Below are 65,538 nucleotides of genomic sequence, written 5' to 3' on the forward strand. Positions count from 1 at the left end.
GCCTAGGCTTGGATAGCACACCTCTTGTTTTGGGACTGGGAGTAAGTCAAGTTATTTTCTGTGTTAGGGACATTTAGTTTCAAGGTATGTTGCTATGACAATCGTGTAAACACAATGGCTTTATCCCAGGGAAATTTATGATTAAACTTTCCTAAGTATTGTTTAAGAAATAATAATTAGGCCATGCTGACCATTGCTTGGACATTGATTTTTGCTATATGCTTTATCGTAGGTTATACAGAACTTTTATATTTCTTTGTTAGATTGTTTTCTTGCTCTGTTGATTTTTAAATGCTCTATTGATTGTAAAAGATGAGAAAATGATTATGTAAGCTGTAATGAAAAAAAAAAAAAAAACTGAACTTCACTTTAAATGAGGTACTAGGGTTGGCCCAAAAGAGACAGAAGAAAAATAAAGTTCTCCTGGACTATAAGACCTTTCAGTTTGCAACACAATTTATGCCTGGGCCTCAATATTTATTTTCTCCTCCATTCCTCAATCTCTCCTCAACAATTAGTTCCTAGTTAATTGTTCAACAACAGTTAGTCTCTTTGGCCAGCTGTTCCCCACCTGCTCAATTGTCCCTACCACAGAACCACTGAGGCTTTCTCTTTTCTGATCCTGAACCTGGTCTATGGGAAATATCATCTAATAGTTGCCATTTCATTGGAATAGCTCTGAGCTAAGAGAGCTGTAACACTAAAATCCTTGGAGAATTCCTCGACCCCCCCACCTCCCCCGCCACACTCCCAGATGGACTGGAATCCTACACATCCACCCATTGCAGACCTTGCTCCCTCTCAGAACAACTGAATTCTAGTGATCAAATGGTTCTTCCCCATTCACATCATGGTCAAAGTTTGTACGTAGTACATGTAGGGGTATGTGTGCACGCACACAGGTAGAAACTTGAGTTGTCTTTCCTCAGTTGCTAGCCACCTGGTTTTCTTAGACACAGCATCTTTTTGATCCAGAACTCGCCAACTGGTCTAGACTGCCTAGGGTTTTTGTTTGTTTTTTTAAATTTGGGTTCTTTGGGAATTAAACTTAGCTCCTCATGTTTGAAAGGGAAGCATTTCTCTGACTGAACTATCTTCCTAGTCCCAAACCATGATCAATTTTGAGACCTGCCAGTAGTGACCTCAAGAGTCAGTGATATCAAACAGCAGAACTGCCTCAGATTTGTATTCTTTTCCCATTGCCACCTAAACCAGTTGCGTAACTGCACCATGGCGCAACAAGCTACTGTGAATCTACACAGCAAAACTATTAGGAGAGGCTGGCATGGCAGTGCTGAGCTCTGAAGCCAGCACTCAGGAGACTAGGAGAGGCAAGAAGGCCACCCTCGAACTTTCGACCAGTCTGGACTATGTGTGATTTTTGAGGAGAGACTGGGGTAGAGAGCAAGACCCCAACAACAACAAGAACAACACATTTAGGTGAGAGTAACATTTTATTTGTTTTGTGGTGCTAAGGAGGGAATTCGGGGCCTTGCACATGCCCTCACAGCAGTGTTCCACTGACACAAATCCCATAGAACAAGCTTAAAATGGAGAATGAGCACAGCATTTCAACCAATTCGGCTAGTAGTAGGATTTAGTGTCATGCAGCCTTTTGGTTAGCTACGCATGGAGTATTAAAAGATGGCCAGGTCATTTTATTCCCTGGAACAGTTTATTGATTGCCATTCTTGTAATTCAAAGGAATTACTAATTGTCAGAAGAAGAGCCCCTCCTGTCAATGAGCCCTTTTGAAACTGGCTGCATAGAGATCAGATAAACAGTAATCGGTCCCGTTGGCCTTATACTGGTCTCCAACTACTGCTACCCCATTTAGTGTAATGAAAGAGCGCACTGTATGCTGGGAAAACACATCTAAAATGAAAAAGTGCTTGGAAACGTCACTCATAGGCTAATTAGAATCCAGCCCAGTAAAAGCTTTTCAGTCATTCACTAACCCACAGGCTGGATCTGAGAGGTGCAGTTAGAAAGCACGCAGGTTACTGCAGTGTGGCCCGGCCTGCAGAGCGGGTTTCCAGACGTGGCCTCTTGCTGCTGCGCTGCTCTTCCTTTGCAGACCTGCGCCTCAATACACCGTCTAGCATGCAAGAATAACTTCATGTCAGGAAGCACACACAGAGCCCACGGAGACTTGTTCCAGCCACTTGGGCTGGGAGGACAAACCATGCTTATAGCAAAGGAACATGTATTTTATCTTGACCTTTAACTTCTTGCCCATCTCAACATCCCACACTCTAAAATGTATGTGCCTGCACTGATTCTAGACAACACGCAGATAACATAGTATCTGATAACCCTTGAACCACTGGATTCACTCAGCGATGCATAGCAAGTAACTCACATAGCTTTCTTGGGATGGGGAGTATGCAGGAGTCACTATTAGTGTGGAAGAGACAAAATACACCTGCTTAGCCATGAGCTGGTTGTGGGCAGTGAGAATGGGACTTATACGCACAGGTCTGGGGACAGGAAGTTGGCCTTCCCGGAAGGGGCATGCCAGAGAAGGAACCTCAGGTTCTTCCTGGCTTCTGGTTATTAGCCCCTGTAGCGACACCATAAGCTACTTGTGCTTAAAGGGTATTAAGAGTGTAAAGCCCAATGAGACTGAAATGACCACACATCTGTGAATCCACTAGCAGATACACCTGCCACCGGCAAGTTCCCTCCCCATCTACTTCTAGTTTCTTGATAAAACTACCATTAATCATCTTCCCAAAGGGAACTGGGAGCTCTGCCCTGGACTTTTTAAAGACCTCTTTATAATATCACTTGTTGAATCTTTACAAGGAATGTATCCTAATTTGCCAATTATTATTTTCTTTTATAATCAGCATTCATCTGTATGTCTGTATTATATTAATACGGCATATATTAATATATAGTAATATAAATTACTCTAAGTCACAAAATATTTGGAATTTTCTACAGAAATCCACCTTTTAAATGATCTTTTCCTCTAATCTTTAGTTCTTGGGACTAGTCCTAGTCCTAGTGAGGCAAGAACTCATCAACATAGCCGGGCGTGGTGGCGCACGCCTTTAATCCCAGCACCCGGGAGGCAGAGGCAGGCGGATCGCTGTGAGTTCGAGGCCAGCCTGGTCTACAAAGTGAGTCCAGGATGGCCAAGGCTACACAGAGAGACCCTGTCTCGAAAAACCAAAAAAAAAAAAAAAAAGAACTCATCAACGTTCTTCATGGCCAGCCACTCCAGCAGTAGGCATCGGGTAGTCTGTTGTTACAATATAGCCCTTATACACCAACGTGCACTTATTACAAAGCAGCAGCTTACCTCACCTACTGCTTAACAATTGTATTTCTCCAAGTTCCAGTTTCAAAATTGCATGATCCTTTTTCATAATTTGTTCATACTTTTGCCCATGCTGTCCCCCGAATTACAGTCCTCTTGCCTCAGTTTCCCTGCAGCTGAAATTACATGCATCTGCCACCACATGTGGCTTTCTCTCACATCCACCCTGTCTGTCGTTCTGGCACAGAGCTGCTCTGACGGTGCAGCTAGTCAGCTAACTGCTTCCGGGCACCCCAGCCACGGGCTTCATGCTCCGTGCTTGCTGGCTTCTCAGTTATGGTGTCACACTGCACACCTCATGGAGCTAAGCGTATGGACATCTTCTCTGAGTAGACTGCATTTGCTTCTGCTGAGGGGCTCCTGAGGAGGAGCCAGAGGCATCCTTGGAGCTGGAAACCTAAGGCAGCCTGAGGCTCAGCTAAACATCTTCAGCAGATCCCCACTGACTTGCGTGGCAGCGCCCACGCCTGTCTTAGGTCTCCTCTGACTATAGAGTTTGCTTACTTTGCAAATCAGCTTCTAGCAACATGTTCTTCTTGCCTCTACTTTTTGAGAGAAATATGGGCTGCTGAACAGTCCCTTTATTGTCTATTTAAAAAAAGAGTGTGTCACTTGGGACAGTCACACTTCTGTGTGCTCCTGCCACGGTCACTGAGATTGGATGAGGTGGCCTGTCTGCTTCCCATACCGACAAGTGGGCAGCTGGATACGGCCAGGAGTCAAGCTCCACTTAGCAAAAGAGCTGAAATTTAGCCTTCATTTCTCTGATTCTCCTCTTTCCTAACAGATTTGAAGTTTAAAAGGGAACCACACACTGTATGAGTCCATGTATGTGAAATGGCCAGTGGAGGCAAATCCTTAAAGCTACTAGTGTTGACTAGGGCTGGGGGAGGAGGGACAGGGTTACTAAGATGGATAACATGTTTCTTTGTAGAGTAATGAAACACACTGCAGTTACACTGTGGTGCTGGGTCCTCAGCTACGAGTGTACAAAGGCTAGTGAGTTCTGTACTTTAAAGGGGTGGATTCATGGCAAGTAAATTATACACTATGAAACTGTCCCATAGTTGAAAAGGAGATAACCATATTATTTATTAATATAAAATTCTTGTTTAAAAATGCATCAAAACAGAAGCTGAGCTTACTGAACTGTCACAAAGAAGCCAACACTGGTGGTTAAGACACTGGCTGACAACCAGCAGCCTTCCTTGTCCTCTCCTCCACTCTCAGGACTTCCCCCGCAGCCATGTCTTCCTCCTCCTGAGATGCAGGTGTGGGGAATCCCGGACACAGGCCCTTAGTTGATTTTAAGTGGCACATATCTTCTGTTCCGTAGCTTGCCTTTGCACCCTCTTAGTAGAATCTTTTGATGGACAGATGCTCTTAATTTCAACACAGATAAAGGAATGTGTCTTTCTACAGTTAGTACTCTATGTTCTCTCCCTAACCACGGGAACACTTTCATTGGCCCTTAAACACCCTTGATCAGCGTCACATCTTCTACTTTCTATATTTCTTAATAAGTTTTTAAAAAATAAAATGTAGTAGTTATATATTTTTGCAGATTATAAATAATAAATAAGACATTCATGTTTTCATATAGACCTATATATTTCTTGTTTTTTGAGATAATCAAATCATTGCTGCTCTTTAGGAAATATATAGGACACTCCATTTACTTAGAACCTGGACAGTCACAAGCAAGCTACTATTTTAAAATGAAACTACACAGCACCATGCACAAAGTTTTGCACTTACAGAATTGTAAGAACTCTCAACGATATATTACATTCAATACCATTTTTCTTAATATGCAAGTAGTAAATGTGAAGACTAGTGACTCACTTGTAATTTTTGCTTGACTAAGGTATTGATGTAGACAGAGTCTTCCACTTTCTGAGCAGCCTGGACCACTGTGTCTTTACTCTAGAGAACACAGATGCCCTCATCACCTGGCCCTCACACATCTGTGCTAAGTATTCACGGTTCCCCTCTCATTCCCAAGCCTGCACTGGTGTAAGAGAACGTTGCTGCTCACTGTTTCAAACAAATGCAATTTTGGGTTCACTCTGAGTACAGTCACTATACTGCTAAACAACTGGCAAGCAGCACCTCTCCCAGCTCCTCATGTGACAGCACACACACATCCATGAACAAGCTGAGTGAGTGAATCTAACCTTTAGAAAAGAGTACCCTGCACCTACCTACACACAGGTGCATCACCTGCTCCTAAAGACTCCCTCTCTCTCCCTCCTCAGCACCGCAGCCTCCACAGAACGCTTGGAAATACTTACTTTCTCTCCTTTCAGGCTCATTTGGGTCAAGACTATAAGCTTCAGATGGATTCAACTGCCACTGTGGGAGGAACAAATATTTTATTTATATGTTTACAGTGAGTTAATAAAAGCACAGCAGTACCTTTTCACTATTAAAATGGCTTTTAAAAGTATAGGAAGTGGAGTTAGTGTGTCCGTGTGTGTCTCCATGCCTGCTCAGGCAACGACCCTCAATCATCCTGAATCAGATCTGTCAGATCACCTAAATCCAGAAGCAGCATCAACTCCTCAGAGAAGGCAGGGCTCGAACAACCCCCAACTCACTCTGCAGGTGATAAAGGAAGACTAGAGAAGTGCAGTGACTTGCCCCACGTCACCGTGACATAAGACAGGGACAGAATTAGAATCTGTGCTTCCATGACTAAGACCATGGACTGTCTGTCTCCAGGACCTACTGAGGCGTTTTGTTTTGAATGCTTGTTACTACTGTTATTTTTAGTATTTTATCCTTATGTCCCCAGTGTTACCAGAGTTTCTCGTGTTTGACATTTGGTCAGATCCTATTAGCGTAACAAATGTTTCCGAGCCTCCTTTTCCTGCAGCAGTCTTCCCATGGTTCAGCGTGAGAATTTAAACACAGCATCCATTAGGTTTTGCCCTCCATCAAGGCTGCCACAGCTGATATCAGTGAGGCGTGGCTAAAAGGGCTTGAGAGGAGCGAGGTACATGCTAGCAAAGAGGGAACGCACCCAGTGGTCTCATCAAGTGATGTGCTGTCAATGCTCTGTGTTGCAGGGTATTCTCCTATATGCACCATCTCAGGCAGCGGGCAGGGCCTCCGGTTTCTGTTGAAGCTGAGGATGGCCATCTCCTCATCACTCAGATGGAAGTCAAAGTTTTCATGTATGTGTGCTAGTGTCATAGACTTGGGGAGCACCACCACATTCCTCGTGCAGAAACAAATCAGAAGCTGGGCTGAGGTTCTCTTGTGCTTTGCAGTGGTCTCTTTAATCCTGGGATCCTCTAGTACTTAACAGTCCTCTGGCTTGGCCCAAGGCCTGTCTGGGGAGCCCAGGGGTTATAGGCTGTGATGCTGATGCCCTTGCAGTGGCAGTGCTGGATCAGCCTGTCTGGCTGAGGTATGGGTGGCAGCCAGCCTGGTTTGCCACTGGCTTATGTTTCAGCCCAGGCCTGTCCAGCAACCTTTCAGTTTGGAAGTGGCTGAAGCTGGAGACACCGGAACTTCACTGGCCCTCTCCCCATCAGTTCTTCCCTGACCTCCTGTGTATCCAGGAAGGTTATTTTGCTGGTAAGGACAATGACTTTATCATTCTGGGCTGAAGTGCCTACATCCACTGAATCAGACAGAAGTGCAAACAGTCCAGTTCCAGACCTGCCTGGTCTGCACCAGTTCTCTCTCAGTGCAGGTGGACCACGACCTGCTGACAACTAAGAGGTTCCCTCGCTCTACAACCTTCTCTGTGAGCTTCTCCTGGATGGCTTCTCTGTCTTCATTCTTAGCATATGCAGCCAACTGTGGCAATATTCTGCATTAATGGCCACCGTCATGGATTTCTTGACGTGGTCTGGTGGAGACTTCTAGGTGCCCAGGACTACAACGGCCATCTTGGCTTTGGTGCTGAGCTCCATGAAGGTGTCATGGTTGCTGCAGAAATCTTTCTGACAGAGCAGACGTCTGTGTTGTCGTTGTTGTTGTGTGTGTGCCCATGTATTGGCCAGAGGTGACAAGCGCCATCTTCTACTGCTTTCACCTAATTTCCTTGGGACAGAGTCTCTCACTGAGCAGGGAGCTCTCAGGTGTTCAGCCAGGCTGGTAGCCGGCAATCCTTAGCAATCCTTCTTTCTTGTCTCTTCCTCAACCTAGTTCTGTGGTTATGGGCACACGTGATCATGCCTGATTTTTATGTTAATTCCAGACATCCAGACTTAGGTCTGTATGTTTGCACAGCAAGCACACTGAGCTATCTCCCCACCCTGTCTACTGAGTTTTAGACTAGCTAAACGTCTGAGCACTAAAGAATAAAAACATGACTCGGACTTTGGTCACTTATAAAAATAGTTTGGCTCAGGATAGCCCCAAGAAAGAAACAAGAGGTGAGAAGGTGCTCTGTGGGTGAAGTGCGGGTACACAAGCATGAGGCCTGAGCTCAGACCCCAGCGCCACATGCATGCCTGGAACCCTGGAGCTGGGGATGAAGACACGTGGATCCTGGGGGCTCACTACCAGCAGCCCAGCTGGAACGGTGAGCTCCAGATTCAGCCGGAGATCCTGGCTCAAAACTAAGATGGAGAGTAATAAGAAAGAGTCCTGACAGCAACCTCTGACCTCTACATGGGCACTCATGGGTGAGCTCACATGAATGTGTATAACACACACACACACACACACACACACACACACACACACACACACACACACGAGAGACTTATAAAGGGTAGGTGGGAATTTACATAAAACAATTTCAAAACAGGCTTATTTGAAATACACCAAATTGCCAAAATCTATTATTAATTTGACCAAAACAGTGAAAACCAGTAAATATTTCCATAAAATGGAAATAATGTAGTTATCTGACAAAGGAAATAATTATATAAAGTAGGTGCTCAGGTTGGAATATGTTTGACTATTAAAAATAATTTTTAGGAACATTAACAACACAGAAAATATAGTAACATGTTGACTATGGTACCTATAACCTACAGAATAAAACATATTTTGAAGTATTCCTAGTTTTCTATACTGGGTACATTTTGCTTTAATAACATATACATATATGCTTTGATTCCCCATGCTCAAATTGTATAAAACAGGAACATAAGGCTGAGACTTTTAAACAGCTCTTTATAAACTCTCCTACTTACTGCAAACTCTAGTGTGTTAATGCGGCATTAGGTGCCGGGATTGGGACCCTGCATGACACAAAATGGAATCCGTGATCCTGGACAAGATGGCTCCCCACAGAGCATGGCTGGGAGAAGCAGGAGCCCTGGTTGGAGCCTCACTTTACTTCTTAATCCTGTGGCTCTACCAGGAAACAGAGGTGGTCTCATCAACCTTGGGAATTTTTTTTTAGAATTCTTATAACTTTTCTGTATGATCAAGAATATTCCAAAGTAAAATACAAAGTAATACTTTGTAAATAAGTACTTTCTACTTAATACTTTGTGCTGAGTATATTAAAATTTCTTGAGTTTTCCATGAAACACCTCTATTCCTTAAAAAAAAAACAATATATATATATATATGAGATGGTACCTTTTCTCTAACTTCTCTCATGAGAACATGTGTACTGTGTGGTTTGACTACTAAAACTACTTGCACCTCTATCCACCACTCCAAGCTGGCAGAGATGGTGAGCCACAGGAGGGCATCACAACTTTGAAGCCCAGTGCACAACTCTCATGTGCAGGGCAGGCATCCTTGCTGAGCATTTGTTTATAGTTGGGTAAACTTGTACACATAAAGTAAACTCAGTGATGATAACTCGCTCATAGTCCTAAGAGAGTGAGAGTCACTAATTCACAATGTCCAGCAGGTCACCAAACAGGAAGTACACTTAGGGAAAAGTGCATGTACTTACTGTAAATTTGCGAACGCCCTCAAGATCCGCAAACTTCATGTAAGAGATGTCTGCTTTCTTTTTCCCAACATCCCCGTCTCCAGCGTAGATTTGCTTTATTCCTGCACCTTTAATTAAAGGCACGCATTCATCACAAGGGCATTTTGTCACAAAAATCATGCTGCGTTCTTCGGGCTTTATATCTTGACACCTACAAAGTGTTATAAAATATTACAAAAGATGTTATGAAAAACCAAGCAAGTTTGTAGAGAAATCCTTAAAGTTTAAATTTGAGGTTCGGCAAAATGAGTTTACAGTATCACAAATAATGACCCAGTCATGTTCTTGCTAAATTAGCAAATATTCAAAATATGCAAAGATATGACAACCACCATGGCAATTCATTGATGGCAAGGTAAGGCATGGGGGAGGAGGAATGAGAGTGTGCACGCGGGGTCCTCTCTGCACTCTCACTTCACACTGGGGAATGCAGCTCGGTTCTTCTCAGTCCTTTAGCAGCCACGGCAGCCAAGAGACTGAGCTCGAACCCAGACAGACATTGTTAGATGCTGTCGTAATGAGGAAATACTAATGCCCTGCTTTGAGCTACAGTTCTCTTAACCGTCCCCAATCATAGCTTTTAAGAAATGTGGGATATGATGTACTCAAACCTTTGAACAGAACACAGCAAGTAAACTTGCACTCAAGAAGATGGGAGGAGAGCAGAGGGTGTTTCTGTGCGTGCTGGGGCAGCTTGCACTAAAGAGGCTCCCGGGTGTGGCTGCAGGGACTATAGTTCAGCTGCTAACTGTGCTCAGCCAGCTGTCTTCAATTCTGCCCTTCCATGTCTATCTTGCTAGCTGAGTTTTGCGCCTGCTTACCTGGTTGAGGACGGCAGAAGCTGAGGCAGGTGCCCCGAGCAGACATTCTACCTGCCACTTAAGGAGTCTGTGCAGTGTGGCTCTTTGAACACCACCCTCTCCTCATCCCCACAACTGCCTCCCAAGCAGTATAAATTCAGAGTTCACCATTACCCCATCCCAGCCCACCCTGCATTTGTCTCACGCCTACACTCTAGTCTAAATGGAATATGAACACTTTAAGCACATGAGAATTCCTCCTCTAGAAGGCCAGCTCATCAGTGGCCATCACTGGAGAAGACTGATTCTCCTTCTCTCTGCAGCTACTTGACTGCCTGCTGCTCTTCCAGGGGTAAAGCCATGTGAGAATTTCCACACCCACCCTGACGTGTCAGTTGATGGTGTAATTGTTCAGCAATAATATTGTTGGGATTTCCTGGGTGCAGTTTCCCTCTCATATACAGACGACACTGTCTCAAGCAGACATCCTGCCCTGGTCCTCTCAATCAGAGGATCTTTAAAACACTTCAGTTCATAATAACATCTGCATTTGTGCTGGCTGGTTTTATGGCAGCTTAACTCAGGCTAGAGTCACTGGCGAGAAGGAGGCTTAGTTGAGAAAATGAATGCATAAGATCAGGCTGTAGGCAAGCCTGTAGGTCATTTTCTTATTTAGTGATTGATGGGGCAGGGCCCAGCCTAGTGTGGGTGGGGCAACCCCTGTCCTGGTGGTGCTGGGTTCTATAAGAAAGCAGGCTGGGCAAGCCATGGGGAGCAAGCCAGTAAGCAGCACCCCTTCATGGCCTCTGCAGCAGCTCCTGCCTCCAGGTTCCTGCCCTGCTTGAGTTTCTGTTCTGACTTCCTGCCATGATGGACTGAGATGTAGAAGTGTAAGCGAAATAAACTCTTTCCTCCTCAACTTGATTTTGGTCATGATATTTTATCACAGCAATAGTAACTCTAACCAAGACAGTATTTCATAAATATAACAGGTGTGTTCTAAATTTAGAAAACAAAGGGGATACTAAAATCCAAAAGTAGAAATTGCTGGGCAAGTCCCTAAGGACAACTTTCCAACAGTTTCATACTAGAAAAAGTAGGAAGAATTTCTGAAGAAATGGAAAGAGCTGCGGCATCTGTGACCCTACATAGAGGAACAGGACCAAGCTTTACCAGAATGCTATTTCTGAAAGTATCTCTTAGGATTTTTAAAGGGAAATATATGAGAACAAAAGAAAACTAGTTTTGACTAACCTCTGCTATATTTTCAAGGAAAGAAGGCTAAAATTATCTCCTACCTAAACGTCAAAGCATTCTGCTCGGCATGTATGATGTATCTGAACTTCCGTATTTCTCTGTCCTTGTGCTTGTCATCCATATGCGGGAAGTCAGCATACTCAGAGCCAACGGGAAAGGCGTTGTAACCACATCCTATGAAGTACATGGCTCCAGTCCCATCACAGCTTCTCTGCAAGAGTCATCAGAAGCACCTGTGAGTGTCAGCATTCTGAACGGCACGCTGCCCTCACTCCGTTCCTGTAACAAATGGAGCCATCCAGAAAGACAAGGTAGGCCCTGGAGAAATGCCTGAGTGGAAAAGGCAAGTGCCACCAAGCCTGGGCTGCTCAGTTCAGTCCCTGGAACCAACATGGCCAAAGGAGACAATAGTTGTGCACCTTGACACAGGTACATCTCCTACCACAAGTAAATAAACAGACCCTGAAACAATAAAATACAGATAGCGTATCCAATCATTGTATGGCTGCCTTCCTCAGATATGACCTCAAGACTGGCTTTGATGTTAGCAGCTAATACCATTGTCTTTACTTATAAATCATTTTACTTGATGCAGACGGTTCTCTCCAAACAAATAATAAATCCTAGGGATCAAAAGCCGTGCTTTACACTTTGTTCTCATACCCTAGCACGCATTAGATTGCTATGTACACGGAGAGATTGATAAGAGACTGAGAAGTTCTTACCCTCTGTTCTGCGCTACAGTCAGAAAGTTAGAAAACTTAAAAAGAGTTTGAACAATTTCTGTTGTTGGGCTAAAAATGTGCTATTGTGAGTTAGTTAGAAAAATAATGTACTTTCCTTTAACCTTCCATGTTCCTGAGTACATATCATATGTACTTACATTACAGGCTCAGTTGGGTGCCTCTTTCTTACTTTTCTATTAAGTTTTTATTAGGTATATTAGTGGTTTTTTTGGTTTTTGTTTTTGTTTTTTCAGTTTTTTGAAACTTTGTAGCCTTGGCTATCCTAGACTCTCTTTGTAGACCAGGCTGGCCTTGAACTCACAGAGATGCGCCTGCCTCTGCCTCCCACAGTGCTGGGATTATAGGCGTGTACTAACAGGCCAGGCAGGGTAATTAGTCTTAGTATCAGTGCTTTATCAATTGCTGGGATGATAACTGATCGTTGCCAGTGTCTATAATAACTTAGAATATGCTACAGATCTAACTATATATCAATTAAGTATGCAAGTGATAGCAACAACAGAAACATCCTGTAAAGCTTCGTAAGAATCACCATCCTTTGAGCTAACAAAAGCTGTAAACTATTACATCACTAACTGATTCTTAACTGGTCACCAAATGCCAAACATCATATGGATCTCATTTCTTCTAAAATATGTCTGTGTTTACACATATGCATGCAAGTGCTCGCTAGAGATGAAACTTGGGGCTTCGAAAATACAGCCCCAGCTGGGCTGGAGAGATGGCTCAGCGGTTAAGAGCACTGACTGCTCTTCCAGAGGTCCTGAGTTCAATTCCCAGCAACCACATGGTGGCTCACAACCATCTATAATGTGATCTGATGCCCTCCTCTGGCCTGCAGGTGTACATACATGCAGGCAGAGCTCTGTATACATAATAATAAATAAATAAATCTTTAAAAAAAAAAGAAGAAAGAAAGAAAACACAGCACCAGCACGCTACAACTGAACAATAGCCCAGCACTGCCTGTTTGCCTCACCTTGAAGTACCTGGAGAATAATATTCTTGTCCCTGTTTCATTCATAAGGAAACCAAGGTCAAGTAAGATGAACTGTTCAAGGTCACAGAGTTAGTAAAAAACATAGCTGAACTGAAGCTCACATTCATCTTTCCACATGTCCTTCCTATGCAGCCTTTCTATACTAGAGGTAAAGGGATAGAATTCTCCACGGGATAGTGCAGAGCCGATGCTATGCTGCTGAAAGGCTTGCGGAGCATCCACTTAAACAGCCGCCACAGGCCACAGGCCAGGCGTGCGGTGCTCATAACACAGCTGCAACCCTGTGTGCTGCCTGTGTGAGCCTCACGTGAGCAGGCTGGGGACCGGCCACAGCTTGCACTGGGGATGTGTCATGTAGCAATCCTACTGAATGCTGTGAGAACTTTTGTTGGAGAACCTGTTCTAGCAGGAGATAGCAGGGAGGGTGGAGATGAAACAGAAGGAGTCTGAAGGTGAGTTCCACATCACAGGCTGACTACATGCTAGAACACCTGCTGAGATGGGCCCACTGCTGAAGGCGTGGGCTCGGGGAAGAGTGGTCTATTGGCTAGGGTGAACTGGAGAAGCATGTGAAACCGAAGCAAGGCAGAGTCACACTACTTGCCTGAAGGACAATGTAGGCTGATATTAATATGGTTATTAAATACTTCTTAATTCTGCTTCCTCCTAATCCAGAACCTGACTTCCTCTGATGATCGCTCACTCAATCTTCAGGACTAACAGCATTCCAAAGTCACAAGAGTCTCTCTCATTCCTTCAGGCAGCGCATGGGTCCTGCTCCATGTGCTGGCACTGGCAATCACAATTACACTTACATGCTAGTGTCCTTTCCACTTATTCATCTCCATCGCTCCCTATGAGACCATGAAAGCAGAAAACATGGTATTTCAATCCCCATCGCTGGGCTGGTGAGATAGCTCAGCCAGCAAAGCACCTGCTGCCATCCCCGGGACCCACAGCACGGGCAGAGAGACACGACTATCAAAAGGTGTTTTCTCATATCCAAGGGTCTGCTCTGACACACACCACCCCCGCCCCCCGCCTCAATGGAAAGTGCAATTTAGAAAATTAGAACTGAGACTTGGGTCCGAGGCTGTAACAACCCCAACCATGTGGTTCTTAGGCCTTTAAAGTTGGTCTGCTGGAGGACTGTGGGAGAGTTTGTAACTTTAAGCTAGAAAACTCCTTGGGTACTGTAAGTAGAGCATGCATGAGACCTGGGGAGACAAAAGTGCTATGAAAAGCTTGGGGAGTGAAGGCCTGGCTCAGGAGGGTTGACGTGGAGCACGGGCTTGTGCTGTTGATGTAATGTTAGGGAAAAACAGTCTGGCTGCATTCTTCCCATAGCCCGAGAACTCAGTTCATGTTGAACTTAAAGCCATGATACATAATTTGTTTGGTAGCGGTTTGGCATTCAAGCTGTGAGATGGTTACTGCTCACTGCTCTTATCCAGTAAGAACGAGCCAAGGGTAAGAGAGAGATGAAGCGACGGCAAGTGTCTGAGGAAGCTTAGTCTTAGGTAGAGAGAGTGCAGAGGGCGAAGCACCGGCGACTGTAGAGGCCAGTGTGGCTAAGAGAAGCCTGGGGTACTGTTGGTTTCTACAACCCGGAGTCACGCGGGATGAGACCCTCGGCTGAAGAACCGCATCTACCACACTGTCTATGGGCATGTCTGTGGCACGGGTTCTTGACTGCCAACTGATGGAGGAGGCTGCAGCCCACGTGGACAGGGCACTGTTAGGCGGGTGATACAGGGCTGTGTAAGAAGGCCAGATGAGCACGGGGCAGGAAGCTGGGCATAAGCACCGTGCCCTCCTGGCTTCTACTTCAGTCCCACCTTTCGTCCCTGCCCTGACTTCCCTCGATGGTAGAATGTTACCTGAGAGTTAAGCTGAAATAAACCTCTTCCTCTCTTAAATTTAAACTGCCCAGTGCTCTCTGTGGTGGTGTCCAACCTTGGAAACTGCTGTGGGAGGGTCAGCTGCCTATACAACTTACTACTACACACCAGCACAAAAGCACTGATCTCAGCCAGCCACTCTGGTCCAGTAGCTCACAGGTTAAGCGACAAGAGCTGTGGTTGTCATCGCAGAGATGACACAGGGAACAATGGGCTGACCTCAGGAGTTTGAGGCCAATCTGGGCAACAAAACGAGGCCTTGTTTCAAATATCAAACTGCAACACCTTGAAGACTGATAGAACACAATCCACATTAAATATTTAAATAATTCTCTTCATACTTACAGATTTCCCTTCTGCCCAGATGACAGCTCCAACTCCTGTTTTATGATCCTCTGAAAGACAGGGTGTTTATCTCAGTAAAAGTCAATGCTGCCAGTTCCAGGAGCCCACTCTTCCCAAATCATAAAAACATATTTATTGCAAAATACATCATAAATGTAGCAACGATTCCTATCCTGACCACACAAAACTCTCAAGATAAATCCTTTTAGGTGTAGCATACAGAAACGAGGTACCAATAACTGGACAGGGCCACTGGCTACCCTCACACACGGTCTCCGTCTGACACCCTTTCAAGCTACAGTGGCACACTCAATTCGAGCTGAAGAGCCCAGCCTCACTGGGTCCTTCTAACAGATGATGAAACTGAATAAGAAGTTCTGGAAGAATGGATTTAGTGAAATAACCATTTGCTAAAATCAAGTTTATCTCTAACTTTTTTTACACTTTTGTCTTTTTTACAATTTTTACATGAAAATTTGACTTTATGAAAATATTTTGTAAAAAAAAAAAGTTCAAATGGAAATTTCATTTAAGGTCTTGTTTTTTCTTCTACATTAGGGTGAGTCTCAAATTTCTAAGACAAATTTGCAGGAATTATAAAACCATAGTATTTAGCAAAACCACAGCAAGGGACAAAGTAGGTACACTTATGGAGAAAAATCAGAATTATTTGTACCTTTTCCCAGGGCCATTCACACTGCAGAGGGCTGAGTACAGCTGTCTGCCTATGCCTTCCTTCAAGCTAAGCTCTCCCGTGAAAGCGCATTTAAATATCTACTTTCCCACTACAGACAATACAGAGAAAAGTTCTGCCATTGCTGTATTTAAAACCAGGCTGCCTTAAAGTTAACTTCAAAAATTAGGGTTATGCAATACAATTTCTTATTTGCAATTCAAGCATTCAGGTTTTCAAAATTCTAGTACAAAATATGTATTTCCTGTTAAGTATTTTGTATACATCTCATTTTTACCTACCGATAATTAAAATTTCCATTTCCAAATATGCAATTAATATGAAAGAATTATTATTCTTTAAACCCAACCTAAGTTGCCTTTTCTCCATCTATCTGATATTAAGAATTCCCTAAAAACTATTTCTATTTTTTGAGTGTCGTTTGTGTACCAAGTACGGTGAAAAGCTGGCTGCTGAGCGGTGAGGGGAAGGACAGTCCTGTCCTCAAGCGGATAGTCTTGGGTGGGGCGTGGCAGGGATGAGGATGCTGTGCTCAGAGAGGACTATGACACTGAGGGGGACATGGTGATGGATTCTAGAGTGTCGGGGGAGAAATTTGGTATCAACAAAGTCTCCTTCCTTCCTGGACCTTTGGGTTTAATCCAGGAAAGTAATATAAACTAATGCTTTATGCTCATTTGTAAGGCCATGGTGGAATTGTAACCATAATATATTACAATAACCTTCAAAAACAAAACCTTAGCAAGCCATACTTAATACACGTATAAATAAAAAAGATAAAGCATATTTCTCCATAGGAAAAGCCACACCTTGTGCACCAACACCTTTCTTATATTAGGATTTTGGTTTGGGGAGCTGCCATTTCTATCTCAGTCTGGGGATGGACGGGACCTTGTCAAGCAGGAAACAGCATTTTCCCACAGGCAGCGCTTCTGTGGCTGGCAAAGGCTAAATAAATATAAGAGAACGCTCACTGCTTTTCAAGCAGGGATGATTCTTGCCTTCTCAGTTCTGTCTTGGTTTTGAGACAGGGTCTTGATTGACAGCCAGGCTGGCCTTGAACTTGCAGTCTTCTTCCTGCTTCAGCGTCCCTGAGGGCTAGGACTAACGTCACGTTCCTTATCTGTGATTCTTGTGAAACTGATTCCTATAATCTGGTTATTCTTTAGGTTTTTGTTTTGTTTTGTTTTTCCAGCACAGCTTTGAAGGAAAGGCCTGTTTCTGACCAAACAGGTTACTGGGGCTCGTTGATGCCTGAAGTCAGAGAACTCTTTACAGATCATGCCTACAAGCACATCTATTTTCCTTTAACTTTTAAAATTATATTTGTGTATGCACACATGCGTATATGTGTTGCATGTGTGTGTCGCTGTGCACTTGTAGGAGTCAAGAGGACGAGTGGCAGCTCTTTTCTTCCACAGCATGTAGGGCTTGGTGTGTAACTCTGGCTTTCAGGCTTGGAAGGGCCTTTACTCTCTGAGCTAGCGAGCTCGCTCCTATGAGAATGCCAGTTTTTGTTACTGTTCTGTGCCGACATCAGTGTGGACCTAAGTGTGCTCCACTGAACACTTGATCGAAATTGCTGGGTGCCTGGTAAAAAGGCTGATCCTGGCTCTGGTGAAGACCCCTGATCACCTGGAGGAAAGAGGCCAGGGCCAGGGCCACTTATGATGCATTGTCATACTAGCCTGTGGCTCGGAGAAACGCCCAACAGTGCTGGGTTACTCCTGCCTACTTCTATCTTCAACACCATGTCTGCAGAGCCCCGTCTCAGCTGGAGTCGGGGGTGCCTGCTGGAATAGCATATGTGCTGTCTTACTTTTTTACACTTGCCCAAGGGCTTTACTGATTATGAACTCTGTGTACCTGTGTGTGCACATGCATGTGTGTACGTGTGTGCCTGTGGAGGCCAGATGCTGACATTGGGTGTTGTGCTCCAGCCCTTTCATCTTACTTTTGGAGACATGGTCTCTCGCAGGAGTGTGCTGATCGGCTGGACTATGCGGCTATGAGCCAACAAGATCTTGTTTCCAAGGCAGCCCTGGGGTGGTGTGCGCTTGCAGCCACACCCTGCATTCTAGCTGTGTGCTAGGGACCCAAACCCAGGGCCTCAGGCTTGCCCAGCAGAGCACCTGCTGAGCCACCTGCTCAGCCCCTGAAGCACTGATTTTGATAGGAAAAGACTCCCCCATTGAATAAACACTCTTCAGTTCTCAAGGAAAATGGTAATATGCCAGTGATTCTCCCCTGGAAGAGCTCACATGGGCAAGGGACAGTCAAGTTGCACCTGAGCTAGGAGCTGAGTTCCAGAACCTTCCCCTGCAAAATAAAATCTACTGTCAAAATTTTTTCCTTGAAAAATCTTTTAAATCAAATGTAGCAGCATGGATTTATGTATAAAACTGAGTAGTAAGTAGACACATGTATATTACAAAATGTAATTTATAGTAGAGCATATAAACTCTACGATACAGATCAGATTTTAAACGGTTATGGACCCTGATAAACATCAGAACACCTTGCAGAACTTTTTTTTTAAAGGCCTACGTTGTACCCAGTTGACTAGGTCCGGGTGGGTTTGAACATCTGTACCTTTTAAGGTTTCCATGGAGATTCTGTACATTGTTGGTTGAGATCCTCCATTCCGTTTATTCGACCTGAGATCTTTTAAAGACCAGTGCCATCTGTACAGGCCTTTCTGATTTTCCTTCTCTTCTCCTCCTTTCTTGGGATAATTAAAAGTATCTGAGCAAGGACTGTAGCTCAGGTGGTGGAGTGCTTGCCTAGCCTGCGTGAGGCCCTAGGTTCCTCTCCTCTTCAGCACAACATAAAGCAGGTCCAGGAGGTGCATGCTTGTAATTCCAACACTGGAGGTGGAGGTAGGAGGATCAGAAGTTCAAGGTCATCCTCAGCTACATAGGGAGCTTGGACTGCATAGGACCCTATCTAACAAATAAATAAATAAACAAAACAAACAAATAAATAACTCCTACTATACCATGTGTCCCAAATACGTCTTACTTTACCATTTCTCCTACTTCAAAGTTGCATTTTAAAAGATGGTAATTATATACTGAAAAACATTATATTAGGTAAGATGAAAATGATGCTCAGAAGCTACATTTGACTAAAATAAAGACCATCACTAATAACACTTGCCTCATACAAATGTGCACAACAGAGTAAGACTGACTGCTTAACTTGCTGACAGAAATACAACCTGAAGACTCGATTTTTATCTTGGTTCTTTCCTTCTAACTTTGTATTTTGAAACTTTCAGAACTCTAAGTTCTTATTAAAAATTGAATACATGGGCTGGAGAGACTGCTCAGCAGTTAAGAGCACTTGATGCTTTACAGAGGCCTTGAGTGTGATTTCCAGCCCGTGACTCTAGTTCCATAGGATCCAACACCCTAGTCTGGGCTCTGGGTGCACCAGGTGCAATGTGCTGCACAAACATACATACAGACAAAACATTAGTACGTATTATAAAAAAAAAATATTAAAAAGAAACCTTTAAGATAAATAAATAAAAGCTTTTAGTTTTCTTTTTTCTTTTTGTGTCATCTTTTCTTTGGAGCTTAGTGAATTGTGCAATCATACATACAAAAAGAAAAAAGGGCTTAGTCTCCTGGTCCTACTTTGTAGTGTAGCGCTGAACATAAGAACTCAAGATACACAGGAGTCTGACTAGCTTCTCTCCATTGTTGGAACAGCAACACTTTAGTATGGAGGAGTCAAGGACGCCTATCACAGATGCGAAGCCACTTGCAACCCAGCCATTCAGCCCCATTTATGAACTAAGCGTTGAACTCACCAGTTCGATAAGCCAATAACCTGGCCTGCACCATGCAGTGCCTTGCAACTTCCTGTGGCAAACTCTGATTGTGAATTTCATTAATCTGTTCTGGGTTGCTACAGTAGAATCCGAAGTGTTTCAAGCTGGGCACACTGGAAGCTACTGTGGCCAAAAGTAGGATGAGGTCTTTCATGTTTTGCCTTAGATTGCTAAAATAGGGGTTTTCACACAGGTTCTCCAGACCTATAGTCATCAGTATCTGCTTATGCATTTCTTCACTTGAAACCAAAAATAACATTTCATATTCTTTTATTCTTTCTTGTTTACATTCAGAATAAAAATCAGTGTCAGCACTGGGCAGTGCTTTTGCAGTTTTTTGAATAAAGTCACATTTGTAAGAGGTTTCCTCTACAAACTGCACCATATAACACACCAGCGGCTGGAGTAAGACGCATACATGGGCCCGGCTATTCGACTTCAATCTTTCAGCGGCTTTGGCATCTAGCTTTGCATCTTCAGAACTAGAAGCCTCGGTGAGCAAACTTATTTCCGGGTCAGCAGGCCAGTAAGAAATTCGGTTAACTCCAGCTAAAATATAAAAATATAAAAGGTCACTGTCTACTCTAAGCTCAGTGAGAAAGAGATTTTCTAGCTAAATCCAGCCTACCATTGACCCCAAAGCAGACATCTACACTGTCACTTACACAATGTGAGGGTTAGCAAACAAATACCCACAGGCCAAAATGGGTCCACAACTAATCTTTTTTCAGCTGGTTAAATATGGGCTTTACAATACTGCCTACAAAACCTGAAATATTTACTAGCTAGCTTTTCAGGAGAATGTTCCAACCCCTAACAAAGCCCAAGTAGCATCTGTAGAACTCCCAGCTTTGCAAAGCATGACTGAAAGCTCAGCATGAGCGTTATACACCAAGGTCTTCCATGTCGCCATGGATGCTTCTGGAAATGTTATAGCTAATACCTAGTAAGGCCTAGAGTTTTGTATCTAAATATAAACAATTCATTTATGCACTAAAAATGTTCCTTTTCCGGATTTAGAATCCTTCTCAAAAGCCATATTTTATACAGAATAAAACGTTCACGCTTTAGTGCAGCATCTTTGAACTAAAAACACGAAAAGCTCCAGATGACCAAAATAGAGGAACAGACAGTGTGACTACTCACCCAGACGATCAAGTTAGGGAAACACACGATGGAGCATCTTGTAGTTATCAAAGATGCCCATCAAAAAGTTTTTGTTTTACAAGTGCTGTTTTAATTTTCTTTAACTTTGGTTTTGTTGACTAGTTTTAAATTAGCATACAAAGTAACGTTTCATGCTGGTATTTTTATACACAGTGTTCCTGTTGACTACAAAGACTTTTTTAAGGGAAAATGTTCATTGGTGAAGGAGAGTGATGAAGAGGCAACATCAACCTTTTAAAAGCCTATGAACTGAAGAGAAGACAACAAACTTGAGGACCGTTTTTTCACTCAACACAACAGCGGAAAGGTAAGTAGTCTTTACTACACGGAAACACGATTAGCTCTTTAGTAAGAGCACATACTGATAAGAAAAACAAGACCTTAAGGGAACCAAAAAAATATGAATGAATAAAAGAAACAGAAATAGATAACAAACATAAAAAAGTATTTTAGTTTTCTTATAAGGCTGAGTAAAACTGCTATGTAAGCACCAAATACTTGTTAAGTATGAATAGTTTACAACAGAAAATTTTCTGTTGGTATCCTGTGTAATTTCATCTTAACAAGATTAAAACTTTTTTTTGTTTTACTAGCTTATGTGCAATAAAAAATTTTATTGTGTGTGCTTGTACATGTGAGTTCTAGTGCCCACAGAGGTCACTCGATTCCCTGGAGCTGGAGTTACAGGCAGTTGAGCCTCCTGACGTGGGTAGGGGAACTGGCCTTGGGTTCCCTGCAAGAATAGGAAGTGCTCATAGCACTGAACAGCAATAGAAAACCTACCTAAGACACGAAGGAAAGCAGGCTAGCTCACTCTGAACTCAGTCACTCACATAGTCCTTTAGGCAACTCTCCTACTGTGATTTGTAGTAGCTACAAGCAGCTCAGATTCACGGAGAACACTAAGATGAGGTGTGCTGAGCCAAGGGCTAATGAAACAGATGGCTTTTCTTGTTTCTTGTGTGTTTTGTTCATAACACAAAACCAAGGGGCCATCAGCCTTCCCAAGCTCTACAAAAGCTCTGGCCACCACTAGTCTGCAAGATTACCTTTCCAAATCAGATGCTGGCCCTTGCTTCATGCCTCCATTACTACTCGTGCTGCTGCCCTGCCTAGCAACACGAGGAGCTCTGTTCTACACCCAACCCACTGTGGTGGCTTTAGTGAGACATGTCTCCTTTAGGCTCACAGAGTTGATCCCTTGGTCTGGCTGCTGAGATCGTTTGGGAGGCTATGGGATATTTAGGAGGCACAGTCTTGCACACTCCCTGGGGTGGGCTTAGGCAGTCTGTGGACTGACTGCACTTCCAGTTCTCGCTCAGCTTCCTGCCACCATGCCTGCCTCCTACTGCTCTGCCTCCCTCACCACTAATGGACTCTAATCCTCTGGACCACAAGCAAAATAAACTTGTCCATAAATTGCTTTTGGTCATGGTGCTTTATCACAAAAACAGAATAGTAACTAATACAGCCAAGAAGATCCAGCTTGTGCTGCAGCCTTCACAACACAGCACCCTGCAGGATCACTGACTCTGAGGTCATTCATCACCTGTGGCCTGTGTCCCTCATCTAATACCAGGTAACCCGTGAGGGAAAGGGTTAGGAGTCATATTTGCTATCTTCTAGAGTTACCAGGTACCCATGTGTAAGACATTCTTTAAAATGATACAGTCATCTTCATATTTCCTACCTATAAGATAGAATCAGAAGCAGTTAGGTGTCTACACATTAAAATTCTGTGTATCCTTCCAAGGTTTAAAGTAACCTTTGGGAGTGTGCTGGTTAGTTTTTGTCAACTCAACACAAACTTAGATGTATTTGGGAAAAGAGAATCTCAAGAAATTGAGGAACTGCCTCTATCTGACTGTCCTGTAGGTATGTGTCTGTGGGGCATTTTCTTGATTAATGATTTGTGCATGGGGGCCCAGTAGACTGTGGTGGTGCCAGCCCTGGGCCAAAATTATATAGGAAAGTTAGCAAAGCAAGCCATGGAGAACAAACCAGTAAGTAGCTCTGGAGCTGAGTTTCTGTCTTGAATTCCCTTCATGAATAACTTTGATCTGGTCTTGTAAGCCAAATAAACCCTTTCCTCCCCAAGTTGGTTTTGGCCATGCTGTTTATCACAGCAACAGAAAAGAAACTAAGATAGGGAGACAGCTGCCCAGCTAGAGCCTAGGGCTCCCACAATGGGAACAACCAGGGCCTCCCCCATGCTGGGCACACACTCTACTACTGAGCTATAATTCCCAGCCAACCTCCTCCAAGCAGTATTTTAAGAAGCAGATGTGCTGGCTCTGGATGCAGAGGACTCAGATGAGGCCCCAGGAGAATGATGCTTCATTCTACAAACCAACCATGCAGACCAGGCTGTCCGCTACTCAGCTGCACCTGTGTCTGACAATTGTAGGGGTGACATACACTCTCAGGCCACTGAAATTTTGGGATTCCTTTGTGAAACGGCATTACCCTGTAATTTACCAAGGGCCATTTAGCAGATTAGTGGGCAGAGCTGAGCCCAGAATCCACGTTTTCAGACACTTCTTACAATGATTTAAATAGTCTTCAAGCCCGCATTTCCACGCCCACAGCCTGTGTACCTAGGGGATGCTCTCCCTCGTCTGACTCCGGGGAAGGAGCTGAATTCCCAGCACCACGTGTCTGTACTCACCGTTTACTATCATTTTCAAACAAGCAGAACACGGTTTTCTTGAAAAATAAAGATCACAGTTTTTCAGCCTGGACCCATGTTTAATAAGAGCAATTTGCCCAGTATGCAAGTCTTCACTAGAACAGTGAAGTCCAATGATTTTCATGTTTTTCACCACCACAAGACCAGTTTTTTTCACCTAATTAAGACACAGAAAAATAAATTAATTATAACATCTTACTCCTTTTACAGGTAATATTTGATTTTCTAATGAGATGAAAGCCATGCTTAGTTCTTACCTAAACACAGTCTACATAAAAATAGATTTCTAATTAGGCACACAAGAACTCCTGAGAGCTTCATATTGACTTCAGATGAGAAACTCTGAAAACTAAGGCTCTATTAATTAGTCAGTTACATGTGTAACTATTATTACTTTGTTCTAGTGAACAATGACTTCATTTTAACCTGATAAAGGCCAAAGCCAAGTCAGCTGACTTCCTTCTTATACCATCCCAGGACTATTTAATTCTAAGCTTCAAAATTCCATAAGGAAAAATAAAAAAATTCCTCTGGGTTTTATACATGATTCTAAAGAATCCACAGATAATAAAGGCAAAACTAAAGCAGACATCAGGATTGTATTATGTAGCCCAGCTGGCCTTAACTTGCAATTCTTTTTTTCTTTTCTTTTTTTTGGGGTGTGTGTGTGGAGGAGGGACAGGAGGGAAGGGGCAGTGGTTTCAAGACAGGGTTTCTGTCCTGGAACTCACTCTGTAGATTAGGCTGACCTTGAACTCAGAGATCTGACTATCTCTGCCTCCCGGGTTCTGGGAACTAATGTGTGCCACCACACCCAGCCTTAGCTCACAGTCCTTGGGCTGAAGAAACAGCTTGGCTACTAACAGCTAAGGCTCAAACTAAAATGTAATGAGTTTGATCCAAAATCTGCAGTGTAAGCAAGCCTTCCCTTATTTATCCCAAAGTATTCTAGAAGTATAGACTTTGAATATAAAGTGTATGCTATTTTCTCCTTTGAGCAAGTTTGTTTGCAAAACTGTTCATTTTAGAAAGCAACCAATGGAAAGTGCCTTATCAAAGGAACTGGTGCTATTAAAATGGAACCACCATGGCCAGTGGAGTGGCTGCAACTCAGCTGAATGACACTAGCTTTACACAGTCAGCAGACAGAAATAAACTAGAACCAAACAGTTGTCTGTTCCACTGTTCCCAAGACACAGGAAGCACCTTATCAACCTCTTACTAGAACAATGTTCTGGCCAAGTTTCTCACTTTTTTGAGTTCTTTTAAAACAAAATAAAAATAGCAGGGTTGGGTGGCATATGCTTTTAATCTCAGCACATAGAGGCAAGCAGAACTCTGAGTTTGAGGCCAGCCTGCTACAGAGGTAAGTTCCCTGGGACAGCCAGGGCTACACAGAGAAATCCTTTCTCGAAAAACCAAAATCTCCTCCCGGCCTAAACATTGTTCATTTTGCTTCTAGCTAAGGACACAGTATCTAGTTTGAGACAGAGTTTTTCATAACTAGTTTGACATGGAGTTTTTCATCCCAAACCCTCGCCCAGGTTGTACTCCGTCTGAGACTTTACTCACTGAGGGCCCCAGGACACTGACTTTCTGGGAACTGCTCTTCTGGACCCTGGCTGTGTTTCACTTCCCACATTTTGGCAAGTTTCTATGTAATTTTAGTCACAGAGTTTTACAGTAACTGTGCTAGGCCAGAACCACCTTTTGCAAATGCTCCAGTTAGTATGTTTACTTTATGATTTGCTTACATTTCCCTATGTGCTTCTCTTATGCTGGAAACAAGTAAGAATTCTGAGGCAGATTATTTCTAAATCACATCAGGAAGTGAAGAGATCAGGAGACTTATCAAGAGAGATACAAAAATAGTAACTCTTTCAAAACACACGTGCATATTAAGCACTACATGTGCTAAAGACCATCTCTGGAAACTCAAGGTAACAGTGACAAGGAAGCACCAGGCAGAATCACAGAGGATGAACTCTGTCTTTTGGTCTGACTGCCTGTCTTCCATAGATACTAGCAGAAGACATGAAACTCCTGGGTCAGGGGCAAAGGACTCTGAAGAGTGAGAAGCATGCCTGTGGTGGTCTACACCCTCCAGTCCCACAGGGAGGAATGCAGTGGGACCACAGGGTAGTTTGGAACCACAGTGGGCTGTGGTATTAGGAAAGGAACATCATGGCTGAGATCCCGGTGTTCAAAGGCAAACAGTGAACCGATCTGTTGTTTGTCCCGAAGGAGCTATTACCTCAACCCTCAACTCTTGAGAAATGACCCAGATAAGAGCAACTAGGCTTTGCATTCTTGCCATTATAGCCAAGATACACACATGTGACAGGGGTGCTGCTCAACATTTCTGTGTCAACCAGGATTAGAAGTTACACTTGAAAAATTTTAAAACAGTAGGAAAGCATTACAGAGTTCTTCCACTTGAATTTTTCACAGAGAAAAGACATACAGGCTTGGCAGAACACGAGAGGTCTTTATGGAAAAAATCTGAGAAACGCCCCTGAACACAGAGGTCTTGTACAGGACTTTATCCCATTCCTTTTGTTTTGTTATTATGAACTTATAAGTCTTTTTAAAATCACAACAATTTACCTGTTTTTTGTCAGCAGATACTCTGGCCAACTCTTCATTGTCTCCTAAGGGACCGCGGTTTTCCTCTTCATTTTTCTAATTAAAGTCAGATTAAGAGGGAAAAGGATTAATATGACGAATTCCACATTTCAGTATCTAAGGGCTGGATTCCTCTGGATCATTTCCCTCCTTATGAAGCTCTGCGCTGGCATCTCACTTTGCTTGGGTACAGACTCAGACTATACCTCAGCTAGCACGGAGGCTCTATAGGACTGAAACTATATTTTGAGGTCACAGATTTAGGACAGTTCGAAGCAATGGGAAAGTCCAAAGGTTGTGAAGGGTTACGAGGAGTCCAGAAGATAAAGAATTTTGTATCAAAGGCATTACATATGGATTGTGGTAGGCTCAATGACGGCTCCCCAGGGACTTCTTTGGCCCTGTCTCTCCAGCTATGCTGTTACATAGTTAAAAGGGGGTTAATTTTACAGGTGGGCATAAAGACATGCGCCATCTGTCTTGAAATGAAACAAAATGTCTTGATGATCCAGTGGGCCCAATGTCACCACAGGAGCCTGTAAGCAAAGGAGAGCAATGAGATACAATGAGAGGAAGAATCCACAGGCCATCAAAGGGCTGTGAAGTCAGAAAGGGCCTAGGACCCAAACAAGGCAGACAATCTCCAAAGCCAGACAAGGGCAAAGAAGACATTTGCTCCTAGAGCTCAGGCGGAAATCAGCTCTGCTCACGTTTTGGTTTTAGTTGGTGTGACTCAGTCTGGACTTCTGACCTCCAGAACTGTATGGTAATAAAATGTTTGTTTTAGTCATCAACTTTGTGGGAATTTTTATGGCAGTAGTAAAAAATTAATATAGGGATGTCTTCTCTAAACTTGAAGCAAAATAAAAGTTTTAAAACAGAAGGTAGTGTCTGGAAAGAAGCTTCAGCAGTGAAGAGCACTGGCTGCTTTTCCATAAGGCCCGGGTTTGATTCCCAGCATCGACACGGCAGCTCACAGCTATCTGTGACTCCAGTCCCAGGGGATCTGATGCCCTCTCCTGGCCTCGTGGGCTTCAGGTAAGCATAATGATACACAAACATACATGCAGACAAAACGCCACACACGAGATTAAATAAATAGATGTAGCAGCGCTTGGCCCTTTAATTATTAGTACAGTAAGTGCTTACAGACCCGTAGTTAGATGCCACTGACTGTTCTGAAAGCAGTCCTCACACCCTGTAGGACGTGTGAACACAGGCCAATGAACGGCTGAAATGGTGTTACAGAATTCTGTGGGCCACAAAGTAGGGGAAATGGTTAACAAATTGGGGCAGTCTTAAAGTAAGAGTGGCAATGTTGGTGAGGGCTGAGTTTACCCGTACAAAACTAACACTGTCTCCTAGAAAAGGAACAACTTCCAAAGAATAGCCTATAAAACTGCATCCTGGGGATGAGGTGTCTGTTCGAGCAGAGCAGGAGATGCTGGACAGAATGCAGCTGGTGGACAGTGAGGGTAACCGCAGCAATGCTAACTGAACAGATGAGTTTTTAAGAGGTATCAAGTGTCTCCTAAGTACCAATGTTTGGGGGTGTTTAATAAAAAGTTTGGAATAGAAGTACTATGATGGCATTTCAAAATAATTTTCTTTCCTACTGATTCATCCCTTCTTTGTAGTTTAATGAAAGCTTTTGAAAAGGTTTGAAAATTTTTCATTTAATCATTACAATTCTATAGTTATTACTTCCATGGTAGGAATGAGGAAAACTGTGACAGGGACAAATTAAAACAACACAACCATGGTCACCCAGCTAATACTGAGTAGGTCAGATTACTGTCTTCTCTTTAAGGCTACACTGCTTCGGTTGTAGAAAAGCTCAGGAAGGCCATATGTCACAAAATAAGGTAACAAGGTCCACTATGGGCAGAACTGGATGAGAGAAAACCAAGGGATACCTGCTTTTAAACAGTCAGAAGATTTAGATAGGACTACAAGGAGAGCATGAACCAGTAGGAAAGAGAATTCTTCAGAAAAGTCAGCCATCTTCATGGTACCTGACTTCCATTTCAAACCTTTTATTAATTGCCCCGGCCTTACTATAAGTCTCATAGACAACTAATTTCTTTTTCAACCATTGGTTAGACACTTTTAAAAACTCTGTTTTTATTGCTGAACAATAGAAGTATTAGATAGCACATAAGAACTCAGACACCAGTCATATTTGCAAATATATTAAATATTAACTCTGGCAAAACTGACAATGAAAACATTCATCATTACAATAGAATGCTATACAATTTATTAAAATCATAATCAAAACACAGTCTAGCTGGGCAGTGGTGGCGCACGTCTTTAATCCCAGCACTCGGGAGGCAGAGGCAGGCAGATCTCTGTGAGTTCCAGGCCAGCCTGGTCTACAAAGCAAGTCCAGGACAGCCAAGGTGACACAGAGAAACCCTGTCTTGAAAAACCAAAAACATAAAAACAAAAACAAAAAAACCCAACCACCCTCCCACAGTCTAAAACAGCGCAGGGCATTATGAGTTGAATTCATTCATTGCTTATAAGAATTGTGAATGTGCTTGGGGTTTGGAGCACTTGTCAGCATGTTCAAGGCTCTTGGTTCAACTGCCGGGACCTCAAAACAAAACATTGTATGTACTACTCACTTTTCATTATACTAAAACAGAAGCTGACACAGAAACATAAATTTATTCAAAGTAACAGGAAGTAGCAAGAGCTTGAACCAGAATGTGAATCCAGGCCGCTCTTACAACAGCAGGCCGTGCTGCTGCTCCCACGCACATACTAACACCACAGCCTTCATATGTCTTACATCTACTGGAAAAAGATCCAAAATTAAATATCTCAACTAAGTAAGAGTAAAAAGAAAAAGGATAAAACAATAGAAAATGACAACAGTCTGTAGGTGGTAGGGAGGATTTTTCTTCATTTTATAAACAATGAACACACACTAATTTGGTAACTCATAAAAGTACTTTAAATGGCTACATGTCAGGCTGAATCTTGGAGCTTTTGTGACTTTGTGTGGTTAGTTTTTGTCAACCTGATACAACTAGAGACACCTGGGAAAGGGACTGTCATTAAGGAGTTGCGGCTATCAAATTGGCCAATGCGCATGACTTTAGGGTATTTTCTTGATTAATGATTGATATGAGAGGGCCCAGTTTACAGTAGGCAGTGGCCACAGCTAGGCATGTAGTCCTGGTTTATGTAATAAAGGAGGATAGAAAAATTCAAAAATTATTTAAGTACTAACTAATACAAAGAGAACCCTCCGGAAAGCATATGTAGTATAATTTTTTAATGCTGCTAGTTTACTGTATCATCTTCAGCTTCAATAATAATGTTTATATAAAAAGATGAAAACAGAGCACCGTGCTCTCCCTTCCATTCTGTTTCTCCCCAACCCTATCACTGGCTTGCTTCTTTGCAGCAGCCATAATACACAAACTAATGAAACTATACACATATATACACATATACATGCCAGACAGTAGATGGCAAACAGGCGATAATGATAACGTATGCATGTTGTAAATTTCCTTTTCGGGTATTTAAAACACATTTCCCATATAGACAATGTTAAAAGTGATAATTAAGTTTTCAAGCTAGCACACACTGGTAGAGTACCTTTGAGGGCTCCTCAGCCTGGTGCGTTGGGTGCCAACGCTTACAGCGAAGGAATAGAAGGGAAGCCCACCTGACTGTGGTATTGGGAAGTCCAGCTGGGAAGCCAGTAACACAGTGAGTGTAGCAGGGAAGGGTCAGCACAGATAAGCAGTAAACTTTCCTAGGTCAAGCCTCTCTCTCCAAGTTGGCTAGCTTTCTTGATGCCCCTTGTAATTATTTCTATGTCTAGTTAGATTTTTTTATTTAAAAGCTTGAACTGACACAGACATAGGAGAGGGAAGTAAGGGGAAAATGGGAGGGAGGGACGAATGGGAAGATACAAGGGATGAGATAACAATTGAGATGTAATATGAATAAATTAATTTAAAAAAAAAAGCCTTGAACTGATACAGGTATGAGTCAGATTTCTAAACAAGATTTCAAATAAAATATTTAAAACAAAATCAAGGTATTTCTCTCTCTTTTAAAAATAATCTATTTATTTTTATCTTATGTGCTCTTGTGTTTTTCCCAAATGTATGTCGGTATGAAGGTGTCAGATCTTGACGTTACAGACAGTTGTGAGCTGCCATGTGGCTGCTGGGAATTGAACCTGGGTCCTCGGGAAGAGCAGTCAGTGCTCTTAACCTCTGAGCCATCTCTCCAGCCCCAAGGTATTTCTATTAAACAAACAAACCATGCCAGAACTCTCGGGTGAGAAGGAGCACAGAAACATGAGAGACAAGAAGTTGGGTCAACTCCTGCTTCTAGTGCAGCTTTACAACCCGGAAGCATCTGCGTCAGAGCGCCTTGTCTCAGTGTTCTCTATCAAAATGAGGGCGTTTCATAACAGAAAGTTTCACATTACACTTCACTAGTTAAAAAAAAAAACACACTTGTGCATCAAAAAGGACTCAATTTATACGTGTATAAACAAAATTATGATGAGCTCAAATGTGGCTAATAAAACTAACATTCAGTATTTAATTACTAACAGCTCTGACTTTTACAATGCACATTTTAAGCTGTTACATGTCTCCAAAAGAAAACCATTAACGCCTGTTAGTCATGGCAAGCAGCAGGAGTAACTTTCCAGACTGCAACATGAGCTATTACACTGTGAGTAATGAGCCATGAAGCTATTTCTCAAGCCTGGCCCGCTGGATTCGTCTATGAGGACCACAGTGAAAGAAAACTTAGGCTTTCAGCTTTCCCAAGGCTAAACGCTATCTAACAGAAACAAGTTATACCTGAGATTTTTGCCCTTGGGCTTCTACTCCTGGGAAGAGCTCCATCCAGAGACTCAGCAGGGTGAAAAGGTTGACTTTAGAAAGCCTTGGCGTTTGACCTACAAAAGAGAAGGCAAGCGCTTCAGAATTTCACTAGTGATGGCAAGGGAGCTAAGCTCAAAGCTGTTAGTGAGCTGCAAACGGACTGCTGAGCGGGAGGATCCATCTGCTTCCTTAGCAGGAGGGGCCACGACTTCACTTCCAGTGACCTTGGGTGGCTCTCTCTAAAGTTGCCTCCTTTTTTTTCCTCCAGTTCACCCCACAGGTAAAATAATACAACCGACACAGAAGCTCCGGAAATAATCCAAAAAGTTAAAAAAAAAAATTGGGGCAAGTCTTCGGCTCTGACGTAGTCGTGGAACAAGGTCCCCACCCCTACCCCGCGCTGGAACAAGGCATTGCTCAAGGGACAATGGTTAGACCAAGCTTGATCTTCAACCATAAGACGAAACTTGGGGTACGCATCAAATCACGCGCGGTGAATTGGGCAAGCAAAGCAAAAGCGCAATTTCCGGCCCTTCAGTTCGGGGAGACCGAGTTTAGGTCCCGCAACCAGGAGTGGAGGACAGGACGCCGATCTGTAAACCCTGGGCAGCACGGGGAAACGCGACTCGCAAGGAGACCGGGGAGCAGCCAGCCTGGCAGGAGTCGCTGGGAGACACTGGGCAGCGAGGGCGCCAGGCCGGAGAGAGACACGGTGCAGGTACGGTGCCGAGAGGGGCACACAGGGCGCCAAGCGAGAGGCGGGACCGGAGAGAGGGCGAGCCGGAGCAGGGCTCCCCCCTCCCCCCCCACTCACCCGTCATGCTGCCCGTCTGCGTGCCGACTGACCGCCCGGCCCCGGAGCCCTCCAGATTCGGCATCTGATCCTCTTCTTTCATCCCCAGCCCAGAGGCCTCGGCCCAGGACAGCTTGCCCAATAAGGCATGATAGGATCTCCGCAGCTCCCCTCCAGCCGCCTCCGCCGCCTGTCAACAACCGCTAGCTTCGCGCAGAAAGATGACGCCTCGGCATAACCCCCCCCTCGCTTCCGGCGCCTGACGTGACGTCAGATCCCGGTGCTCTGTGGCGGAGGTAGTCGCCAGTCTCTTTTAGCTGTGTATCTGGCTCTGTTTCCAGTTTTTAAAAAAAAATTTTGTTTGTTTTTGTTTTGTTTTTCAGAAATCGGGACTCCTGAAGTTTTCTTGGTCTAGGACCGCAGGTATCACAGCCCGCCGCGGGGACCAGGGTGGAGGACTTGGGCGGAGAAGGGTGCACGTGAATTCTGAGTGGACGAGGGAGGAGGCGGGATCATTTGAACCAGGGCTTCCGACCCTGGAAAATCCGAGTTGTCCATAGTTGCCTAGACTGGCCAGCAAGCCGTGGAGATATATCCTCTTGTTTCAAAAATTTCACTGTTGTGATTATAGTCTTGTGTGGCTTCACCTAGGCCATTTTTTATTTTGTTTTGTTTTGGTTTGGTTTGTTTGTTTGATGTGGGTTTGAGGGATCCTAAAGGAACTTCTCACGCTTAATTCCTGAAGGAGTTAGACAATGAACCATCTCCCCAGCCCCCAGGGATTTTCTTTTTTCTTTTTTTAAGTGTCGCAGGCATGACTTAAAATGACGCCTTGTGTGGTCAGAGAGATGGCCAGCGGTTAAGGGCACGTTACTCTTCTAGAGGGCCTGAGTTCAGTTCCCAGCAGCCAAGTCGGAGGTTCATGACAACCTATTAACTCCAGCTCCAAGAGATCTGATGCCTCTTCTGGGCCTCAGGGGGCACTGCACACTCGTACCATACAACACACAACACATGCATGCACATTGAAAAAAGAAATTGTTTCCTCCCCAGTGACTCAGAGCCCCGTTTCTACCACCAATTCATTTGATACCTCAACATGAAATACAAATAGCAAAACACAGAAATTTCTTTCTGGTTATGAAAGCAAAAGCTGAATGTTAGGGGAGTGCATCACTTGGAAAGGAGCCACGTGGGGATCTTCAGTGTTGATGGTGAAGCCATAGTTAGGTGATTTTTTACTATTATATGGTGTTAGGATTCTGTTTCCGTCTACCTACCTGAGATGTCACTGCTTACCTGCCATGGGGGCATGGCCCTGCCCAGAGCCATATAAAAGACAGACCCTTTATGTGGCTCTCGCTACCTCTCTCTACTTTTCTACCTATACCTCCCCTCTCTCTACCTCTCCTCTCTACCCTCCTCTTAACCTCCCCTCTCTCAACCTTCCCTCTCTCAACCTCTCCTCTCTCTACTTCTCTCCCCCCCCCCCATTAAACCTCTTAAGTGGCTCTGTTGTGTGATGTGATGCCATCACTCTGTACAGCTCCACTGTTCCCCTCTAACCTCTGCCGCCCACTTTTAACATATGGTATTTGATTATAGATATATACCACAACGTGTTTGAATGCAGGAACATTTGGGATATATCTAGTTACTTGCTACAGCTAACAAAAATAATTAAAAATGTACTTCTATACATATTTACATATGTCTAGTGTGCACATGCAAGTGTTTCTTTAGAGACTACATATAGAATTCTTAAGCCACTGTCCAGATAACAAGACAAGCTGAAACGTGTTCTAATGAGTTTGAGCTAGTCTAGATCTGAATTCCCATCCTTTCTTGGTATTGCCTGACTTCATGTTTGACAATCTAATTGATATATAAGGCATCATAAGGCTTGACTTCCTCTAATTTCTTCTTAGGTTGATTTGCTCATGTTGATTGACCATACATGTTTCCTCTCTTTGAAATGCCTATTTTATTTTTTTTAATGCATTTTATTTATCATTAAAACCTAAGACTCGGGTATTACTGTGAAAGAGGTAGTGGGAGGACTGTAAGAGCCAGGGGAACAGACAGTTTGCTCTGAGATGTGTTAGAAGCTGTGCTCATAACATCCCATAAGCGTTACTGCCTACACATGAGCCGGACAAGGGCAACACCAGAAGCCATGCTCATGTGGATGCGAAGCCCTGGAGGCCTCAACACTATATAAGGAATTAGAAGCAACTAAGGAATGTTGAGAGCAGGAGAAAGAATCTTCCCCAGGGAAGAACTCACCAGTTGGTTATCCACTGTCCGGACCCGCCGGACAATCAACTGGGACCCTCGGACCCCTAGGGAGAGAATGGGGGACAAGAGACGAGAAGAACGGACAGCAAGTCAAGGAGTCTGATCAAGCTGATCAAATTTTATTTTCTCACAGGCAATTATATACCACTGAAGCAGGAGGCTGAGTGGGGTGATCTGGGTGGGCGGTTTTCATAAGATATCAGGAAGTCAGGAAGTTTGGCAGGGTGAGGGCCCCTGTGGTTCTGGGGCTGGGTGGAATTGTTAGGCATCTGGAACCACATGATGTTATCTATAGACTTTGTTCTGCTCGTCCTCTGAAGGTCTCTGTAATTCCGGGAATACTGAGAACAGCTGGACAGTACCTTGAGGGAGGGGAAGAGGTTACAAGGCAGCCTTCTAGAATGTACCCTGAGGCAAGGAAGGAAAGAGGTCACAAGGCAGCCTGCCCCAGGTCTACTCAATGTACTATGCCAAGGTCCGAGATGTTTCCCTGCTAGGGTCTTGGCTCCCCACAATCCATTACCAAATGGTCAGCCCCAAAGCATACAACTGAATACCATTCAGACTGAGCAGGCTGTATTTATGCGTGTGGGTGGGTGTGTATGTGAGTGTGTCAATGTATTTATGTATGTAAGGATATTTGTGTGGGCATGTATGTGTGTGTCATTGGCGTATTTATGTATGTAAAGATGTGTGTGTGTGTGTGTGTGTCGGCAGCTGTATTTATATATGTAATGATATGGGTGTGGGTGTGTGTCAGTGGCTGTGCATAAATGTATGTAAGGATATTTGTGTGGACGCACGCACGCGCGCACGTGTGTGTAGATGCTATGATTATGTAACAACAATGACAAGAGAGGATGTAAATTTGAAAGACAGCAAAGGGGTAAATGGGAGAGTTGGAGGAAGTGTGGGAAATAATGTAATTATAGTCTCAAAAAAGTAAACATGTAAAAATTATTTTATTTTCTGAGGGAGAGGGGAGTTTTGGGGGGAACTAGGAGGGATAGAGAGAGGGGAGCCTGTGTTCAGGATGTGTTGTATAAGAGATGAATATTTTCAATACAATTTTTAAAAATTGTTTTATTTTTGTTTAAAATATAGTATCATTCCAACTCCCCTTTGTTCCCCAGGCCCTGCTCACTTTTAAACTCGTGGCTTATTTTTTAAAACTACTAGTGTGTGTATGTGTGTGTATTATAAATATATACAAACATATATGTGCTTGTATGTATATGCTTTTAGGTCTGACTACTTGGTCCTGAATAACTAGTTGGGGGCTTATCCTTTAGGAAGACTGATTTCTCCTCTGTTATTTTTTTTTAACCCTTCATCTAGGTGTGGGACCCCAGAGATTTCACCCATCCATGATGGCACGTCAGCTGGTGTGGACATTGTTCAGGCAGTCATATAGTTGAGATTTCATGGGTGGAGCTTTCTGGCAGTATCTAGAAGGCAATGTTCTGAAAACTTTCTGGTCCTCTGGCTCCTACAGTCTTTCCACTTCCTCTTCTGAGATGTTCCGGGAGTGTTAGATGTAGGGGTTTGGTTGTAGATGTAGCCATCAGGGCTGGGTGCCTAAGGTCAATTGTTTTCTGCATTTTGATGAGGTGTGCCTTTCTGTATTGGCCTCTGTCTGCTGCAGGGAGAAGCTGCTCCTGCTGCTGCTTTCCTCCCCTCCTCTTCTGTCTGTTTGTTTGTTCTTTCTTTGACCTTTTGTTTTTTTTCTTTCTTTGTCTTCTTTTTCTTCCTTCCTTTCTTTTTTTTAAATAAAGGGTTTCTGAAGTAGATGGAGGGAGGGAACTGGGTGAGAGAGGGGGTGGGAGTGGAGTGGGGATCAGTTGTGGGGAAAGGGAGGAGGGCTGGGAGAGAGAACTGAAATCAGTGAGGGGGCGTCTTTGGTGTGGGGGAGTCTATGGTGGTGACCATAGCTGAGACTCCTAGTAGTTGGGGATATTAAGCCTGAAGTGGTCACCTTGTTATAGGCAGGACTTCCAGTGGAAAGAGAGGGACACCAACCCCCACACAAAACCTTGACCCAGTCAACCAATGACTGGTCCAACTCTACTCCCATGCCATGAGAGAGACCCTGATACTGACACTACTACTAATATTCTGCTCTTCCTGCAGGCAGGAGGCTAGCATAACTGTCATCTGAGGGGCTTCACCCAGAAGCTGATGAATATAGATGCATAGGCCCACAGCGAAGCATTAGGCAGTGCTTGGGGAATCGTGTGGAAGAGGAGGAGGAAGAATTGAAAGAGCTACAGGGGTCAAGGACACCACAAGAAAACCTACAAAGTCAACTAACTTGGAACATAGGGGATCACAGAAACTGAGCCACCAGAGATGGGATATATGGGATGGTTCTAGGCCCCCACACATATGTAACAGATATATCCCTTGATCCTCATGTGAGACCTCTAACACTAAGAGCAGAGACTGCCTCTGACTCTGTTGCCTGCCTCTGCATGCCTGTCCCCCTAACTCTATAGCTCTCAGGCCTGTGGCTCAAGGTCCCAAGAGGACAGAACAGGTCAGCCTAGAGGGTTCAAGTTCCTGAGGTCCCTGGTGCCTACAGCTTTCCCAGATCCTGTAAGCCCAGCTCTGCCCTCAGCAGCAGCCTACAGTCTCCCTGGAGGAAGTTAGGTGTGATAGCTTCCTGCTGGCTACCACCTGAGGACTCACAAGTGGGGACTGGGTCACCGGACGGTGCCATCTCTTTGGCCATGGCTAGGGCACAGGTGCTCACGGAAGTACCACTGCAAGTTTCTAGGTTCTAGTTTCTAGTTTCATTTCTCTAAACCTGGTTGGTGATAGCAAGTAGTAACCTGGGAGGAAGTGCGAGCTGGGGCAGTTTGCTTGCCACCTTTCAGCTCTTAGTCGTCATTTAAAATGTGCTGTGGTTTCTCTGCCGACGTGATGAACACCATGGCCCAAATTAACTCAGGGAAGCCAAGGGTTTGTTTGACTGACAGGTTGGTCATCATCCAGAGAAGGAAGGAAGAAGCAGCAGCAGTGCTTCCTGGCTTGCTTCCCTTGGCTCTCAAGCCTGCTGTGCGGCACACCCACACCCACCTGCCCAGCGGCGGAGCTGCACATGGTGGCCTGTGATTCCTCCATCAGCTAGCAACCAGGAAAATGCCCCACAGGCCAATGTGATGGAGGCAATTCTGCTGAATACAGGCTGCTGGGAAGGGAGGGAAGAAAGGGCTTACTGGGGATGCTGGCAACCTGGAAAGGGGGCCCCAATCTTTGGGGCAATTGGGGGATACTGAGGATCAGGTTGGGGTGCGGGGTTGCAAGTAGCCATTAGTTTCCTATAAGCTTGTATAGTTCAGGCTGGTGTTTCAGGGCCACTGTGGTGATGGTGTCTTTGAGAGGGCCTTCTCTTCTCTTCTCTTCTCTTCAGAGCATGAGGATCCAGGTTCTTGTCAGTTTTGTGGTCCACAGTTTTCTGGGATCATCTTAGAAAATCATGAAGACCAGAGTGCAGAAAGAGGTCCCCTCTGGGACAGGAAACAGAAATAATGCACAGCGGACTACAGGAATAAAACAAAAGCTCACGTGGACAGGCTATTACAATGCCCCCAACCCCTAGATCTTGAGTAGTAGTCTGACCCAAAGGTTAAAGCAGGAAAAGAGACAGTAGGAGGGCACTGATGCTAAGCCTGTTCAAGCCTTCAATCACAGTGACTGCAGGGGTCGCTGCCCAAGTGAAGTCAGCAAAGGCAGCTTCTGTCCCTGACACTGGCCCAGGCAACCATTGTCTTAAGTCACTTGGTAGAGATGTCTCCAGCCAAACTGTGGGGGACTAGTGATCTATCCAGCCTTATTTTGTGTGTGATCTTGCCTGCATAAATGTTAGGGTGCCTGTGTTGTTTAGATGAGGAGGGCACAGGATCCCCCTGGAACTAGAGTTAGAGATGGAGATGGGTCACCATGTAGGTGCTAGGAATGGAGCCTGGGTCCTCTGCAAGACTAGCCAGAGCTCTTGTCTACTGAGTCATCGTTCTAATCCCTCGTGTCTCTCCCCCCGCCCTCTCTGTGTGTGTGTGTGTGTCCATTCCCTGAAGTATGGCAGACCTAACAGGGGCCACACCCCAAAGGATATATAACACTCCGTCCCCCACAAACCATCAACTGACAATATCTCCTCAGTGAATCTTACTGAGACCTGACCTACCCACCCGCCCCCATGCCAAGTAGACTTTTAACTGCCTTGATGTTACACAGGCCTTGTGCAGGCAGCCACAGATGCTTTGAGTTTCTGATTACAGCATCTCTGTCATGTCTAGAAGACCCTGTTTCTATGGATCTTGGAATCTTTCCATTCCATCTTCCACAATAGTCCCTGAGCCTTGGGGAAAGTGGAGGTGATTTTAGTTGTCTTGTTGGCTGAGCATTTCTGGGATCATCTTAGAAAATCATGAAGTCCATGACAGTTATTCTCCACACTTTGACCAGTTGAGAACTTGATAAGACCCTATTGCCAAAGATACCACAGTTTTTAGTCAGAGGACACAGAGAAATTAGGCAATTACCAGGGGGATTTTCCTTGTTGCCTAGCTTTCTTTGTACTGGAAGGTGCCATGTAGCTTGTTGAAGAAGAAAAATGATCAACAGTCCAACACAGCTGTGAACACTGTGAGCTACACTAAGACCAGCATGGGAAGATATGTTCGTGGGTACAATAGTGGCACAGATGTTATAGGGGTAACCAACTGATTTTCTAATTCAATTAAAGGCCAGCAAGAGGAAGTACATGCCTGCTACTGTAAATCTGACCAAGAACCCATGGTGAGGGAGCTCACAGAATACCACGGTAAGCCTAGTATTACTATTTTTGATATCTAGACATGGTATCAAACTTCACTCTGAGTTCACATCTGCCCGTAGATAAATGCAGCTCTTAGACATCATCAGAGAATTGCTTTGTGTGTTTTATGTATTTCAGTATGACCCCTGGAAAGCTTTGAGTTACAACAAAGCTCCCCTTTGTGGCTTGCTCTCTTTCTGTTGACAGCACTGGTCCAGAGCTCTGACTGAGGCTGTACCACACAAGAAATGCTATTGCCCCACTTAGAGTGCTGATTTGTTGTTGTTGTTGTTTTCAGGAATTAAGACTCTATTATAAAAAGAGGGCCCTGCCTCCTTCTTTTGATGTGCTTTTCTGTTTTTAACCTACATGTTATTTATAGGTGTCAGTTGGGGTACAGAAAAGATGGAAAAAAGGATATGTGCCCTCTGTCCCAAAGAGAACGACTGGAGTGTGATATACTTTGCACCATCAGTGAATATAGCTGCTCATGAAAATTGTTTGGTAAGTTACTTGTAATATCTTATAAACTACATGTGTAGAACTGAAGAGGTGGCTCAGTGGTTAAGAACACTGGATGATCTTACAGAGGACCCAGGTTCTATTCCCAGCACCCACATGGTGGCTTGCAACCACTGTTACAGATTGCCGAGAGAAGAATATGATCATATAAATCATAATGCCCCAGTGGGTAGAGTGCCTTTGAGGTGAAAATACTCACTTAGGTAAATCTGCCCCTGTCTCCTGAGTGCTGAGATTAAAGATATGTGCCATCCTATCCAGCTGTTAGATATGTTTTAAATTATGTTCCATCTGTCCTGTATACTTGAATTTGTATTTCTGCAAGCAAGGACCTTCTCTCACATAAGTAAAATTCATCCTTCAAAATCAGACATTAGCTTTGTGTCTACAGTACCATCTAATGGACATTAGCAATGTGTCTACAGTTCCATCTAATCAACATTAGCAATGTGTCTACAGTTCCATCTAATCAACATTAGCATTGTGTCTACAGTACTATCTAATCGACATTAGCATTGTGTGTACAGTACCATCTAATCGACATTAGCTTTGTATCTACAGTACCATCTAATCAACATTAGCATTGTCAACAGTATCATCTAATCGACATTAGCATTGTGTCTACAGTACCATCTAATCAACATTAGCTTTGTCTCTACAGTACCATCTAATCAACATTAGCATTGTGTCTACAGTTCCATCTAATCGACATTAGCATTGTGTCTACAGTTCCATCTAATCGACATTAGCATTGTGTCTACTGTTCCATCTAATCGACATTAGCATTGTGTCTACAGTTCCATTTAATCAACATTAGCATTGTGTCTACAGTTCCATCTAATCGACATTAGCTTTGTATCTACAGTACCATCTAATCGACATTAGCATTGTGTCTACAGTTCCATTTAATCAACATTAGCTTTGTATCTACAGTACCATCTAATCGACATTAGCTTTGTATCTACAGTACCATCTAATCGACATTAGCTTTGTATCTACAGTACCATCTAATCGACATTAGCTTTGTATCTACAGTACCATCTAATCAACATTAGCATTGTCAACAGTATCATCTAATCGACATTAGTAATGTGTCTACAGTACCATCTAATCAACATTAGCTTTGTCTCTACAGTACCATCTAATCGACATTAGCTTTGTGTGTACAGTACCATCTAATCAACATTAGCATTGTGTCTACAGTTCCATCTAATCGACATTAGCATTGTGTCTACAGTTCCATCTAATCGACATTAGCATTGTGTCTACAGTTCCATCTAATCGACATTAGCATTGTGTCTACAGTTCCATTTAATCAACATTAGCATTGTGTCTACAGTTCCATCTAATCGACATTAGCATTGTGTCTACAGTACCATCTAATTGACATTAGCATTGTGTCTACAGTTCCATCTAATCAACATTAGCAATGTGTCTACAGTTCCATCTAATCAACATTCGCAATGTGTCTACTGTTCCATCTAATCGACATTAGCATTGTGTCTACAGTTCCATCTAATCAACATTAGCATTGTATCTACAGTGCCATGTAATCCCCAAACTTGGGTTATCACCTGTTATCCTAAACAATATGGCAAAGGGTTGAGGTACATGGGCTGCATGAAGCTTTCATCCCTTAAGCCTTTTACTTTAGCCCTGTTGTGTATTTACATTTTTTCCATTGTTAAACCATTTCTGATGGACTGTTGATTTCTCAACATTTTTAGTAAATTTTCTCAGTATACATTTCATTAAAGAATGCAGCTGACTGAAGTGTACAGTTGAGTTTTAAAACACGCTTGCCTCCACATGATCTCTGTCACTATTCAGGGAGCTCCCAGGACCCCAGAACATTCTCTCATGCCTCCTCACATCTATTCCCAGTCACTTTAGATTGGTGTTTTCTTAGGCTCACATGACAGTAGTGCACAGCATGGACTCTTTAGTGTGTGGATTGCATTGCTCAGAAGTGTTTTGGAGATTCTCCTATGCCATGTGTACAGCTGGCTCTCTGGGTTCTATATCTATGTACTCCGCCAAAACATTCAGAAAATAATACACCTTTATGGAGTAGACACATGCTTTTTCCTACCCTGTTGCCTTAACAACTACAGCAGACATTTCCATAGCATTTACACTGTAGTCCTACAGAGAAGCTTTAAGCATACAGGAGGGCATGTGTAGACTGTGTCGTAGTGAGAGTTTCTATTGCTGTAATAAAACACCATGACCAAAAAGCAAGCTGAGGAGGAAATGGTTTATTTGTCTGCACTTTCATAAAGCTGCTCATCATAGAAGGAATTCAGGACAGAAACTCAAACAGGAGTTTGGAGAAAGGAGCTGATCGGGTGCTTACTGCTTTGCTCTCATGGCTTGCTCTGTCAGCTCTCTTTTAGAACCCAGGACCCCCAGGCCAGGAACGGTGCCACTCACATTGGCCTGGGCCCTCCCCCATTGATCAGTAATTAAGAAAATGGGCTAATGTCAGAGTTTAGAGAAGCATTTTCTCAATTGAGTTCCCTCTTTTAAGATAACTTTAGCTAGTGTCAAGTTGACATAGAGCAGCGAGGACAGGCTCTCTGCCCATGTGACACATTTCTCTATGAGGAACTTCAGCCCAAGAGGACGTGAGCACCCCAAGGGAGGTCCCTTGAGACTAACAGGTGGATGGATCAGTATTTGCTCCCCGTTTTCATATTATCCTGTGAGATGGCTGTGTCACAGTCTGTTCATCCGTCCGTCAGCACATGCATTCTGTCCAGTCTGAGGGGATAGCAAATTCTGTAATGAACATCTGTGTATGAGCCATTGTCTCCCATATGTTTTTATTCCTCTTGGACAAACATCTAAAAGAATTGGGCTCGTGCCCAATTATTTACCTGTAAAGTGGCCAAGGCTCTGAAACGCTGTCTACTCTAGCCCTCCCCCTCGGGCCTTTTCAGCACCATCTCTGACTTGTATTGGTCAGGACTGCTTCATGCCAACTCTGGATTTTTTTTTTCCCAACCTGCAGCTGTACTCATCAGGACTGGTCGAATGTGCGGATCGTGATCCATATGATACAGATAGAAATTTTGATGTGAAATCAGTAAAGAAAGAGATCTGGAGAGGACAAAGATTGGTAAGTTGACGTGTGTTATTACTCATACAGGGTGAGTCTTGGGGGCTACATTCGAAGGTCAGTCTGCTAGGGGCTGGAGAGATGGATCAGCACTTAAGAATGCTTGCTGACCTTCCACAAGACCTGCGTTTGGTTCCAAGCAACCAAATAGCAGCTCACAGCTGCCTGTAGCTGCAACTCCAGGGTGTCTGACACACTCTGCTGGCTTCCACAGGCACCTGCAATACATACTCACTCACCCAGTCACATACACAAAAGGTTTTTTTTAAAGACTCTTTCATTTAAACAAACAAACAAATATCTATTGGTAAAAGTAGGGTTAGAGCAACATCCTAGAGAGTGGTAAGTAGGACTGTGAGGGATGGCCTCAGCTGAGAGCTGTCTATCCCTCCTTCAGGAAAGCAGGCTTGAGATGAACAGACTGAGTGAACTGACTCCCGTCAGACAGGTTTTAACAAGCCCCAACTGCCATTTCACCAGAGCAAATGCCAACCAGCAGCTCAGCAGTGCCACCTAGGTCCTTCCTTCTGCTCTCCTGCCCCAAAGCAGCTAGCTGGTCCTCTTGCTGCCACAAAGGTGCAGGTGGCAAGCCGATCCAGGGCTTCATCCCTCACATGGAGTAAGATGCCTTCTAGGTGTCAATCATGGCTGCATGTCTTTCTGCACCAGCTGCTGAGTGGTTATTGCCTGTCAGCATCTGCCTTGGAACTGGGGTCATAAGGTGCCTATCCGGGAAAGAGGGGATCCTGTGAGGCTCACTGGGTGTCTGGACTTCCTTTGTAAAAGTCCATTTGCAGATTAGTGAATAGGATGGTAAGTCTGAGTGTGTCATGGCTGACCACACCCACAGTAAGGTGTCAACGGCTGCAGACACACAATGCCACACCATCTCTACACCACCTCCTTAGAAAGCCAGATAGGGAAACAAGGCATCAAGAAAAATACTGTATTTTCTAGTTGTGGTTCCAATGTTGTTCAGTTCTTATACACTGGAAACAGGTCCCTTTATTTCATATTACCCTGAGCAGCAACTCGGTAGGGCGGGTGGCACCATCACGGACGAGATGTCTAACAGGAAGCCATAGCAAGCACCAGCTGAGGCCACACATCTCTTAGTGGCACAACAAAGAGCTGCTGAGCCTCACACTCAAAATCCCCTGACCAACGCCCTGCCCAGGGAGAAAGAAGCCTGCCAGCTTTACATCTAAGAGTTCTTTATTTACAGGGAAAGACTGTTGTTTTGGAAACCATCTACATGTGTTTACATTTACGTGGACTATGATGCAACTGTCTACTCCAGACCTTTTGTTCCAGTTGGCTTCAGTTTTTTTGAAACTTCCTCTAAGTCACATTTAGTGTGGGGAAGGAGGCTGGGATACACCAGTGATAGTCAGAACAAAAATACAGGCATGCTGACTGAAGTAACATTTAATGACAACCTTACTTTTTAACCAAGAAACAGGCTTACCCAGTGTGATCTATTCTTCTACAGAAATGCTCATTATGTAAAAAAAGAGGAGCCACCGTGGGATGTGAGGAATCATCCTGTGCCAAGAATTATCACTTACTCTGTGCCAAAAACGACCAGGCAGTTCTACAAGTTGATGGAGCTCGTGGAACCTACAAGTAATCAAATAGCTTTAAAACTAAATGGTGGAGGAGGTGGGTGTGTAAGGAGTGGTCAGATTGTGACATACGTCTCCAGCTTCATTTATGCAAATGGTCTTTATGTGAGAACAGGACTTATGGGACACCCATCAGGAACTCAGCTTCACAACATGTCTGCACATGACGGGGAAAAGAACTACTCAAGGTTTTGTTGGACTTTCTACAGTTTCTCTGCACTCTCTTCTTCCTGTGAGAGCCTCGTTTGTAATGGCAGCACGCGTGTGCTACAGGAGGCAGGGGCCAGTTCAAGCCTGTTCTTTACTGCTACAGGAAGAGACCTTCCTTCACTTACACATCCACAGAGCCATGGGTCTATACTCCCACCCTGTGGGGGTGAGCTCTCGGCCTCCTGTGCTGGACCCAGATGTGGACCTCAGGCGGCTGACCTGATGGTGAGACCGTTCATCTGCTGAGTCATCTCGCCAGCACACTGGCTGGCTGCTGTTTTAACTTTCCATTCAGTTTGCATGACACTTTTCATATTTGAATTGCTGAGAAACGTATAGGTAGTTATATTCTTAGAACTTCACTGTTGTTCACGTTCACAAAGAACGCACTTTACTATTACAGTAGATGCAAACACATAAAAAGGGGGGGGACTGAATTCCCCGTTGTATCTAGTTTTTCGTTTTTTTGAGACAGTAACTCAACAAGTAGTCCAGGTTGGCCTGAAACTTACGAAGATACCCTAAAAGGTTTTTTGTTTTTTTTTAAAACTATATTGATCATAGTCGAAATAAATAACTCAGTAAAAAACCTTTTTAATTGTTTTGTCAATCAACAGTCAGGCTTTTGTGCAGTTTATAAATATTCAGGTGCCCATGAGACACCTCACAGGCGCTGAGGGACACAGAGAGAGAATGAGCCTGGCCAGTGATCACTGGTTGGGGGAGGGTGCAGAAAGACCACTCTGAACACTGGCACATGGGGGGGCTGAAGCAGGAAGGGGCTTTGTCTAGACTTGAGAATTACGGACACTGGGCAGGGAGAGGGCACTGGGGGTGTCTATTCTAATCTTTTCTATACATTTCTATACATTTCAAAAGTTTATAGCCAAGCATGGTAGTATAATCACAGCACTGGAGAGGTGAGGGGCACCAGTTCCATCCATGTCAGTCTGGGAATGCAATCTGAGACCACATGAAAGGTGCTCAGAGGTGCTGATGTAGAGGAGATGACTTGGAGCCGGGTGCTGCTGGGAAGGCTGCATGGAGGAGCACTGAGGTAAAGCGGAGGACACTAGGTCCCACAAGGGGCTAAGACAAAGGCAAGCCTGGGGGCAGAGAAGTCCCTTACAATTCCTTCACTCAGGTCTCTAGTGTCCTCTGCTGCTGGCCTCTCTTTGAAGACACTCCAAACACAAGTTCTTGTGAAGGCGTGCTCTGGTCTTGAAAGGTCCTTCTTTAGGCTAATGCGTGTGCGTCTGTGTTACATTTGAAGGTCAGTGGAGAGTCAGAATGAAGCTTGCAAATTTTGGCCATTAGTCCTTCAGATGCATAGGACCCAGTGCTGCTCAGAGCATCTCCTCAGCACCCATGCCCTCAGGGAACACAGTCCCCTCCAATGCTCAAAGGGCACAAAGACACTGGCCGGTCTCACCCACACTGGATGGGGCTGATATTTCACACACACTTAAACTCATTTCTTTTTAGAAATAAGTATTTTAGCCATGTAGTGGCGTGCACCTCTAATCCCAGCATCGCAGAGACAAAGGCAGGTGGATCTCTACAAATTAAAAGATTTAGTGATTCTTTGAAATTCTGTATTTTCAGATTATTTGCCAACAACATGCTCCAAAACAAGAAGAGACCACGCAGAGTGGTAAGTTTCTAAAGTGGGTTTAAAGAAAGTTACTTAGGTAAAACATGAAATAATATAATTTCTTCTCAGTAAGTTGCAGATGGTTGTGAGTCACTATGTGGGTGCTTGGAACCAAACCTGATTCCCCTGGAAAAGCGGCAAGTGCTCTTAAGCCCTGAGCCATCTCTAGCCATCGATAGTCATTATGTTTTTTAATTCTTGGAAAGTAGCATTGCAGTTGCTTTCCACTACTGTATGTTGACAGGGAATGATGATAATAATGTGTGCATATGTGTATACATATATATGTACATGTACACACACACACACACACACACACACACACACACACACACACACAAAGGCAGAGTTAGTTCCATTCTAGCCTGAGCTACATTGTTAGATCCTGTCTCAAAATTATTCTCCATAAATCTTTGTCCCATTTCATAACTATACTGTTAAATGCAATTTCTAAGAAAAGTCACTAGGTCAAAGAACATAAGTGATAGATCTCTGGATAAGCAAGAACTGGCTAATTATCTTCTGAAAAGGCTGCTGTAGATAAGGAAATAGGACTGTCCAGATCTCCGCAAGTATTAGATAAGAGCACATGTCAACCTGATCCGGGACCACTTGCTATACTGCTGCACCTTTCCAAGAGTCAGGTATGGCCTGAGTTGATTCTTCTGTTCAGTGAAATACCATCTGCTGTTTTCAATTTTACATCTGCCTATGAGCTTAGAATTAAAATTAGTCTTTTGTTGTAAGTTGCACATGCTTAGGTCGAAGTTTGCCCAGTCTTCTAATTTTGCAGCAACTTTGGCATGTATGTTTTACTTTATGCAAACATTAATCTTTTCATACACACACACACACACACACACACACACACACACACACACACACACACACACACACACACACGAGACAGGGATTTTCTGTGTAGCCCTGGCTGTCCTGGAACTCACTCTGTAGAGCAGGTTGGACTTGAGCTCAAGAGATCCACCTGCCTCTGCCTCCTGAGTGCTGGATTAAAGGCGTGTGCCATCCCAGCCCAGCAATTATTGTTTTATATATTCCAACCTTTAAATGGTTTCTATTTTAGCTGACTGCCCAAGCCTGAAGAAAAAGAGAGAAAGGGAGAAAGACCTCTCATCAGACTCTCCCACACAGGTAATTTGACTTGAAGATCTCATTTCTTCACATAAAGCCTACATGGAATTCTGAATGCCAGAGACTCACAGTTTTCAAATCACTGGAGGAGCTGGCATTTCCACAGCATCCTTCATGTGTGTTCTCTCCCTAGATGGAGCTGGAGCTCGTCTTAGCGTGGCATCTTGGGGAGAGCCCTACACTCCGCAAGTGCTTAGTCATCCTAACGTGTTAAAAGTTTAGAGTAGTAAGGAGCTAGAAGCTCAGGGATGACGTCATTCCCTCAGCTTCTGTCAAGCATCCCTTGGCTAGTGAATGCCAGTGAAACATCTTCCCTTCCAGGACACTTAACAGGCTGAGAGTACAGACAAACATTCATTCATAACAAGTGTTTCCGAGCTACATGGTTCACACCTGACTGAGTTTCTAACTTGTAGTTTTCTGGATTAGTAGACAAAAAAGTGGAAGAATTTGGAGAGATGTGAACACTATTTCTACCAGGTGATATAAACTAAATTAGTACAAGACAGCACTCTTTCCCTCTTGTTGTTTATTTAGGAATTGTATTTTAGGTCACAAACAGCACACCCCATAGGTATCAACTATTTTAGGGTACCATTTGGATCCAGGAGTTCATCAAGAAAAAAGTTTGTCTAATAGATTTTTTTTTTTTTGTAATTTGATTAATACTTTTAATGATGCAGCAAAACATTTTTATTTACTGTAGTATTACAGGCCAATATGAAAACTCAATGCAATCTTGATTTTCTCTTGTAGCCTACAAAGAAGAAACATGACAAAAGACACATGACGGTAGAGCACCTCAGTCACACAGGTTGGTTCTCAGTGATGGTTGCAGAACCACAGTGGCCTTCAGATAGTCATAAAATGTTGACCCATATGTTCCAAAGCTGGTGTCATGCTTTGACCTCTATGCTTCTGGGCCTTTGTACCTAATAAGAACACAGGTCTTTATTAGCACTGTGCACTCTGTTAGAACCCATGCTGTATCAAATGTGCTTGAGCTACAGTAACCGTTTCTTCTCAGTCTGAGGAGACACATTAAGAAGGCAGGTGGGTTTGCCTGAGGCCAGAATCCAGTGGTGTGCTGCCACTCAGGGGATAGGTGGCTTCCCTTCTGTAAGGGGAACATCCTTACAACACGGTAGCCATTACTAACATGAGAGGCTGTCACCTCAAGCATTTGAAGCCAAATGCTACAACATCACACTAATTCACACAGTTCCTATCAGCAGAGAAATGCTTTAATTTTTTATACCATTTACCTTTGAGCTACAGAAAAATGAGACAAGCATGCTGGCCATTGACTGGTAAAGTATAATGTGATCACATGACATCAGTAGCTGCCCATTTCCTCCTAAAGATGTACTGTTTGCTCTTAGGTGCAGTTGTCAAAGTTCCTTTTCTTAAGAAATGCAAGGACGCAGGACTTCTTACTGAATTATTTGAAGAGATAATAGAAAAAGTGGATTTAATGTATGCCAGACTCATGGATGAAACCACATCAGATGCAGGTATTGAATCGGCTAAATGCAAGTGAATATTGGAAAACACAACTTTCCCATGCTTTTCTATCCCTTCTTTGACACCTTGTTTAGGAACACTCATTATGGGCTGGAGAGATTGCTCAGTGGTCAAGGGCACCTGTGAGTCCTGTGGAGGATACAAGCATGTACACAGTGGCTCACAACTGAAACTCCTGTGAAGGGAATCCAACGCCTTCCGTCCTGTGCATTTCCTAGGCAGTCACATGGTACATGCATCTGTACCTGTGGTCAAACACTCATATAGAAAATAAAAAATATAAAAAATTTAAAGTAATAAATGAACAATATATAAAAATCACAGATTCTTTACTTAGTGGCTAAAATGCACTGAGGCCGGAGGGCTCTTTCCCAGAGGTGCACACAGCTGGATGGAGACATTCATTGAAACCATATGGTGTTAGTTTGGCTGGTTTTGTTGTTGCTGTGCAGGTGCTGTTTTAAGATATACATTTATCATTCTGTTATTTATGTGTGTGTGCCTGTGTGTCTATCTGTGTGTAACACATGGACACAGGAGTGCAAGTGCCCACAGAGGATAGAATTCTCTGAGCCCCTGGAGCACTGGGACCCAGCCCCTAGGTAATAATTTTGATGTGCTTCAAATTATATTCCTTAATAGACTTGAGGACACCTAACCCAGGTACACACACTCACAAATAAACCTTTCTTCAAGCATTGCACTGTGCACCAGCCACAGCACACATGCAGGTCAGAGGGCAAGTCATAGGAGTCAGTTCTTCTACCATGTGGGCCTTGAGTGGGGACTGAACTTAAGGCATCAGGTGGCAGCCACCACCCCTACCTGCTGAGCCATCCTGCCTGGCCGTGGAGTAGGTGTTTAGATCAACTCTGTAGTTTCTTTGTGAATGAGCTCCTAGGGAAGGAAAAGGCCCACTCACTGTGTGCAAGTGTGTGGCTCCTGTGACCTCCTGTAACCTGCAGAAGGAGCTAAAAGCTCCATAGTTCCTTATTAGGGGAATCTGGGTATTTCATACTGTAAGGGACAATGCACAATCTGGACTTAAAAATGACTTTTTCTATGGCAAAATCAAAAGATAAATTAACAATAATTCTAAAGGCCCATTTGTTACATAAGTTTATTTACTTATTTTCTCAAGACCAAGGATTCTAAAATTTGTGGGTCCCTCAGAATCACCTGGGGGCTCCCTGAAACACAGGTGCTCTCCCCTGAGATGGTCCAGCTGCAGGGATACTGGGTAGATGCTCCTCACGGGTCCCTGCTGGGCCTCTGCAGTGAGCAGCCTCTGCTGCTTACTCTTCCATACTGGGGGTTAGTTTCTGTTTCTCTCTGACTGATTTAGTCACATTAAAATCAACAGAGGAAATTGCTTTTCTCTCTAGACTATAAAGAGATTGAGACCTTACTGCTTGGCAGTGGATTGTTTGAAGACACATTAATAAAATTCCAAGAAGGTAGGTGGCTCGTTAACTAATGAACAGTGTGGTTTAGAGACATCACTCAGATCTAAATGGTAGGTGATAAAACGATGAACACACTCATAAAAGATGGTTTATATCAAGTGAAAGAGCCCATTACAAGAACAGCACGACACAGAGGAAACACATGAAAAAACAGTTTTACACGTATACACAGACATAAATGATACATAGACAGATGGAGAGAGACAGACAGAAAATGCAGGTATTTTAGGTGCTTGAATCACACAGCTTTGTTTTCCAGGTAGACCCACAAGTACTTTCATGTACAGAAAAGCTAACTGACAAGACAGAACCAACCAAAGTGCTTGACTCTAAAACTGCAGAGCGTTTTGGCCCATGTAGAGACAGGCACCGCCTGGAGCTCAGGATGCTCCCTGCAGCCTCTCTGCCCCCAGGCAGCAGGATGGAGCCAGCGGTGACCCATCCTGCAGGTCACCTCCTCTTGCTGTAAGAGACATCAAGGTCTTTTCCTAAGATTTCTCTTCAAAGCCCATCTCTTGAAGCAGTGTGTACTATAATTCTGAAATTCCTCAGGAAAAAAGCAAGAATAATCAAGAATTATTTTGGTTTTGTTGTTGTGTGGGAGTGTTTTAAATGGTAGTATGCAGGCAGGGTTAACGAGACCTCGCCTTTCAAAAAACAGTGGTGCATGCAGCTGGGTGGTGCACACCTGTAATCTCAGCAGCTGAAAAGGTGAGGCAGGAGGATTGCCAGCTTAGGCGACACAATGAAACCTCGTCTGAAAAACAGCAGAAGCATGCATTTATTAAGTTGCCTCTCAGTACCTCATACCTCTGTGTGCTGCACCTGTGGATACGGGTGAGGGCCCGATTCTCCCGGGATTGCTATGAGTAGCTCCTCCCCTTACTGCCCTACAGTGTTCTTTTCTACAGACTTGCCTGTCAGTAAAATGAGGGCACAGCAGGTTTCCCCTGTGAAGAAGACAGTGTTGTCTGTGTCACCTCAATACACACATCCTCTCTCATTTTGATTTTGTTACTCATTCCTATTTGACCTCTGAAATATTTTACTTTGAAAGTCACTGGCAAATGTCTGTGAATAAGAATAGCTTTAAAAACAGCCTTCAAAAACGTGTATTTCCTATGCTATTTACATGGGACACTTAGTATGAAAGTCATGTACCTGGAACATGTCCCATACACAATATAGGGCACCTCAAGACCCTAACCAGCACTGCATGAGAACCAGTGGGAAAGCCTGACCCAGTGCCATTCTGGTCTGGCTGATTCAGCCTAGTATTTCAAGCTAGCTGCAGGTACACAGTCATTCTGACAACCGTGAATTTAAAGGTTCAATTGTGAGGAATCTGCACCTGACTACTATGACCTCAGTAGGTTTCTACAATAAAGCTTTTCTGTTCCTAAGTCACACCCAAAGCTGTGATGTAACAAATGTCCTTAGAGCCAGAGGTGTGCTCATGAAAGAGTTGTCACTGGCAGTCCTGCTACGTGCTCTAGTCTATGAATGAATGAATGAATGAATGAATGAATGCTGTGCGACCTTGTTCTACCATAAAGGTGTGCAGAGTAATGCAATAAATGCTTGCGTTCCATCCTGAGACAAACTGAAGCAGAGGCTGAACGGAGCAGTTTCTGCTCAGACCACTCTGTCTTCTTATTTCAGCGACAATTACTGTGGGTATTTTTGAACTGATCCAGACCAGAGACAGGACACTGTTCCTCATCAAATTACTACATAAACTGAAGCCACTTTACTTCTTTTAAAGTAATAAAGCAGAAAGCGTGTGAATATGAAGAAAGGCAGAGGCAGCTGAAGCAGCAGATTGAAGCCCTTGGAGACTTAAAAGAAATCCTGTGCTCATTTCAAGAAAATGGAGACCTGGACCACTCACAATCCACCTCGGTATCCTTGGAGGACCCCCAGCTCAAATGCCAGGAGTGTGCGGAAATGCAAGCAGGCTCAGAAGACAGCCTGTGACAGACACACACACAGTCCCCATGCCTCTCTCACCTGCTACTGCTGATCTATGCTTCACACCTGACTGGGTGTTTCCTGTGCCCTCTGTTGTCATCTCACTTGTCTGGCTTTTTCCTTGACTGTAAAAACTGTTCCTCAGGTCAACTGCCTCAGGCCTCCCCTCTGCTCTCCAAGCAGTGAGGAGGTCTTCCTACCTTCCTCTCCACCCAGTCAAGTGCAGCAACACCAGAGCCTTTCACATCCTTTTGTGGAATCCTAGAACTTAATCTTGCCTCTGCTGCTCAGCCAGTAGGTTTCATAACGGCCTCTTTTCACTATTAATAATTCCATCAGAATAAAGCAGAAACTCATTCCTGTGGCTTGCTCACTGTTATCCTATGTTTCTGCTAACAACCACATTATTGAGTGAGTACTTAGCACACTCAATAAATGCTTATGAAATACACTGAATGAGTGTGCAGTTTACTTAAAGCAGCTCCCAGCATCCATCAGCTGAGACGATGTAGAGTCCGACGTTCTGCTTCAGAGATTTTGTGGGTCTTCATTATCGTCATTTTAGAAGTGTCTTTTTGCATGAACTCTGGTGCCCCATTTTGATGGCCTCTCCTTGGTCGGGAGGCCTGAGGGCACTCAAAGAAAGAATAAGCAGGCTACCAAGATGAGACTTAGTAGCCTATGACTATATAGTGGGGGAGGGGAATAGGGTGGGGGAAAAGGGGGAGAAACGGGAGGATACAAATGATGGGATAACCATTTAGTTGTAATCTGAATAAATAAATAATAAAAAGAAATGTCTTTTTGGTTACAGTCATTATAGGGCATGTATCATCTTCAAGACAAACACTAGCATTTAAAACTTGGCTCTTTTAAATAAGAGGATCATTGGGAATATGGATTGGAGAAAAACTAAGACTTTTTTGCATCTGAAATAATGCAACTCGGATCTGTAGGTTCACATTGCCCCTGACCCTTGACTCCTTTCACACGCACATCTCTAATTTCCTACTACAATCCTCAGGGCCACAATAATGCTACCTCTCAGAATGGGGTTGAGTTGTGTCTCCAGCATGGTGCCACTTTGCAATGAGTGCTCAAACATGCTTGTGAAGGAATCATTCCTGGTACAATACTGTGCTTACCACGGCCAGCCTGAGTCACTTCATGAAGGAGCAGCTGAGTCACTGCAGTCTGACCACCCATTAGAACCTGCTGGGGCACTTTATGTGAGCGCTTCCTTCCTGCTTCTCTACAGAAGGGTTAAGATCTGGTAGCAGAGAGCCAGAGCTTTCCATAATCGCTGCTCTGCTTTGCCCCATGGACTGTTGCTGTCAGGTCCCCACAACCCCAGCTTGTGACAAGGGACCAGGAAGAGCAGGAGGCCATACAGGGCGAAAGGGTTAATCTTGAGCCAGTTCACCATCAGTTTTCCTAGAAATTGTGAGGCACATGCCTGCTAATGATGTTCATCCTGAGTATGATGAGATAACGTGGCATCCAGTAGAAATGTTAAGATTTATAGCCTTTTAAAAGGGTCTGTTGCGTCCTATGGAATACATTCCTCATTCATTAAACCAATATTAAGTAACTGGGCTACCCAAAAAAAGAATTATTCCCAAAGATTGGATTGGTGTCAGCGGTGTTAGAAGCTGGTCAGCAGTTACTATGGTTATCGTGGTGGAAAGAGAAAGTCACAAAAAAATGTTAAAGATCAATCAATCGCTTGGTGAAGGGCATTATGCTGGCCTAAAAGAAATTCCATCCAATGATGTCTTTATAGAACAATGTTGTTTGGCAGCATTAAGAGCTTGGGATATGACTGAGGAGCTTGATAAAAGAATCACTTCATTTACTAATACAATGCTCTAGAGAAACCATCCCAGACTTCTTACAGAGGTTGGTTTCAGCTCTAAACAAGGCTGTATCAAACCCTGACGCAGGACAGGTGTTGATAGAGACCTTGGTGTTTGTGAATGCAAATACTTGTAAGAAAGTAATTAGACCATTAAAGGCATGAGCAACACCAATAGATGAATGAATAGGAGACACAAATTATATTTGCTCTCAGGAGCATCATGCCAATATCATAGGACAAGTCATAGCTAGAGGTCTCAGATATCAAAATACCTGGTGCTTTAATTGCAATGAATTTGGCCATTTGCAAAGAAATCATCAGTTAAAAACCTCAGAGCTCAAAATGGCAGGTGCATTAACTCTGGAGACTATGACACTTTCACTTGTAGATGCCAACAAGAAGTTTCTGCATACCTTGGAATGCCCTGGTTTCCTGGGATTTGTCACTGAACTAGAGAGCACAGATCCAGGAGGGACATACAATGTAACCTCTTGCTATTGGGAAATGTGGGAGACATAAGGACGAGTTATAGAGGCATTGTTTGACAATGTTCCAAAGACCTCTCTGACTGACTGCCCAACATGATCTTTAGACATCCAGAACAGCTTTGAGACTTTGCTTGACAAAGTTCTAAAGATCTCTGACTGATCACCTCTGCCCTTAAATATTATGTATAATCTAGGTGTAATTTTGCCTAAAAATTACTTTGAAATCTACCTTTTCTTCTAAAACTGCCTTTCTATTTCTAATTTTGATTGTGGGTTCAACCTTAATGAAATTACACTGGAAAACTTTTTTCTACAGAGAATGTTGAAAGAAGACATCTGACTTGAGACAATGAGACGAGAGAGTTTTGGCTTTGACTATTGTGAGCAGCCAGGCAGAAACCACTTGAAGAGAATGTTAGGATTTTGATGTAACAGTACCTGGTTAGATATTGTTAGCTGTATAAAAGTAACACTTGTTCTTATAATAAATCAAAGGTTTCTTTAGAATCTGCTTTGAGAGCAATAGAAGTTGAGTTTGGAGGGCCATGCTTTACAGATATTTTACAATAGAGGACCCCATTGCAGTTAGACCAGGCTTGGATAAAGATGGATAACACACCTGTTGGTTGGGATTGGAAATAAATTAAATAGTGCAATTTTATGTCAATATTTTGTGCAACAATCACTAGAAATAATTTGTAGGCAAATTCCTTAATCTATTATTTATCATTACATGGATATTTTGTTGGCTGATTCTGATACAGATACTTTAGAGAAACTCTTTAAGGAAATACAAAGAATTCTATCATGCTAGGTGTTATAGATTGCTCCAGAAAAAAAAATACAGAGGGGAGATTCAATTAGCTATTTGGGTTATAATCTAAGTCGACAAAAAATTCCACCACAAAAGGTACAAATCCATAGAGAGCAATGGCAAACTCTTAATAATTTTCAAAAATTAATGGGAAATATTAATTGGGTGAGACCTACCATTGGGTTTGAGTTAAGCAATTTGTTTCAAACATTACTGTTGGGTTCAAGGTGACAGCTGAGAAAACTCAGTTCAGACACAGAAGCTTAAAATAAAAGGTCTATTTTTCTGAGCTCAGGGGGGAGACCAGTTCGCGATCTAAACCTCATCTATGAGGGGAAGTTGTATTGCATATTTAAAGGTGCAAACTGCAACTAGCTTATAGGGGTAGGGAGAACAGGGTGGTCATTCTGACTCGTTATTTTGCTAACAAGAAGTTCTAGCTAATCTTGAAAGTGTGCCTGTAAGTGTTTAGGGTACATCCAAAGTGTAACCAAGTATGTAAAGTATGAATCATTGACACCATTGAATCATAAATAACAAGGGTATAAACAGAGTGTAGCTTAGTATAAGGTCAGTTTGACCCTCTAGCAGGCAATTTTTCCAGAGTTGGTTGCCTTTAGGATGGAGTTAGCCTGTTTTTAACAAAATGGATTCTGACAGCTTTTAACATGATCTCTTCAATTACAAGGAGATTCAGATTGAGACAATTCAAGATATTTAACAGCTGAAGCAGAAGAAGAGTTAATGCTGCTAGAACAAAGACTGCAAGATGCATATGTGGATCGAATTGATCCTAAACATGAGAGTATTTTGGATCTTTCTGTCTTTCTTTCTGTCTTTCTTTCTTTCTTTCTTTCCTTCTTTCTTTCCCTTCAATTCTTTCTCCTAATGGGCTCACTTCCCCTTGATGGGAACCCCCAGTGGGCATGCAGAGGAAGGGAGAGCAGGCTATCTGGATGACACTTGATAGGCTGTGGTCATATGGTTGGGGAGGAGGTCCCCTTCTGTCCGAGGTCTAGGGAAGGAGAGTAGGGCGAAAGAGGGAGGGGAGGGTGGGAATGGGAAGATACAAGTGAGGGGATAACAATAGGGATATAATCTGAATAAACTATATAAAAAAAGAAATTGTAGTGCATCTTACTAATACTGAGATTATGTCATTGTGGGTAATCAATAGGCAAAGAACTTATAGTAACTATTTGATCTGGGAGAAATCAATACGAAATACCCTAAAAGCAAAGCAAAAAACAAACAAACAAACAAACAAACAAAACTAAACAACAACAAAAACCTAAAAGCAATCATTTACAGTTTGTAAAAAGAACTATTTTGATTCTTTCATGTATTATAAAGGGAACATCAATTCCTGAGGCACCTACACTCTACACTTCTACAAACAAGATGGGAATATCAGGTTATAAATCAGACAAAATAAGTAAGATGATCCAAAGCCTATATACCTGAGTTTAAAAATCAGAATTGTATACAATCCTTTTCCTCAATCTCATAATATAATATAATATAGACTCTCAATATGCAGAAAAAGTTGTTTTGCATATAGAAACTGCTGAATTTATTCCTGATAGCTCAGACTTAACTTTGCTACTTATATAATTGCAACAGGCCATCAGAAGTAGAAACTATCCATTGTATATTACTTATATTTGGTCTCATACAGTTTTGCTGGGTCCACTGGCACAAGAAATGAGGGACTTGATCAATTACTAATAGGAAATGTGTTAGAAGCCTCAAAATTTCACGAAAAATGGCATGTTAGCAGTAAAGGGTCAAAGGAAAAAAAGTGCTCTCTATCACTTGGCAACAAGCCAAAGACATACTCATTTTTTTTTTAAAGGCCTACATGTTCTCTGTATAATCAGACTTCATGACTTGCTAGAAGTAGCCCTAGGGTCATCAAAAGAAATAAAATCTGGCAGATGGATGTGTTTCATTTCACTGAATTTGGGAGAAAAATGTATTTGCCCAAACCATTGATAAATATTTAGGATTTCAATGGGCAATTGCTTTAAGTTCTGAAAAGGCTGAGTGTGTAATTGCACATTTGTTGGAAATACAAACACTAATGGAGATGCCTGCACAAATCAAGACTGATAATGCACCCACATATGTATCCAGTAAGATGAAACAATTCTTTGCATATTATAAAATAAAGCACATTACTGGTATAATACACAACCCTATGGTACAAGCTGGTATAGAAAGAGCTAATTGTACTTTAATTAAAAGAGATACTTACTGAACAAAAATCAAAAGTAAAGATCCCAGGACAGACTAAATAATGCTTTGTTAACTCTAAATAAAAAAAGATGTATTTATTTATTTATTATGCACACAATGTTCTGCCTTCATGTAATACCTGCAGTCTAGAAGAGGGCACCAGATCTCATTACAGATGGCTGTGAGCCATCATTTGGTTGTGAGACATCATGGGGTTGCTCAGAATTGAAATCTGGACCTTTGAAAGAGCTGGCAGGTACTCTTAACCTCTGAGCCACCATTCCAGCCCCTAAATCAAAATTTTCTTAATGTCAGTGAAAAGGGAACAACAACAGATGAAATACACTGAGTTATATAAGAAGACTGTGGAATTAGATCAACACATACAATAAGGATGTGTTTACAACAGACTGGAAACCTGCAATAGTTTTGAGATAGGGATGTGGTTTTGTTTATGTATCTACAGGGAATGAAAAAATATGGTTACCAACAAAACTTATAAAGATTAAATTTGACTAGGAAAGACCTCCTACTAGTTGAGACATGAATGCCTTCATATAGCAAATGAATCTTATTGGCTGCCTGGTCCTCATGATGTGCCATCCTAGCATGGATGGAGATTCATATTACAATACAAATAGACTTATAAAGATGATAGATACCTTTCACCTGCTCAAATATAGAGCAGAAAATTATCTTTAGTTGATTTGTGCACCTTGCATATTCCAAATATATGTTAATGGAGACATGTGCCTATAATATTACCTTTAAAAGTTTGTGTGTTTTCAGAGCAAAACACCAGATAACAGTGACGGCAAAGCAAGTAGCCCAGGTGATTCAGCCTCACAGACTGCCTCAGATATGGTTTCTTTAAGAATTTACATCCAGGTCAACTTCAAAAGGGCTAGCCCAGATGATCCCACAGAGACTAGACAGAAAAAGATAGAGCTAGCTCTCCTAGGACTTGGATAATATCCCAATTTTCTTCCGGTACCCAGAAGATATCTTTGCCCCCAGACAGCAAGGACTAATTTAAAAAAAGCATGATGTTCTCATTCCCAAAAGTTGGGGTGGGTGGTTTTGGTCGTTTGGTGGGCTATGGATGTTTGCTGTTGTCTAGGGGGTTGGTTATAAGTTGTTATTGGTCATGGTCAGGGAGGAAACAAAGTAAAGGTTAGAATCAGAGATCTCTTTCTTTCTCCCCTCTATCCTTTTTCTCTTATCTTTCTCTCCTATCTAGTGTTGGGGGAAAAGTTATGAAAAGGTGGGAGATATAGGATGATAGGGTAAAAGGTAGATTATTGGCTCTACTAGTCTTAAATATTTTGTATTGATATGGATTATTGTATATTGATAGAAGCCTAAGATTACTTTGTTCAACTCTTGCTTAAAGTATGGTACATATGCAACCCATTTGAAAGTGTGATGTAAAGTTCTAGTCTTATGAAAGCTACTCTTTAGGATAATTAAGAAATACAAGTTAGGGGGCTGGAAAGATGGCTCAGAGTTTAAGAGCACTGTCTGTTCTTCCAAAGGTCCTGAGTTCAAATCCCAGCAACCACATGGTGGCTCACAACCATCTACAATGAGATCTGGTGCCCTCTTCTGGCCTGCTGGCTCACATGCAAGCAGAGTATGTATGTATAAATAATAATTAAATAAATCTTTTTAAAAAAGAAATACAAGTTAGTGGTTGGTTACCTATAAATAATCTTACTTGTAGTCTTGTTAGATGCTAGTTTAGTTGATTACAGAAATAAGCTTTATTTAGTCTCTTGTATATGTTTTCAAGGTTAAACAGATAGTATATTGCTAGAAACAAGCAATAGTTGTTTATTTAGATATACTGAGGTGGATAGGTAGTCTTCTAACACTTCAGAGGTCTACAGAATGACATTTAAAGATGTTTTAATAATTAAAGGATTTTCTGACAAAGAGACACGTTTGCACCTGGCAGTACCTCCTTTCTATCTCAAAGATTATGGGCATCAAAGAAACATATGTGGCAAGATAGCCACTTGATGAAAACTGTTTTTATTTCAACTTCTGACAGCAGGCTGCCTGAATGTTGACAAGCAGAACCCTGGGAAATTTACTGTCCAACTTTGCAGAGACTAAGTAGGCCAGTCCTTCAAAATTCCTGCCTCACAGAAAAGTGTGTCAGATATTCTGGGCCACTGTGCTGGAGATTGGGTGCCACAATGACACTGAAAAATCTCTGGTGACTGTAGGTATATATATATATATTTAAACATGATGACTTCCCATTCCATTCAGGACCAGTATGAGTATCTGTGTGTGTGTGTGTGTGAGAGAGAGAGAGAGAGAGAGAGAGAGAGAGAGAGAAGAATATCCATATCCCTAAATAAACACACATATTACATACATGCATATATACATATAATCACATACACATACACACATACATACCAGGAACTAGAGCAATGACTCAGTAGACAAGAGGTCTGGTTGCTCTTTAAGGCAAGTACTTTTATTTCTTGCCTTAATGCAACATCAATGTATTGTTGGCAACTCAGTGTTGCTTTCTCATGTGTTTGTCTGCTACACACAGTGACAGGCAGCTCTCTCACTGGTCTTAAGGCTTGCTCGACAAGAAGGACGTCTTGTTTGGTCCTGAAACCCAGCCAGGTACTCAGGGATGGTAGTCCTGGGTTTTAGGAGAAAGCAGGTTGAGCAAACCAGTAAACAGTACCCGCTTTGTGGCCTCTGCATGAGCTCCAGCCTCCAGGTACCTGCCCTGTTTGACTTCCTGCCCCGGCTTCCTTTGCTGATGAAGTGATGTGGAAGCGTAAACCAAATAAACTCTTTCCTCCCCAAGTTGTTTCGGTCATGGTGTTTCATTGCAGCAATGGTGAGTCCAACTTAGACACTCATACTGGTCCCGAATGGAATGGGAAGTCATCATGCTTTATAAAATAGCCAGACTTTAAAAACAAAAATGGTCAGAATATTCTCCACAGTTGAGTGGAGAGTGTGATATGACTTTCTCACGTACTCTGGTGCCTCACATTTGACCATGTCCCCTGGAGGGGGAGACCTGGTAGCACTCAGAGGAAGGACAGCAAGTAGCCAAGAAGAGACTTGATACCCTATGAGAATATATAGGGGGACGTAATCCCCCTCAGGAACAGTCATAGGGGAGGGGAATAATGGGAAAAGGGGGGGGGGGGGAGGAATGGGAGGATACAAGGGATGGAATAAACATTGAGATGTAACAAGAATAAATTAATAAAAAAAAAAAAAAACAAAAAACAAAAAAACACCATTTTTTTCTAAGAAATACAAAAGGTTGAACATAGAAGTAGGAATCCTCAGTAGCCACACAGGCCTGGAGTCAGTCAGGTAGGCGACTGTGGCTCTCCTTCTTGCTGTCCACTCCAGTCTCTCCAGTCTGTAGAAGAGCACTTTCAAGGCCCTGTCTTCTCTCCAATCCCTGGGGACTCTGCCAAACCTTGCAGCAGACCCAGCTTTCCTCTCCTCTGTGGACACTCTCAGCCACCCCCTTGCAGCCCATCCCCATTCAGCTCCCAATACCCAGAAACCTGTTCTACCCAGGACCCCCAGTGTCCACACCGGGAAGGTACTCAGACTCACTCCTACGAGTCAACCCACAGCTTACCACATGCTCCTAAGATCCAGAGAAGGCAGCAGAAACCAAGGGATGGGGCACTCACCAAGCAAAGACAGGACCAGATATCAACACCTAGAGTACAGTCATCCCAAACTCAGATGTCTAGATACCAACACAAAAAAACAATAACAGGCAAGACACTATGCCTCCACTGGAACCCAATAACCCTACTACAATAGGCCCTGATAAAGGAAATATAGCCGAAGGGATAATTTGACTTCTTCCTTTCCCATTTGGATCCCTTTGATCTCCTTTTGTTGTCTTATTGCTCTGGCTAGAACTTCAAGAACTATATTGAAGAGATATGGAGAGTGTGGGCAGCCTTGTCTGGTCCCTGATTTTAGTGGAGTTTCCTTGAGTTTCTCTCCATTTAATTTGATGTTGGCTGTTGTCTTGCTGTATATCGCCTTTATTATGTTTAGCTATGTGCCTTTTGTACTTGATCTCTCCAAAACTTTAAACACGAAAGGGTGTTGGATTTTGCCAAATGCTTTTTCAGCATCTAAGGATGTGGTTTTTTTTTCCTTTAAGTTTGCTTATATGGTGGATTACATTGATGGATTTCCGTATATTAAACCATCCCTGCATGCCTGGAATGAAGCCTACTTGGTCATAGAATGATGTCTTTAATGTGTTCTTGGATTCAGTTTGTGAGTATTTTATTGAGTATTTTTGCTTCAGTGTTATAAGAGAAATCGCTCTGAAATTCTCTTTCTTTGTTGGGTCTCTGTGAGGTTTAGGTATCACATAAAACCAGAGAGACTGAATCAGTTAGACGAAAAAGTGGGGAAGAGTCTGGAACTCATTGGCATAGGCGACAACTTCCTAAACAGAACACCAACAGCTCAGGCTCTAAGGTCAACAATTAATAAATGGGGCCTCATGAGGCTGAGAAGCTTCTGTAAGGCAGAAGACACTGTCAATAGAACAAAATGACAACCTACAGACTGGGAAAAGATCTTCACCAATCCTACATCTGACAAAGGACTAATACCCAAAATATATAAAGAACTCAAGAAATTAAACACCACCAAACCAAATAACCCAATTAAGAAATGGGGCTCAGAATTAAACAGCGAATTCTCAACAAAGGAATATCAAAGGGCTGAGAAACACTTAAAGAAATGCTCAATGTCCTTAGTCATCAGAGAAATGCAAATCAAACCGACTTTGAGATTACATCTTACACCCATCAGACCAAAAACTCAAGTGACAGCACATGCTGGTGAGGATGTGGAGAAAGGGGAATACTCCTTTATTGCTGGTGGGAATGCAAACTTATACAACCACTTTGGAAATCAATCTGGTACTTTCCCAGAAATCTGGGAATAGGGCTACCTCAAGACTCCTTGGAATATACCCAAAAGATGCTCTACCACACAGTAAGGACATTTGCTCAACCATATTCATGGCAGCCTTATTCGTAATAGCCAGAATCTAGATGTCCCTCAGTTGAAGAATGGATAAAAAAAAACTGTGGTGCATTTATAATATGGAGTACTACTCAGCTATTAAAATCAAGGAAATCTTGAAATTTGCAGGCAAGTGGATGGAACTAGAAATGATAATCCTGAGTGAGTTAACCCAGACTCAGAAATATACACACATGTTATGTACTCACTTATAATTGGACACTAGTCCAACAGGGATGTCCCCTGAAAGTCTTCACTTAGCAAGAGATTGGGATAAATCCTGGGACTTCCTATTGGGACTCTAGGTGAGAACGGTATGGGAGAATGGGGAAATAGAAGAATCCAGAGGGTTTTAGAAACCTACAAGGCTGGCAGATCTGGACCCAGGGGGGGGCGTCTTCTCAAACTACTGCACCAACCAAGGACAATGCATGCAGTAAACCTAGAACCCCTATTCAGATCTAGCCAATGGACAGCGCATTCTCCACAGTTGTGTAGAGAGTGGGGACTGACTTGGACATAAACTCTGGTGCCTCCTATTTGACCACTTCCCCCTGGTGGGGAGGCCTGGTGGCACTCAAAGGAAGAATAGGCAGGTTACCAGGATGAGACCTGATAGGCTGTGATCATATGGTTGGGGGGAGGAGGTCCCTTCTGTCACAGACCTTGGGGAGGGGAATAGGGTGAAAGAGGGAGGGATGGGGGAATGGGAAGATACAAGTGAGGAGATAACAATTGAGATGTAATCTGAATAAATTATTTAAATAAAAATTTCAAAAATCAGCTATCTCATCTCCATGTTTACAAAAAAAAAAAAAAAAAAAAAATAAATAAATAAATAAATAGAAATGCTAGAACTAAATGACATCAAAATTCAAATATACCTAACATTTACAGAGCCTTTCACTGAAACACAAACCAATATACCATTTTCTCAGCTACTTATGAAACTTAAAACTGATGGCATACTTGGATACAAAGCAATTCTTGTCAGATATAAGAAAACTGAAATTAACACCTTGCACCCTGTCTGACCAGCACAGATTTAAGCTGCATATCAACCACAGAAACAATAGGAAGTTTACAAAAGCATGAAAACCGAACAACCCTCTAATGAATGAAAAACATATCAAGATATAAATCTTTAAAATTGAAAACATTTTAGAATTGAATGAGAGTGAAGACACAACATCCTCAAACTTATGGGACACAATGATGGCTGTTCTAAGAGGCAAGTCCGTAGCATAAAGTGTCTACACAACAAAGGCAGAGAGATCTCATGTTAGTTACTTAAAGGCATGCCTGAAAGCTCTAGAACAAAAAGAAATAATGCCCCAAGGTAGATGGCACGAAATAATCCAACTCAAGGCTGAAATCAATAAAATAGAAACAAATAAACAAAGAGTCAGTGAAAAAAAAATTGACTCTTTAAGAAAATCAGTAAGATCCACAAACCCTTATCCAAATTAACTAAAAGGCAGAGAGAGAGAGAGAGAGAGAGAGAGAGAGAGAGAGAGAGAGAGAGAGAGAGAGAGAAGATCTAAATTAATAAAATTAGAGACATGAAGAGGGACATAACCATAGACACAGAGGAAATCCAGAATCATAAAGACACACTTTAAAAAACTGTACTCTACCAAATTAGAAAACTTAAAGGAAATGGATAAATTTCTTGATACATACCACTTACCAACGTTGAAGCAAGACCAGATAAACAATTTAAACAGACCTATAACCCCTAGTGAAATAAGAGTGATTAAAAGTCTCCCAACACCCCCCTCAGGGTTTCTCGACCAGTAAGATGTTTGTTAGCCCTTAAAACTTTGTAAAGTGTTTGTTTTTCAAGACAAGGTTTTTCTGTCCTGGACTTAATCTGTAGACCGGGCTGGCCTAGAACTCACAAAGATCCGCCTGCCTCTGCCTCCCAGAGTACTGGGATTGCCCGGCTTCTTTGTGAAGTTTTTGAGCAGACAACTAGGATTCTCTCTGAAACAGAGCCTGGTGAGCTTTGACAATAACTCCTTGTGAAAAGTGTAGACCCGGGAAATGTGGGAAATGCTGGGAATGACTTTTTTTTTTGTGGGGAAGGGACAGTTGGTGAGTTGGACCGAAAAGAACTCTTTCAGAGTGCTGACGGAACTCTCCAGCCTGAGCAGTTAGCTGCCCGGAGGCTGTTGTGCCTGTAAGTTATTGACTAGTTAGTACAAGAACAAACATTGCCTGAGATGTACTGCGCAGTCACCACAACAGGGTCTGGCTGGGACTTGACCACATGGCAATCCCGCTTTCAATGCAGCATGAGCAAACAAATTTATCAAACCATGTGTTCTGTTTCTTCTTCTCACCAAACCCCACATTCACTCAAGAACATATTTTTCCCCTAAATCTTCTGCCCATCTTTTAATTTTTTCATGCTCTTTGGACCTTGGCTATTTTTTTTTTTACTACCAAATTCCAGAAGCTTCTAATCCAACTTGTAAGTGCAGAAGTATAAAAATAATTTCTCACCAGTCTAGATAGATGAATTCCCTCTCTTAAACAAGATTTTTTTTTTTTCTTTCTGGAATATGCTAAGGCATGTAAGTCCTACTGCGTGTCTTAGATCTGAGCTCAGGTGGGAAGCCCCAGAGGCCCTCCCCTTCATGTTTCTTGTCCTCTTTGGTTTACTCTGCATTTTAGCTTCCCATGAAATGCCCGCTCTGGTCTTGAGTATTTCCTTTTTGGCTGTGGTCTCTTTGCTTCTCTC

The 65,538-nt window shown here is 43.0% G+C and overlaps 2 protein-coding genes, 1 long non-coding RNA gene and 1 pseudogene across 4 annotated transcripts; 2 read left to right on the plus strand and 2 right to left on the minus strand.

Annotated features, from left to right (window-relative positions):
- Positions 1-1,422: 1,422 nt before the first annotated feature.
- Cdadc1 (cytidine and dCMP deaminase domain containing 1) lies at positions 1,423-32,196 on the minus strand. Of its 2 annotated transcripts, none has more exons than XM_051160643.1 (10): positions 31,990-32,196; positions 31,152-31,249; positions 26,290-26,364; positions 23,662-23,839; positions 19,806-20,375; positions 15,295-15,344; positions 11,344-11,513; positions 9,207-9,396; positions 5,623-5,683; positions 1,423-2,098 (listed from the first exon to the last, which is right to left on the minus strand). In XM_051160643.1, exons 1-10 carry the CDS (start codon positions 32,069-32,071, stop codon positions 2,001-2,003), a joined length of 1,572 nt encoding a protein of 523 aa, XP_051016600.1. In that variant the 5' UTR covers positions 32,072-32,196; the 3' UTR covers positions 1,423-2,000. The 2 variants fall into 2 exon arrangements, with proteins under 2 accessions (XP_051016600.1, XP_051016601.1); XM_051160644.1 differs by lacking the exon at positions 1,423-2,098 and adding an exon at positions 4,221-4,710.
- On the minus strand, positions 6,180-7,969 carry LOC127201951 (aldose reductase-related protein 2-like; annotated as a pseudogene).
- Positions 32,197-39,462: 7,266 nt separating the features above from the next.
- On the plus strand, positions 39,463-44,753 carry LOC127202052 (PHD finger protein 11-like). The gene is made up of 3 exons (XM_051160645.1): positions 39,463-39,589; positions 42,621-42,728; positions 44,221-44,753. The coding sequence occupies exons 1-3, from the start codon at positions 39,491-39,493 to the stop codon at positions 44,356-44,358; spliced, it is 345 nt and encodes a 114-aa protein (XP_051016602.1). The 5' UTR covers positions 39,463-39,490; the 3' UTR covers positions 44,359-44,753.
- A 2,500-nt stretch (positions 44,754-47,253) lies between these two features.
- LOC127202053 (uncharacterized) lies at positions 47,254-48,869 on the plus strand. Its single transcript, XR_007832279.1, has 3 exons — positions 47,254-47,369; positions 48,126-48,183; positions 48,752-48,869. It is a non-coding gene; the product is annotated as an uncharacterized LOC127202053 (long non-coding RNA).
- The last annotated feature ends 16,669 nt before the right edge of the window (positions 48,870-65,538 follow it).

This window comes from Acomys russatus, chromosome 18, assembly GCF_903995435.1.
Source record: "Acomys russatus chromosome 18, mAcoRus1.1, whole genome shotgun sequence".
NCBI lineage: Eukaryota > Metazoa > Chordata > Mammalia > Rodentia > Muridae > Acomys > Acomys russatus.

Bases quoted from the DNA above. Each gene is read 5' to 3' on its own strand.
- LOC127202052 (XM_051160645.1), top strand. From the start codon at position 39,491: ATGGAAAAAAGGATATGTGCCCTCTGTCCCAAAGAGAACGACTGGAGT. The intron at 39,590-42,620 runs GTAAGTTACTTG...CCCAACCTGCAG, and splicing joins CTGCTCATGAAAATTGTTTG to CTGTACTCATCAGGACTGGT. The intron at 42,729-44,220 runs GTAAGTTGACGT...ATTCTTCTACAG, and splicing joins TCTGGAGAGGACAAAGATTG to AAATGCTCATTATGTAAAAA.
- Cdadc1 (XM_051160643.1), bottom strand. From the start codon at position 32,071: ATGAAAGAAGAGGATCAGATGCCGAATCTGGAGGGCTCCGGGGCCGGG. The intron at 23,840-26,289 runs GTAAATTGTTGT...TGTCTTAATTAG, and splicing joins TATCTGCTGACAAAAAACAG to GTGAAAAAAACTGGTCTTGT. The intron at 11,514-15,294 runs GTAAGTATGAAG...TGACTCTTGCAG, and splicing joins TCTGGGCAGAAGGGAAATCT to AGAAGCTGTGATGGGACTGG.